Raw genomic sequence first — 72,089 nt, forward strand, 5'->3', positions numbered from 1 at the left:
GTTTCAAGAGTTTGAAAGTGCGTTCCGAGGTGGGGTCGGCCCCCAAAAACTTCCTTATGGGTTCCAAAATGAAATCATGGACCATCCTTGTTCAAATGGGGTTCCCATAAGCAATAGGATAGGATGTACCAAAGTTTGTTAAGGATGTACCAAGGGTTCCAAAGTGCGTTCCAAGGTGGGGATCGACCCCCAATCACTTTCTTATGGGTTTCTAAATGAAATTATGGACCATCCATGTTCAGATTGGGGTCCTGGAAGCGATAGGATCGAATGTACCAAATTTAACAAAGGATGTACCAAATTTAATGAAGGATGTACCAAATGTTTTGAAGGATGTACCAAGGGTTCCAAAGTGCATTTCGAGGTGGGGATCGACCCCCAATCACTTTCTTATGGGTTTCTAAATGAAATTATGGACCATCCATGTTCAGATTGGGGTCCCAAAAGCGATAGGATCGAATGTACCAAATTTAACAAAGGATGTACCAAATTTAATGAAGGATGTACCAAATTTTGTGAAGGATGTATCAACAGTTCCAAAGTCTATTTTGAAGTAGGGATTGGTCTCTAATCACTTCTCAAAAATCCCTAAAGGAATAATCAAACCATGGGTAATAAGATAGAGGTTTTGATAGCTCAAGGATTGGATGTATCAAATTTTTTTAAGGATGTACCAAATTTTGTAAATGATGTGCCAAAGGGGCCAATGTCTGTTCCGAAGTGGGGAACGACCTCCAATCACTTTCTAAGGTTGTCTAAAGAAATAAATGAACCACATGAAGGATGTTAGGTGTGTCGTTAGCTCAAGGATTGGATGTATCAAATTTTCTTAAGAATGTACCTAGGGTTTCAAAGTCTGTTTCAGAGTAGGAAACAACCTCCAATTACTTTCCAAAAGTCCTTAAAGGAATTAACGGACCATGGGTAATAAGATAGGGGTCTTAGTAGCTCAAGGATTAGATGTACCAAAATTTTGGTTTAGAGATTCAACTGATACCATTTTATAATACATATTGAAATTTATGTGAATGAAACAAAATATACTAGCTAGTTTCTTGTAATAAGTTAAATTAAAAAAAATAGTTAAAAATAAAAAGATAATATAAAATAAAATATAATATAGATTTAAAATAAATAAAATAAAAATGAACAATTAAAAAATTATAAAAATGATAAATATTTATAAATAAAAAAATTCTTTTAAAAAAAGCTATGATTTTAAATCAACAAGCAATCATTTCCATCGCTTATTTCATATGAATGTCAAGGGCCAACCTTTCAAGCTATCAACATGCCTCCATTTGCCTTACTACCCAACCCACACCTCAAATCTAGTCATCCTAAAGGCATGCCTCTGACAGAGAGTCATGCCTATCTTTTTCCTAATGCACATAGCTTAAAAAAAATAAGTTTTTCACCCACATTCATGCATCTTCCATGAAGGTTGTGCTCTTGACTAGTGCACATAGCCTACCAATATAATGGTTTCAGTAATAGGCATGCCTCTTAAATCAAGGGTGTGCCCTTAGTTTGCATATTGCATATAATGTACCAAAATAATGTTATCATACCCATGGGCATGCCTATGCAACGAAGGGTGCACCCCTACTTTGCCTTCTACATGTAGCATAGTAATATAATGTCATTCACACATAGGCATGCCTTTCAAATGGAAGGTGCGCGGGGATTACCTTTTGCACAAAACATACCAAACTAATGTTATTGTATAAAAAAAATTCCATTGATTCTAAGGGTACAATGTAAATGTTTGAATGCCTTCCCAAGGTGTTAATGGGTCAACCTCCCTTTTACCGACTCCTCACATAACATAAAGTCAATCCTCACCTCAATAATTTGGCACATCCTTCAAAAAATTTGGTACATCCTTCATTAAATTTGGTACATCCGATCCTATAGCTTATGGAACCCCCATCTGAACATGGATGACCCATAATTTCATTTAGAAACCCATAAGAAAGTAATTTGGGGTCGATCCCCACCTCGGAACGCACTTTGGAACCCTTGGTACATCCTTCACAAAATTTGGTATATCCTCCATTAAATTTGGTATATCCGAATCTATCGCTTTCGGGACCCCCATTCGAACATGGGTGATCCATAATTTCATTTTGGAACCCATAAGGAAGTACTTGGGGGTCGATCCCCACCTCGGAACACACTTTGGAACCCTTGGTATATCCTTCACAAAATTTGGTACATCCGATACTATCGCTTCCGGGACCCCCATATGAACATAGACAATCCATAATTTCATTTAGAAACCCATAATAAAGTGATTGGGGGTTGATCCCCACCTCGGAACGCACTTTGGAACCCTTGGTACATCCTTCACAAAATTTGGTAAATCCTTCATTAAATTTGGTACATCCGATCCTATCACTTCCGAGACCCCCATCTAAACATGGATGGTTCATAATTTCATTTAGAAACCCATAAAAAAGTAATTGGGGGTTGATTCCCACCTCGGAACGCACTTTGGAACCCTTGATACATTCTTCACAAAATTTGGTACATCCTTCATTAAATTTGGTACATCTGATCCTATCGCTTTCGAGACCCCCATCTAAACATGGATGGTTCATAATTTCATTTAGAAACCCATAATAAAGTGATTGGGGGCCGATCCCCACCTCGGAACGCACTTTGGAACCCTTGGTACATCATTCACAAAATTTGGTACATCTTTCATTAAACTTGGTATATCCTATCCTATCGCTTCTGGGACCCCCATCTGAACATGGATGGTCCATAATTTCATTTTGGAACCCATAAGAAAGTGTTTGGGGGATGATCCCCACCTCGGAACGCACTTTGGAACCCTTGGTACATCCTTCACAAAATTTGGTACATTTGATCCTATTGCTTCCGGGACCCCCATTTGAACATGGATGGTCCACAATTTCATTTAGAAACCCATAAGAAAGTTATTGGGGGTCGATCCCCACCTCAGAACGCACTTTGGAACCCTTGGTACATCCTTCACAAAATTTGGTACATCCTTCATTAAATTTGGTATATCCAATCCTATCCCTTTCGGGACCCCCATTTGAACATGTATGATCCACAATTTCATTTAGAAACCCATAAAAAAATGATTGGGGGTCCATCCCCACCTCGGAACGCTCTTTGGAACCCTTGGTACATCCTTCCCAAATTTTGGTACATCCAATCCTATTGCTTATGGGACCCTCATCTGAACATGGATGGTCCATGATTTCATTTTGGAACCCATAAGGAATTTTTTTAGGGTTGATCCCTACCTCGGAATGCACTTTTGAACCCTTGGTACATCCTTCATTAAATTTCATACATCCGATCCTACCGCTTCCAAGACTCCTATCTGAACATGGATGGTCCATAATTTCTTTTAGAAACCCATAAGAAAGTGTTTGGGGGTCGATCCCCACCTCGGAACTCACTTTGGAACCCTTGATACATCCTTCACAAAATTTGGTACAACCTTCATTAAATTTGGTACATCTGATCTTATTATTTCCGGAAACCCCATCTGAACATGGATGGTCCATGATTTCATTTTGGAACCCATAAGAAAGTGATTGGGGGCTGATCCCTATCTCGAAACGCACTTTAGAACGTTTGGTACATCCTTCAAAACATTTGGCACATCTTTCACAAAATTTGGTACATCCTTCATTAAATTTGGTATATCCGATCCTATTGCTTTTGGTACCCCCATCTAAACATGGATGGTCCATGATCTCATTTTGGAACCCATAAGGAAGTGATTGGGGGCTGATCCCCACCTCAGAATACACTTTGGAACGTTTGGTACATCCTTCAAAAAAATTGGCACATCCTTCATTAAATTTGGTACATCCGATCCTATTGCTTTCGGTACCCCCATCTAAACATGGATGGTCCATGATTTCATTTTAGAACCCATAAGAAAGTGATTGGGGGCCTATCCCCACCTCGGAACGCACTTTGGAACCCTTGGTACACCCTTCACAAAATTTGGTACATCCTTCATTAAATTTGGTACATCCAATCCTATTGTTTTCAGGTTCCCCATCTGAGCATGGATGGTCCATGATTTCATTTTGGAACCCATGAGGAAGTGATTGGGGGCTGATCCCCACCTCGAAACGCACTTTGGAACCCTTGGTACATCTTTCATAAAATTTGGTACATCGTTCATTAAATTTGGTACATCCGATCCTATTGCTTTCGGGACCCCTATCTTAACATGGATGGTCCATGATTTCATTTTGGAACTCATAAGGAAGTGATTGGGGGCTGATCCCCACCTCGGAACGCACTTTGGAACCCTTGGTACATCCTTCACAAAATTTGGTACATCCAATCCTATGTCTTCCGGGTCCCCCATCTGAACATGGATGGTCTATGATTTCATTTTGGAACCCATAAGGAAGTGATTGGGGTCCTATCCCTATCTCAGAAAGCACTTTGGAACCCTTGGTACATTCTTCACAAAATTTGGTACATCCTTCATTAAATTTGGTACATCTAATCCTATTGTTTCCGGGACCCCTATTTAAACATTAATGGTCCATGATTTCATTTCTGAAACCCGTAAGGAAGTGATTGGGGGCCGATCCTCACCTCGGAACGCACTTTGAAATGCTTGGTACATCCTTCACAAAATTTGGTACATGATTCATTAAATTTGGTACATTCGATCCTATCGTTTCTGAGTCCCGCATTTGAACATGGATGGTACATGATTTCATTTTGAAACCCATAAGGAAGTGATTGGGGGCTGATCCCCACCTCAGAATGCACTTTGGAACCCTTGGTACATCCTTCATAATGTACAAAATTTTGTGAAAGATGTACCAAATTTTTTAAAGGATGTACTAAAGTTGCCAAAGTCCGTTATGAGGTGGGAAACGACCTTCAATAACTTCTTGAGGGTCTCCAAATGAAAAAATGGACTATGGAAATGGAGATAAATGTTCCGTTAGCTCAAGGATTGGATGTATTAAATTTTCTCAATGATGTACCTAGGGTTCCAAAGTTCATTTCGGAGTAGGGAACGATCTCCAATCACTTCCCAAAGATCCTTAAAGGAATAAATGGACCATGGGTAATAAGATAGAGGTTTCAATAGCTCAAGTATGTACCAAATATTTTTAAGGATGTACCAAATTTTGTAAAGGATGTACCAAGAGTGCCAAAGTTCGTTCTGATGTGGGGAATGACCTTCAATTAGTACCTAAGGGTCCTCAAAGGATAATATGGACCATAGGAAGATAGATAGGGGTCTCAATAGCCCGAGGATTGGATGTACCAAAATTTCTTAACAATTCACCAAATTTCCTTAAAGATGTACCTAAGGTTCCAAAGTTTTTTTTGGAGTAGGGAACGACCTCTTATTACTTCTTAAAGATCCCTAAAAAAATAAATGAACCACGAGTAATAATATAGAAGTCCTGGTAGCTCATGGATTGGATGTACAAAATTGTTTTAAGGATGTGCCAAATTTTATGAAATATGTACCAAATTGTCTTTAGGATGTACCTTGGGTTCCAATGTCCGTTTTAGGGTGGAGAATAACCTCTAATTCTTTCTAAAGGGTCCCCAAAGGAATATATGAACCATGAAAATGAAAATAAGGACCTTGGTTCCTCTAAGAATGGATATACCTAGGATCCCAGAGTTTTTTTTGGGATGGGCAAAGACCTCTAATTACTTATCAAGGGTCCCAAAGGAATATATACACCATGATAAGTATGATAGTATTTCGGTTCTCTTAAACATTAATTTACCTTTTTTTTTTAAGGATGTACCTTTTTTTTATGAAATTAATATAAAAGGTTAAATACAATTTTTTATGAAAAATATATTTTCTTTTAATTAAAAATTAAAGATTTTAACCAAAAAAAAAAAAGTTAGATCCACAATCAATTTAAAATCATAAGAAAAATGATAAAAGCACCATCACTTATTGAAATTTTGATATGATAAATTTAAAATAAAGATTAAAAGAAAAATAATGTAAATAATAAAATACTATTACAATGATATTTTTACTTTTACATGTGATAGAATTCACAAAATAAATAAATCTTTTGTTTCGTATTAATATAAAAAATCTTATATCATAAACTTCTAAATAATAAAATGGAAAATTTTAAATTTAAACCTTAATTTATAAAATGTATTATTATAATTAATATTTAAAATCATTATTATTTGTGGGATAATATTTTCATTTTTGTCCATTATATATTTTGTTTTTATTTAATTTGTTATATTAATTATTTATTATATATTATCATTTTAAGTTTAATATGTCAAAAAAATAATTAAAATCAATAAATATAGACAAATTGGAGAGTAAAAATAAATTAAAATTAAAGAAGTTTTATGATAAAATGCATGAGCATGTTAAAAAGAATATAAAGGAAAAAAAGAAAAATAATAATAAAAACTATAATAGATGATAGTGGATTATGGTAGCAAGAGAGGGAAAAAAAAAAAAAAAAAAAAGAAGAAAAAAGTGAAAACGTGACAAGTGGTAAGGAAGATATATTGATGTGAGAAAAATAATAAAAATAAGTGCCACATGTACTTGTTAACATGTGGAATTAAATTGGTGTGTACTTTGTCCTTTACTTTTGAGGGTAATTGTGGAATAAATTTGAAAGCACTATTGGAGTGCATGAATAGACAATATTTTTTCCCATTTTACACCAAACTTAAAAAGAAAAAAATAAAGTTCTAAAATCTCATATTTTTGTAGTTGGTGTATGGTTAAATGATTTTCCCTTCTATTTATAGGAAATATATATTTTCTTTCACAAAACCAGATTATGAAAATATTTTATATAATTTTTTTCTTTCAAACTATAAGAATATGTAAGATTTTTTGTATATAACTTTGAACTATAAGAATATGCAAAAATAAAATAAAATTCTTTATGGCTTCATGCCATAAGAAGATGTAAATTAATTATTTATATAGCTTTAGACTATGATAGTATACAAATTACTTTTTTATGTAGCTTCAGGCCACCAAATAATTATTATTTAACTTCTAATTATAAGAATATATAAAAATATATACTTTACTTCTCTACATAGGTTGACCAGGATCAACAATATTTTTATATAATCATAAAGTAAAATAATTATTATAAGCTCAGGAAACTAACAAAATAATTAGGCAATATTAAATAAATAATAAAAATGAAAGAAAAAAATTTGCTATAGCTTTTGGCTATGGATATTTTTTATTACGATGAAATGAAAATTTTGCATGGTATCAAGCTATGAAATATTTTCTATATAGTTTTTTGCCATAACATTCCACAAAATTGCTATGTGGATGGTTGATTTCATTAAAGTTAAAATGGAGTAGAGAGAAACGTTATACATACAGGCTCAGCAGTTGCAGCAACACAGCACGTATCTATATTACAAATGACGATGGACTACAAAGGCCAAGCTACAGCTACAGCTACAGCTACAGAGAATTCGATTTACAGCAGACGAAACACTAAATATCTAGTGTTTCACATAACAAATATAGCTTCTGACCATCGCTTATCATGTCTACATCCAAAATTTTACCTCCATCCTCTGATAATATACAGGATTCACTTGAAAATTGTAGCCCCTCTGTTGCAGTCTTGATCAGCTCTTCAATGGTTTGAGGGACCCATAACATGATGCCAGGCCTTTTATGTTCTTTCGGATCCCATGGGTGGAAAGGGAACACAGTACATTTCCTCGGGTGCATTTTATCTGCAATTGCAAACACTTCCTGGTATTACTTGCTGATAATGGTGGGATAAAAAAGGGGAAACCATCAGCAGGACACTAGCAAAGAAGCTTTTATCATGGCGGGGAAAGACCAGATAGCAAAATCTTGATAATCCACCCAAAAAGGTAAAAATAAATAAATAAATAAATAAAAATCTTAAGCTATTAACCAGTTAATCTTTCGACCTATCAATTAACTTAAAAAGCTTATGTTACTGACTAATAGATCAACAATGTATATTATTAGGCTACATGCACTCTCTCATGTGCTGTCCTGATCCACACATGGAAAATCAAACAATAGAGCATGGATCACAGAGCTTGCACTTGAGAACTCTAGAAACTAGGACTTCAACACCATGTAAAGCCACATATTTGATCCAAAAGTTTGGAACTATTCAGTATTAGACTACTAATGTGTATCAGGTTAGCAGGGGCTTAGCATTCAAAAAGAGAAATTTGACAATATATATAGTGCATATGGTGACCTGAATATAAGCAACATCCATGTGGGGCCACTATGACAATGGCAGGACACCATTACTCATCTTCCTCCTACTTATTTTACTCGCACTTTCTTGTCAACTATGCTTCTATAGAAACAACAATTACAGACAATTTAAGAAACCAATATATAAGAATTCTTCATAATTCATTGTAGCCGACAAAGTGAGACCACCTTCCCTACCAAAATCCTAAAACAAGACAAAGCTCTGGCAGAATTTTATTTCTTTGTCCCCAGTACTACATAGTTTGCTTGCATTAATGTCTGACCCAAGCCTAAATACTTCAACTACTTTCTTGTCCGACTTACCTGTGAAACTCAGCCAAGCCAAGTAGTTGAGTCACCAGACTAGTTCTGTTTTTAGTTAGTGATATTTCAGGTAATATTCAATTTTCATTAGCATAATTGAAGTTGGAAATCAAAATTTTCTAATACCTGTGATCTCTCTAGAGCAGTCAGGAAATTCAGAAAGCTGAGCCACTTTTGCATCTTCCAATAGCTTCATTAGATTCTTGTTTCCACACTTCCAACCTTCATCAAGTGGGGTGTTTCCCCATCTGCACAGTTCAAATGGATAAACAAAGATTTAGTTGTATGAACACACATATACGAGAAGTTATGTGCTCTCTTATCATGTTGTTCCTTATCTGAGACTCTTATCACGTGAACAATTGCTTCAGCAATCCTATTTATTCAACTTCTCTTAGCATGAGGAAAAAAATAATATTGCACATATTCACAAGGGTAAAAGCCAAAAACACAAGCTCAATATTAGGAGATAATTCAAATCAAAGCTTAATATTTTATGGTGCTACTAATAGTTTAGGTCTTATGTCTCATATCAGGGTGGAGTTTTAGGATGTCAAATTGACAACATCAAGAATCCAACACAAACCAGTAAAAGGGGTAAGCCAGTGATTTTAGTTGAAAGAGGGTCCAGCAAGGTTCATAGCAGTCAGGGATATAAGTGCCTTGTGCTGATATGGAAAAAGAAGGAAAATGAAAGGTTAGAGGTCTATGATCAAGCATTAACCCACTCTTAGTTGATTTTATTCATTTATGAATTTTCAAAGAGATCCATGTTACTCATTCTTAATGCCCGTGGTTATTACTTCAAGGTTGTATGCCCTTAATTAAGATGGCTTTCAATGACATATTGGGAAAAGGTGTGATTGTAACAGCTCAAGATTCTAGAAGTGAAACAAAGTTTAGAGTGGCATAAATTTCTTATTTTAAAAATGCATTTTAGATGCTTAAACTTTTTATTTTTCAGATAATACACAAAATACTTGGACAAGAAAAAGGATATAATATTATCATGCAAATGGTAATGTAGCAGTAATCAACAAGAATCTGTATTATATAACGAGAAATATGCATATATCAATGTAATTTTATACCCACAAAATTTTTTGACAAAAAGGAGTAGAATTCGGTACTAGTATTCAAATGTGGAAACCATTATATGGATGTGCAAAATGAAATGGACTGAGAATCTTCTGGACCATATAAATTTTACACCAATATTAGGATGAAATGACATGGATGACAAAGACTGGAGTGTGTTTATACAACAAAAGAACAAATGATATTTTACTTTCGCGCGCGCGCACACACACACACACAATGCTTATTAAATTAAAATCTGAATGCCTTGTCATAAGATGGCATGAAAAAACTGTAAGGCTCAAAGAGTGAACTCATCAACATGGGTCCATCCATATCCAACTAGAAAGCCTACAATCATATATTTGATTTGTATTGTACCTGTCCTTTGAGAATACACTAGCCCTGGCTTCTAAAAGCAACTTTGCCATAAAATATAACCCTTCTGAGGCAGCCACATGAAGTGGGGTTCTGTGATCATAGTCTTTGGAGTTTGGATCAATGCCATTGGACAGAATCCTTTTAAGAAAATCTGAATCCCCCCTTGCAATGGTCGCACACAGAAAACCACCAGCATCATCAATCTTCAGCAAGGCCCCTTTATTAACAAGCAAAGAAGCAACGCGATCATGTGCATTCTTGATGGCTTCTAATAAGGGCGTGTTTCCAAAATTATCTATGAAGAAAATAATTAGCATATCAATTACTATAATATGGTTAAAACAACTAAACAAGACAAGTGAGCAAAAAGATAATCACCTGAAATATTGACATCCACACCTTCTTGTATAAGGAAAGTTACAATATCTTCAAATCCTCTTGCTGATGCAAGATGCTGTTCAAAAAAGAAGCTCTCTTCAGGCAGATGCAACTATTTTTTTCCCCTTATCCAATGATATACTCTTGCATATCAGGGAAGTAAAAAACAAGAAACAACACCATTATATAATCATACAATAAAAGCAGCTTCTGAAACCATCAAAATACAATGTATCTGTCCTAGAACCTCAACCTACTAATCTATAGTCACAATAAAATAGTTGCAATGAAGTTCACTAGTTATTTCAGATGTCCACAAAGCACCCAAAAAAGATAAATTCAGAAAATTGTGAATCAAGAATGAGAGATCATTAACAAGTGTACTCACTTCAGCAATTTTCTTTCAATCTGCTTTAATTAAAACGAGAGTAAATCAATATGTTTATCCTCTAATGTCACCTCTAGATTTGCACTTTCGTTTCATAAAAATACTGGTACCATCCAAGGATCCAATCCAACACCATTACCAAAACCTCCACCACCATAAAAAAATAAAAATAATAAAAAAAATAAAAAAATAAAAGTCAATTAAACTACCAGTGACTTTAAAAGATTAAACTATTAGGGGTAACATTGCTTATCAAGCCGGCGTTGTCCCTTGTGCGAAGCTAATAAATGGGGAAACAAGGATATTTGAACCCAAGACCTTTAGGAAACATAACATTAATACCATGTTAAGCTATGAGTCACCCTTTAAAATAGGTTTTCCAGTGTAAATATATATGTGCCTATATATGTGTCTAACTAGATGCCTATCTAATAAATATTGACATGGTTTCTTTAAGGTGAAGTGAAGAGCCTCCTTTCCCAGTGATATCCAACATAACAATTTTACACCATACACATACACAAACACAAATCAATCAGCCTAAGAGCAGCTTAACACGCTAAACTAATCAAGATAAAATAACAAATTGTACACCATACACAAACACAAATTAACCAGCCTAAGAGCAGCTTAGCATGCTAAACTAATCAAGATAAAAAATAAATTGTTCTGTTTTTGAATGCAGAATTAGGGAGAATACTTTTGAATTCTCATTCATGATAATGAATTCAAAAATTTACAAGCCTGACTTTTCACAATATAGTCTACAGAAAAAAATACATATGTGAATAGGAAAATCAACCTACAAAATAAGAACTAACTACATTCAAAAATAGGCATCAGATTACTAGGAGATAATTTTGAATTTCCCTCCTAATCTGATACACCAAATCCAACTACATCTTTCCATACTCCCCTTCAAATCAGCTCAAAAATATCTTGTATCCCCAACGTGCTTGTAAGATTATCAAACTGTCCTATTTGTAGTTCCTTAGTAAGAACATCCGCCAATTATTCTTCAGTTGGGATGTAGGGCATGAGGATCAATCCTCCCTACATTTTTGTTAATAAAATGATGATCAACCTCCATGTGCTTGGTCTTAGCATGTTTGATTGGTATATGAGATACATTAATAGCTACTTTATTATCACAATAAACCTTCATAGGCATTGAACTGGGAATCTTCAGGTCTTTAAGTAGTTTTTTTTAGCTACAACAATTCCCAAATCCCATGACCAACAGCTGTAAATTCCAATTCTGTACTACTCCTAGCACCCACCATTTTCTTCTTACTTCTCCTAGTTACCAATTTGCCTCCAATGAAAGTGAAGTACTAAAGTGGATCTCCTATCGATTATGATACCAGTCAATTTGGCGTCTGTAAATTCCAGGGTTTTGCATTAAGGTATTTAAGAATCTGTTGGACTGCCACAAAGTATTCTTCTCCTTGTGAGTGCAAAAATTAGCCCACTACATACTGCAGAGGTTATATGTGGCTGAGTATGTGAGAGGTAAATAAGCTTTCTGCTAGTCTCTAGTACCATTCTCGGTTCACCACCTTTTATGCACTTACTGCCTGTAGTTTCAAATTCAGTTCCATTAGGGTCTCTATTGGCTTGCAGCCAAGTAATCCAGTCTTTGAGAGCATGTCTAAAACATACTTCCTGTGAATAACAAATATCCCTTTCTTGGATCTTGTAAACTCCATGTCAAGAAAGTATTTCAATACCCCAAGGTCTTTGGTTTCAAACTCTTTTGCAAGAAAGGCCTTCAGTTTCTCCAATTCATTCACATGATCTCTGGTAAGGATAATATCATCCACATACACAATGAGAATGGCTATTCTTCCATCATTTAAGTGTTTACAGAACATTGTGTGACCGGTCTGACTTTGGAGATACCCATGACCCTTAATTTTATTTTTTATTTTTTTTATAACCGAGGAACCTTCCATGGCCAAGCCCTTAGGACTCTTCATAGGGACCCAAACCTGGGGTGCTAACAGCCCTCAACAACCAACATCGGGTAAATTCAAGATATCATCAGTGATAGGATTTAAACCCAGGACCATGTGCCACTTACTGGAACCACACTTCCTAGTGTTTGCCCTGGCCAACTGGGCTACCTGGACAAGTACCCATGACCTTTAATGTTTTAGGTGACTTTTTAAACCATAGATTGATCATCTTAGTCTACATACTTTCTTAGCTCAATAAAATCTTTCAAATCTGGGTGGCAAGTCCATAAATACTTCTTCTTCCAGTTCGCCATTCAAGGATGTATTCTTTACATCTAACCATGGCCAATTCAAATTTGCAATAAGTGATAGGAGAACCCATATGGTATTCATCTTTGCCACCAAGGCAAAGGTTTGTTTGTAATCTATCCCATACGTTCATGTCAAGTCTTTAACAACAAGCCTTGTCTTGTACCTCTCTATATTCTCATCTACCTTGTACTTAACCATAAACACCCATTTACACCCTACTATCTTCTCCTTCTGGCAATTCATCAATCCCCAATGTTTCTTTCTTTCAAGTGCTCCCATCTCTTCTAAAATTAATGCCTTCCACTTAGCATGGTTCAAGGCTTCCTTTATAGTCCTAGGAACAGCAACACTAGATAGGTCAGTGGTGAAAGCTCTAAAAATGGGGGAAAGCCTATGGTATGATACAAACTTTGCAATAAGATGCATCATACCACAAGAACGAGTACCCTTCCTAAGTACAATAGAAATATCAAGATCAAGAGAAGCCTTTTCGCTATTAAACCCAAGAATCAAAAGAGGATTAGGAACTAAATTACTTGTTTCATTCATGTTCCCTTTATCTTGAGAGGCTTCCTAGCAAAGCGTAGCAAGTTGATTACCTATTTCATTCATGTTCCCTTTATCCTAAGAGGCTTCCTGGCAAAGTGTAGCAGGTTGATGCTTTGTATTATGATGATTCTTCCTTTGATACTAGACACGAAGTTTAGTTTAAGGTTGATTCAGTAGTGGTTCTTCCCTATCAATGTTTCTCACAGTCTATAATGCTTAACTTAATAGAGGTAGGTGAAACAGTAGGGGGAATGGATATGGAACTTAGTGAGATAGTAGACAAAGGCAAAGAAGCTAACACTTCCCAATGAATGGCCTTCACTCTCATTATTCTCCCTTTGAAGAGCATTTTTTGGTAAAGTATGGTTGACTTTCAAAGAATGTAATATCCATACTACAAGAAATTTTTTTGAGATTGGATTATAACACTTATACCCTTTTTACCCAGAGAATATCCTAGGAACACACAATACTTTAAGTGACAAAGAAGTGAAATTTCGGCTATGAGGAAAGAACTTTCTCACACTATTCAGTTGAGTTTCAAACTTCATGATTTGAGTTGGCATTCTATTAGTCAAACATGAAGTCATAACAACAGCTTCACTCCAAAGATATTCAGGAAACTCCATAGTAAACATTATTGTCCTAGACCTCTAGTAAGTATCACTTTTTCTTTAAGAAATATTGTTTTGTTAACGGGTGTAAAACATGTGGATTGATGAAAAATGCATTTAACTTTGAAGAAATATCTAACTATTGAGTTAAATAATTCTTTCCCATTGTCAGTCTTAAGGACTTGAATTTAGGTTTGAAATTAAGTTTTGATCATGACATGGAACTCTTTAAAAACTTTCAAAACTTCAGATTTTTCTTTCAATAAGTATACCTATGGCGATTAATGAAAGTAATGAGCCATCTAGTTCAAGTTACATTGGTTACACATGAAGGAGTCAATACATTGCTATTTATCAAATAAAATGACTTAGACTCTGGACAAGACTGGAGGAAAATAAGCACAATGATGTTTTGACAATTGGCAACTTTCACAATGAAATAACAAAAGAATTCAAGTTCTTAAACAAAGAAAGGAACAATTGCTTTAAATAGAGAAAACTAGGATGACCTAACCTACGATGCCATAACATTATTTGACTTTAGACAGGAAGAGAAATAGCACTACTACTTGCAACTTGAGCTAGTCTACTCTCCAAGAAATCACCATCAAAGTCATAAAGTCCATTGACCTCCCTAGCACTATTAATCATCCTCCCCAAATGTAGGTCATGAAATTCATAGTAAGAATAAAAGAATATAGCAATGCAATTAGACTCCTTAGTGATTTTGCTAAAAAAATAGAAGGTTAGATGAGAGATTAGGCACATGAAGAACCAATTTAAAGTTAGATTCTCTAAGATGACTATCGAACCTTTTCCTGAAATAGGTGGCAAACTTTCACCAGCAATGCTAATTTTTTAAATTGCCTGAACAAAAAGTATATAACAAGAATAATTGTGATAGACTGGTCTTGAGGTTGGATGCACCCAATCAATGATGCTGGGTGTTGAATTCAACGAGACAGTGATAACACTTAAAGATTTACCTTTTTGTCTGAGGGGAAAAGGATGGGATTGGGTTTGGAGATGGCTTAGCTTGATTCAACAATTTATAGAAATGCTCCAACTGTTCTTTGCTAAAAGAAATTGCCTTGAGTCGCAAAATCTGTGTTTTTGTCACGCCTGCATTCCTCACCCAGTTTTGTCTCCAAATTTGCCTTCTTTCAAATTTGGTGGTTTTCCGTGCAATTTCCAAAAAGTCTCTCCTATGCGCCAAAGGCTTGTTTCAGAAATCACACCAGACTTTCCCTTTCTCCTCAAGCTTCCACTGGGTTTTTTGATTAGTTACATCTGCTGCTATTTCTGTTGCTTCAGCATTGAGAGCTGAATTTTCAGTTGAGGCATTACCATGGCTCTTTCCCATCATCACTATCCTTTGGCTTTCTTCTCTTCTTACCCTTGAGAAGACTTCTCTAGTAGAGGGCAGTGGCTCTTTACCTAAGATTCAACCTCTCACCTCATCTGAATCTGTATTGAGTTCAGCTAAAAACTCAAATACATGGTCCTTCTCTATTGCCTTCTTAAATCTGGGACTATTAGTAGCACAAGCCCATTCAAACTCATAGAAAAGATCAAGTTCTTGTCACAACCTTTTGAGAATGTTATAACACTTTGTAACATTCTGATTTCCTTGCCTATTCTCATGGATCTTTGTCTTGATTTCATAGACAAGAAAAAAATTACATAATTCTAAGTATGTCTCACTTACTATATCCCATAATTCCTTTGCAATGGAGAGAAACATATGTGTTTGTTCCCAGTTCCATGGCACAAGCCAAGAAATAATCATCAAGTTCTCTACATCCCAGGTATAGTACATTGGATCATCCCCTTTTGGAGCCTTCATTGTGCCAGTCAAATAGCCAATTTTCCCCCTTCCCTTTGATGAACAATTTTACCAACTGAGGCCACCTTAAGACATTCTGTCCATTCAATCTGTGAGTTGTAATCTGCAAAGAAAGATTGTCCACTGAACCTGATGGTGGAACCTGAGAATTCTAGGTATTTGTTTGCTTTGAAGAGTCACCTGACACCTCATCTTCAGAAACTCTGGACATTATGGATACAGCCAACTAATTCGTCAAAAAAAAAAAAAAAAAACGATGGAGACTAGAAGAATAATCTTCTACAATTCTGGTAGAAACATTAGAACAAACAAATGCTGATAATTTCAATGGAGAATCAGTAAGAAAGTAATTTACTGTCCTAGTAAGGGTGGCTCTGATACCATGAATGCAGAAATGGAGAGAAATATTTTCTGAATTCTCATTCATGATGATAATTTAAAAAATTTACAACCCTATTTATACATAGTATAATCTACAGAAAAGATACACATGTACATAGGAAAATCAACCTACAAAATAGGGACTAACTATATTTAAAAATAGGAATCAAATTAGTAGCAGTTAATTTCAAAATTTCCTCCTAATTTGTTTAATATCATGACCCTCCTCTGTTTTAGATGCATGCAGATTGAGATGAATTTTGACACCTTGTACAGTGCCAAATGACTTTTTACCTAATTAACACTGGCAATACTTGCTTCAGGAAGTGTAATAGAACAAAATATTCCTGCACAACATTTCACCGGCATTGCTCAAGTTTGAAACAAAAAAAATTCAACACTGGCAAAATCCATTTTAGAATCCAGAAAATGTTACGAGCAAAAAAATAAAAGCCAGGTGCAACAATAATTGAACTACCATGCTAAAAAAATACTTCATAAGCTAATTCCATACCAAAGGTGATCTTCCATCATAATCTGTCTTGTTGGGATCAGCTCCAGCTCGAATCAAACTCTTTAGCTGATATAGATCCCCATGATAAGAAGCACTGTTTACCCTTAAAGCAAGTTCAGCTTCTTGCCTACCAATATGAAATGTGATATCTGACTCCAGTTGCTTGACACGAAGATTTGATTCCTTTCCCTGTCAATTCATATAAATTTAGTGGTGTATTGCTCATACATCAACATAGGAAGTTTATGTACGTGCACGTGTGTGATGTATTGTATAAATTGATTGTATTTATATATATATGTGTGTGTGTGTGTGTGTGTGTGTGTGTGTTCAAGCACATAGTGATTGTCTACAAACAAGTTTTATATTCCATTCAACAAGAATGCAGTGAATATCATACTCAGAAACAATAGATATGATAACAAGAAATAAGTACCTCTAGAAGGTTGTTCAAGATTCTCCGCCCATCATAAAAATATATTTCAAGAATATCTGTAAAAGATTGTTTATCAAGGCGCAGAAGCCTACACAATTCAAGAACTCGAACTGTATATGGTTGAGGAATGTTGCAAAGAATTGAAATTTCTCCAAAGGAGCTGTTAGGTTGCAGAGGCAAAACTGTTTCTTCTGATCCATCTGCCCCAATGCCTATCTCTTCCTGTACAGGAATAGTTTAGTTAATCTCACAGAGATATCTATGTTTTGGAAATATGTAATTTCAAATTCAAAGATAGCTACCAAAGAAACAATATCATTTAGCATAAAGAGACGTAGAAGGGTTTAGAGCAATGGGGGTTGATCTAAATGAGCAGATTAAAGGGAAGAATGACATTATATTATGATGAGTCTAGAAAAAAGAATTTTATTTAAAAGCCAAGCCCATCAAAATGATACAACATTGACAATTCAAAGAAAATTTTCTGAAATAAATAAATATTATGGTGATTTAAGTACAGAAGAGTTCATCAACAATCAAACAGATAAATCATCAATACATGATTGATAGAATATGCAAGAAGATGGATGCTATCTAAAAGAAACTACAAAGAGACATAACCAGGAAAGAAAACATGATGGTCTGTAAAGCTTGTAGCTAGCAGTAACAATAGGACATGCAATCATACCAGCATTCCATGACAGACAAAATAAAGTTGATCTACCACATTTCCCTGCTCCATTATCACTTCACCTGGAAGAAAAAACTCCTCATGAACTCTGATTACCTACAAGATCAGAAGAATAATTAAAAATGACTTCATCAACTCACTTGAAGCCCAATTAATAACAGCAATTCTATTTTAACATTCTTTGTGGAGTTGCATACAGAAATAGATATAATTTCCCAAAACCAATTCAAGAAATGAGAATTATATAGAAGATCATGTTCTTTAAGGCAGCTAATTCAAACACTGCATATCCATGTTGGATCCCAACACTCATGTCAATGTCATTGTAATAGCAATTTCAATGCTCCAGTACATACTGTGAGATCTGTGTCAGGTAGCATGCATAACATCTTTATCTACAAGTAATTAAAACATGCATACACACAGACACCAGGCATCAAATCCTTAAGATATTTTTAAGACACTAAAAGGTGAATGCTAAATTTTCATTAATTTGGAATTTTTTGGAAGCTAGAGCCCAGTCCACAAATTGGTCATATTGATTAGGTTGATTTCAAGAAATCAGCGAAACAAGGGTGAGCCACACTTTTTTTTAAACAAATGTAGTATGTCAATGTGAATAAACTCACCTAATTTTCATCAAATGAAATTAGAAAAACCACTTGTATCAATTTATTCTATTCTATGTAAAACATAGTCATTTTCAAAACGTAGAATTCTTCAAAATTTTGCATGTTTTAGGAGAAAAATATATGTGAACAAAATGTTGACTGAAGTTGATTTCATTTTTTATTTTTCTAGATTAAAACATAGATGGTGCACCCATTTAAGCAAGGGTGTGGTACATCTGTGTAAATCACCAATTCTCTCTTGTTTGGTCTTAGAAACAATTAAGAAACTATTTTTTCAAATTTAAAAGATTCTGCAAGATACTAGTTATTTAGAAGATACAAAGTTCTTTCCAATTATGAGTGTTTTATGTTAAATAAGCATGTTTGAAAAGCAATGGCCTAGATAAGTTATCTCGATTTAGTAAAATGATGAAAATAGAAGGCCCGCCTTAGAGAAGCCATATGGTACACATATCTATATATAATTCTTATAAGATCTCAGTTCAATTTAAATTTTGAATTTAATACACTAGTAGAATATATCAATTATATGTTTACCACATGCTCAAAATTTATTTTTTTCTTCTTTCAAATTTTAGAGAATCATTTATATTATTTGTTCATATGTATGTATCAATATTTCGCAGACTAACATTCTAATCTATATAAGTTTGAATCGTGTACCCCAAGATTTCAATTAGGAGGCATAGACATTCTTCTAATCCATAATCTTATTATCTTTCTAATAATGCAAATTTACAATATACAAAATTAAGATGCTCTAAAATGTTGGGACCTGGGGGATGCTTCACTGCCGTAAGAGATAGCTGATTGAAGTGTGGGATATGGAACTGTTGTGGGGATAAAGAACTGCATGGGCAGAATATTTTCACCTGTACCATCCCATTTGCTCCACCACAACAACAACAATATAACCAAATAAATAATAAACCAAAGAAATATCAACAAGGTGACACTATATGTGATGTGGAAAAACGCTCCTAAAGGAGGTAAAAAAAAATGGAGAAACCTTCTTCCATTTCAACCAAAAATGGGAATTTGGAAGTCGTGTTGCAATTGATTCTTGAAAATTAAGAAGTCCTACAAGTTGGTGGATGCATTTTAAGGGTTCAACACCGGAGTTGTAAAAGTTTGCTATTCGAGTCCTTAGCCTTACTTGTAGTGCTTCGGGATGTGAGAGAAATTGGAGCACCTTTGAATCGGTAAAACTTCTATTTTTAAAATTTTTATACATATGTTTCTATTCTAATGTGAGAGAACTTTAATTTCATCTTAACAAATAAATTTGTTTCTTTTATTATTTGTAGATCCATTCAAAAAAGAGAAACAGGCTTGAACATAAGAGGTTAAATGCTCTAGTGTATGTGAAGTACAACACTAGATTAAGGGAGTGAAGTCTACAAAGGAAACAAAATGTTGATCCAATTTTGGTAGATGAGATTGATTCAGATGATGAATGGATTGTGGAGAAAAAAACTCTCCTCCTCCTGCTTGATCTTTGTTGGCTTGAAGATAATGAGTTATTCAATGTTGATGCCATTAGAGCTGTGTCATCCAAAGACTAAGAGCCTCAAGAGTCATCGGACAACATGATTTCTTCGCATTCCAAGAAAAGGAAACATGATGAATTTGCAAGTAAGTACTAAACATTTTTAAGTTATAAATGTGACTAAATGTATTAATGAACTTATAATATTTACACCTAAGTAATACTTTATGCTAGGTAAAAGTGGAGGCAAAGGCAAAGAGAAGGAGATGAATTTGATACCAATTCATGAAGATGAAGAGTTACATGAAATGGGAGGATTTGATAGTGGAAACTTTCCTACTATTGATACATTGGATGAGGACATTGGAGAGGAGGATTTAAGTTGAAACATTTTAGTCATAGACTTATGTGTTCAATTCTATTTGTTATTTTGTGACTTAGTTGTGGTTTTTTTGTGAAAGTTTAGAACTATTAGTATGATTGACTCTATTTTCTATCTTGTGACCTTGTTATTTTTTGTGAAAGCTTAGAACTACTAGTATGGTTGACTCTATTTTCTATCTTCTGACCTTGTTATTGTTTTTTTTGTGAAAGTTTGTGAAAGTTTAGAACTATTAGTATGGTTGACTCTATTTTCTATTTTGTGGCTTAGTTATGGTTTTTTGTGAAAGTATACAACTAGTATAGTTTTTTTATGATTCTAATGAATTGTTTCATGTTTCCATTTATGCTATTCTATTTTTATTTTTTTATATATTTTAAAATATTTATTAATTATAAAATGAGTGTCTCAAAAGGCTTACGCCTCAACGCTTCAAGGCTTACACCTCCTCGCCTCATGAACACAAGAACGCCTCACCTTACGCTTTCACCTTTCAAAACATTGATTCTAATGCAGATTGGGCAGGATTTGTGAACAGCCAAAGATCTACAGTTGGGTATTGTACCTACATTTGAGGATATTTAGTAACTTGGAGAAGTAAAAAACGGTCAATAATAGCAAGAAGCAATGTTGAGGGAGAGTTCAAAGCCTTAGCTTAAGGCATTTGTGAAGGAATATGGTTAAAAAGGTTGCTTGGAGAATTAAGAATTGAAACTAAAGGGTTAATGCATATTTTTTGTGATAATCAAGCAGCAATTAGTATTGCAAAGAATCCGATTCATCATGATAGAACCAAACACACGGAACTTGATCGTCACTTCATCAAAGAAAAGGTCAAAGAAGGGATACTCGAGTTGACTCACACTCCAACAAGCCTCCAAGTTGTTGATATCTTCACAGAGGCTCTTCCACGTGTCAAATTCGAAGACTTGATATCCAAGCTAGGAATGATTGATATTTATTCCCCAGCTTGAGGTGGAGTGTAGGATTTTAGAATAAAAATCCTCTAGGATTTCAAAATAAAAATCCTCTAGGATTTCAGAATAAAAATCCCTATTTTGTAGGGATTAGTTGACTAGTTAATAAAGAGATAAGGAATAGATATTCCAAATCTCATTTTTTCCATGTATATCCCTAATTCATAGGGATGGTGTTTTATTCCCTATACCAAGGATATTTGATGACAGTCTTGTAGCCATTCTCTCCTATTTATTTTGTTTCATGTCCCTGAAGAAGATAAGAAAAATAAAGAAGTTTTCTTCTCAACAAATATTGAGCCACAACGGAAACATCTAATTTTATCTCTAGACTGAGACCTTTTCCTGGACTTGTCATGACTTCTTTGTCCCTTATTCTTACTTCTTCCTCTACTTTCTCTGATGAGGGCCTATAGATTTTTTGTATTCAAAGTTTTCCTTCTCGTCTCCTCATTTTACACATTGCTTTTCACAAGCTCCATGGACAATGTATCGTTTGGAACAAAATTATTGACAATCACAACATATGTTTCTTAATTATCTGATAATGAACACAAGAAGTTTGCATCTCTGGGCACTTGTTTCATTTGCCATGTGATGGTGAGAGGTTGAATAAATCCATTGCCTAATATCGACAATTGCCTTATTGTTCATCTTCTTCCATTCTAAGTCAAAGATATCCTTAGGCCCAGCTTCTTCACCCTTAAGAGTATCTAATAAATCTTTGATGGTGAGAAAATTTTCCATCATGGAAGGTTGAACTCCCTTCTATTTCCATCCCTTGTCAAAAAAAGTATCCCCACAAGAACCAAGCTATGATACCACTTGTTGGGACCTAGGGGATACTTCACAATAGTAAGAGAAGCTAACTAAAGTGGGGGATATGGAGCAGATCTAGGGGACAAAGAACTGCACAAAGTACTCACTAGCTTCTATAAGAATGAAAATTAGTGTAAATACACCAATACTTTGAGATGGAAAATCTTCATCCCAAAAATACAAAGAAGAGAAAGAGAGTGTACCATAAAGACTATCACAATGGTTGAAGGGGGAACCTCAACAAGAAAAGTTGAGAGAAATCACCCATAATGAACTTCACCTAGAACACCCTTGAGCACTAGAATGGGGCTCCAAGTATCAGCCCCTATTTTCCCTCTTTTTGTTCTTCATGAGCTGCCCTTAAATCTAGCCTTCTTTGCCTCTAAACATAGCTTAAATGCTGCCAAATTGGGCCTTAAAACCAGTTACAAGAGCAGCCCAAAATGTAGGCCTTTTTAAAAAACCATTATGGGATGGAACCTATATGTGGGCTAGCCTAACATAAAAGACAAGAAAATTGGAAGAATATGGTGTCTCTATGTAAGTTTTGGAACTGTTTGGAACATAATGGGGGTACTATGCTCAACAAACTTCTTTTTGATGATCCTAAAGACTAGGTGAACACCATAAAATCCAATGATTCAAACCTACACAGATTATAAAGTCAAGTTATCAAAATTCCCATTATATTGTCTGAAAATTCATTAACTTTGAAAGTTCCTTTTTATTACAATAATTATGCATTGTTATTTGTTTGTTGGCAATTTTGTTCCTTTTCATTTTGGTATAAGATCTTTTTAGACAATGACTCACTATCCATTGTAGATTCAAGGTTACTGATTGATCAACCGGAATGTCACAAGTCTAAAAAGGTTTGGGTAATGGCAAGTTAATTTTTGAAAAGGTACGGGTTGGATTGAATGCTTAAAATTGAGCTAAAATGTTTTAAACAATTTTTTGAAAAACTTGCAGGAGCGCTTAGCACTTATTTAAGCACTCAAGTAGTGGGTTAACCTACTCAAGTGCTCATTCCAAAGCTTGTCAGATTCTGGTAGTCTAATTTTTAGAAAGTTGAGATATTATTCTTTAAGAAAATTCTATTTCCAATCCTATAGGCTCTTGGGCCTATATATATCCTACCTAAATGTGTTTTAAGGTATGATGCTCTCATTTAGAAAAACCATAACTTGCCTTACCATCCCTAAAAGTTCTCAAAGAATCATTGAATGAATTATGGGTTATTGAAGAGACTTGCATCCCCCTCAGGGGTTAAAGGCGAATCCATTGGAGTACTCGAGGTGCTATATCGTAGATGTGGATCGTGGTATAGGTGTTGGCGAGTAAATCTTAGGTAACGTCTACTAGGTAAAATTTCATATAGTAGATTATCGATCTGAGGTCTCAGACCCTGTGGTTTTTTATCTCCACACATTGCATGGGGGTTTTCCACATAAAATCCTTTGTCTCACTTGTGGTTGATTGCTTTTGCTTATTCCTTATTCTTAAAGGATTATTTGAATAAAAAATTCAACTCTTATATTAAAATCTTTGAAACACACTCATTCAACCCCCTTTGAGTGTTACTCTACTAGATCTTAGGTTTTTCACTTTTCTATAGTATTGTCAATTAGTATATGAACCTACCATAGATGGTTGACTATCCTACATCTTAACTCTTTATTGTAGGTTGTCTTTTTCAAGTAAAAGACTTTGATCAAGAACTTGATTTAGAAAAGAATTTCATTATTAGCCAATGTTATGTTATTTGAAAATTTTGTGGATGACATTATTAGCTTCTAGCATAAGTCAAATTTTTGGTCTGAAAGAGAAGCACAAAGGAAAAGAGATGAGAAAGGAGAAAATAAATAAAATGATGATTTATTCCACCATAAATATAAAAAACAAAAAATTAAAAGAGGAAGAGATTCTCAAGAGGAATCTACTCATGCTTGTTAGTGCTACATCCATGAAAAAGGTTTGATGTTTTCTTAAGGAAATACAACAAACTAGGCTTCCATATAAATTTCAATTTTCAATAGCATCAAAACATGTTAAACCTGATTTTACAATATTCAAGGTTGCTGTCATTTGAATTTAACAATAGACAGTTATACAGCAGACAACAATATGACTTACAATTTGATTGATGAGTTCCAAAGAGCATCCCCTAAAAAGAGAAACCTTTTCAACCAATGGCTTATATAAAGTTTGGGCAATCTGCAATAGAGAATCAGCTCAATGTTATGCAGTTATGTAACAGCAGGGGAAAAAACCCTAGAAGGAAAGGTATATTTAAAATTGTGAGATACAAAAACTTAAATAGTTAATTTAATCATGGATAAAAGAAGTCCATAAACAAGGATCTTATGGAAGTCAAAAGAATTGTAGAAATAGACAACAAAACACTAAGAGGTTGTTAAATATAACACAATCACAAACAATTAAAAGCATTAATCACAAGGATAGACTAATGAACACAAACATATCAATTTTAATAATGTTGTTCTTTTATTGGATCTTTCACATTATTAAAAAAAAAAAAAAAAACATAAAAAGATATGAAACATTTTATCCTCAAAATATAAGATTAGTTCATGGTCTTGAAATCTGCTCCACAGCCTGATTACATAAATAAATCAAATGAAAATTGCTAGTATTATAATAAAAGCAGGTATTTTTGGATTTTAAACTTTTCAAAATATTGTGTACTAAAATGAAATATCCTGTAACTTTAATATCAAAGATCAGTGCCTTATTGATAAAACATACATAAAACATACTTGATCCATACTTATTCTACAGGTTACATTCTCTTAAACAAATTTGAGGGAAAAAAAGATCAAAAAACAGAAAACAAATATGGTTCACATCAACGAAAAATTTAAACACAGATAAATAAAAGGAAGATATCACTCTGAATATCACAGGTTGGAGAAAGAGGGCACAGCCAAATTTGATAAGGGTTAGGTGATGACAACCATAAAACCTTCAATGCATCAATTTTTTTCTGGCTGACTTCTTTCTATTCCGATTTCATTATATTTATCAATAACAATCTACTTCGCCACCAAACTTGAACAGAAAAGGGTAGTTCTATTCTAAATTTACAAATACAAGAGCATGAAGGAAGTGCACTAAGCTTTTGATACTTTCAACTGGGATAACAAAAATAGTGGAAAAGATAACAGGCTTTTATGTAGAAAAACAATCGCCAAGAAGCATATAAGGGAAATCAAATAGGAATATGCAAATTTCCAGACAGGCCCAGAATGAGGGAATTAACCAAACTGAAGTGTTTTTTGTGATGCTTATTGTCATCATATCAATAACTAGATGCATTTCAGTTAGCATTTTCCATATTTTACCTTAGCTCGAATAGAGATAGGAAGATCCTGAATAACAGAAGCTTCAGTGTAGCCACTCTCATACTGTAAGCGTAGGTGGCCTTTGATCTGATTGCGAACGTCCCTATCAAGTCTGTTTCTGTTCATATATTTGATGACATCAGTCATCTTATCCCTAAATCTTTCAGTTTTTGATCCTTTAACTATTAAGGCTGTCATGTTACCGATCAAGTAAGCACCAAGAATCATGTCAAAAGACACATAAATCATGACAAAAATCATTTCTCTCAGATTTACAGCATGTATATCCCCGTAACCTGCACCAGGAAAGCCACTCATGAGAAAAACAGAAGTTGACATGGCACTCATGAATTATTCTCAAATGCAATTGACAACTGATAGATTATATCAGCAGTTTAAATGCAGATAAATTAACATAAGTAACAGTTGATTATCTCTTCTATACAGGAAACCCTTTCCAAAAAGGAGACACCAGACTCCAAGAGAAAGCAGGTTGATAACTAAGATAACATGTTAGTCCTTTAGCTTTCTGAAACTTTATAATACTCCATTTTGTCAAGACTGTATCCCTAAAACATAGAATTTGGCTTAGAATTATTTCTCACTAAACATTAATTTCTTATTTGACCTTTCTCTCCTGCTCCAGAAGCTGTCAAAGAAAGCAGTTTTCTTGTCATATCATTTTCAATATCTTGAAACCTTCCACCATCACACTGTTCCTCAAATAACATCAAGGCGTCAACCAACCAAATCATTATATCCATATCCTTGTTACTTTTGTTCAAACAAGGTATGAATTATAACTTTTAGGAATATTTTGTATTAGCCAGTTGCAGGAAGTTTTGAATTGATCTTGGATCTTATGCCTTCTGTTGTTTGTTTCCAGAAATGAAAGGCCAACAGGTCCAAGTCAATTAGTTCTATTATATGTTGCTCAATTAAGGATTCTGATCTCTTCTGTCAGAAACAATGCAAAATCAAGGATTCAAAACTTTGGTACCTTCTCTTTTCTTTCTTTTCTTCTTCTTCTTTGTTTATCTATTTCTTTATTTTTTTTCTTTATTTTTTATGGGTGGGTGGGGGTTGGTGGAACTTTTGTTACTGGGAGAGGCATGGTTGCAACAGTTTGAACAAGCTGTTCCAGGACCAATAGCCCCAGCAAAATCTGATTTGCTGCACAATCCATTGGAATCTAAAGCTCTGTTGCACACTTGATCATATCACTAACACAATCATATTGATTGTTTCTATTTATTTATTTATTTTTGGGTGGTGATGGAGGTGAGTTATTGGAAAGAGCGGCTGAGTTCTAGCAAGCATAGAATTTTCAAATGCATGCATCTTAGGTCCTCCAATGCCTATGGCATTCATCACAGCTTAAATTATGAGCTTGGTTAGATAAGACAATCTTTCTAGGACATTAAAAAAAATTTAAATAGTTAAAAGTAGTCTATATCTTGATTCAATACATTATATTTGGTCTATAGGCAAAAGAAGGTAAAATTGGGGTGGGATTTGGATACAAAGCTGAAATATTATGAAATTCTTCTCTTATTTTGGACTTGGGTTGCTCTGCTTTAACGATGATTGTGAATCGGAATGTCGAGAGGATTGAGTTCTAGGAGTAAAAGGGTGATCCAGGAGATTATTAGAAAGGAATCCCATGAAGTGCTAATGATTTTTTTTTTTTTCTTTGATAGATAAATAACCATTAAGTGCTGATGATTCAGGACACACAAAGGAATAAATTTATAGGAAAATCATTAAGGATATTTGGGATACTAAAAATAGGGCACATGTAGTCATGCCTTCAGGTGAGATTTTAGAGGCATCCTCACAGTGCAGGACTTGAGATCTTGAAAGGCATGTAAAACCATGTTGGGGACTTTTAATAGATTTGCTTTGTTTGCCTATCAGGGGAAAAAAAAAAAAAAAAAAACCAACCATGTTGGGGTCTTTCTTGGTGTTGATCCAAATTGAGGGTTGGCATAGCCTTTGGATATGTTTGGTTTTTTGGCCCAACAGTTTGCACCTCAGGGAGGAATTTTAGGAGCTGTTGGATAACCTATATGGCTTAGAGTATCCAGCTTAGGTTGTGTTGAGGAGGGTTTGCATGACTTTTGGATATTGCTAGTTGTAGCCCAATTAGTTCACACTTTAGGGAGGAACTTTATAAGGACTTTAATAACCTATATGGCTTAGGATGTTCAAAATTGGCTCAATGTGTCTTCTTTTTTCTTTTTCTTGTGGTTAGTAGGATTATGAGGACCTTTGATGAGATTGCTTGTTGGTTAATCCTCACCTCAAGAGTGAGGCATTTACTTGTTCCATTTTGTAGGAGGATCGGGTTTGAAAATTGTGGGATGGATTTTTTTATGTCAAAGAACTCCTAGTGTAGATTTCCCACCCTCATTTTAGGGTTTTTACAAGACCAATTTCCAATCATTGCCAAATAATTATTAAATTCAACCCTATCAGATGGTGTTCTACCCCTTTTTGTTTTGAGGAAATGTAGCTTCAACATTCAAATTTAAGAAAGATATTTAGGAATCAGTGGAATATGATCCAAATCTCAGGATGACAAGACCACAAATTTATTCTAAAGTTAAAATCAATACAAGTGTGTTTAAAAAACCCCTTTGATGGATTTGGAGAAAGGAGGTATTAGTTCTTAAGGATGTTGAGAACATTAATTCTATGTAAGGAATGAACCAATTGATGGATGATCTCACTTCTCTTATAATAAGTAGGAAAATGGAACAGGGGACAGATTATGAACAGGAAGAAGTCTGATAGAGTCAAAAGTTTAAAGTCAATTAGGTTAATAAAGGTTATTGTACCCTTTTTCATTGATGTTCCTCTCCCTTTTTAAGATACCTTCTTTAGTGGCGTTAAAGATTGAGAAATTGCAAAAGGATTTTCTTTGGTTAGGGGATGGGGACCATATGAGAGACCATTCATTAGTTGGGATAAGGAATCATGCTTTATTAGGGAAATGGCTATTAAGGTTTCCTAGGGGAAGTTTTGCACTTTATCATTAGGTCATTTTGAGCATCTATGGGACACATTCCAATGAGTGAGATCCAAACATTATAGTCAGACGATCACATCATTATCCCTAGAAGGCTATTGCATAGGTTTTTTAAGATTTTACCAAACACACTCATTTTTATAGTGGGTGATGGGGTAAGAATCCGTTTTTTGGGAAGATTTGTGGTAGGAGGATCAACCTTTGTGTTCTCAATTCCCAAGTCTATTAAGAACTATCATAGTTAAAAACCTTCCTATCTCATCAATTCTTGGCTTCATTTACCCTTTTTCTTGGAATTTTAATTTCCGTCGCAACCTTTCTAATTTGGAAATAGAAGATCTTGAAAGACTCATGTCCTCTCTTACTTGTTTGTATTTATCTTTATCCGTCCCAAATGTGAGAGTCTAGTCATTATCTTCATCAGGAGTATTTATAGTAAAGTTGTTCTTTTTAGTCTTGTTCAATCAATCTAATCCGATTTCGATCTTTCCAACTAATTTGGCTTAAAAACCTAAAGTCTTATCTATGGTAAAAACTTTTGCTTGGCTAGTGGCACACAAGAAGGCAAACACCAATGACAAGCTATAATTGAGAAGATCCTACAAAACCGTTAGTTTTGATGTTTGCTTGTTGTGTATAGAGAGTGGAGAAACAATGTATCATCTTTTCTTACATTGTTCATTACTTTGAAGCTATGGCACATGCTTTTCAGATTAGCTAAGTTGGACTGGGTTCCTCTTAGGAGCATTTGTCATATGATGACCATCTCACATAAAGGATTGGAAAGTTCCATTAGAGGCAAGGTTCTTTGGCAAACCACTTGTCTCACTTTGACTTGGGCTGTTTGGCAGGAAAGAAATGCTAGAATTTTTTAAGAAAAGGCTAGGACTTTAAAGGATCTTTGGGATATCATTCATTTCTTTGCCTCCTTTTGGGCCGCTTGCACTATAGTATTTAACAATATTCCCGTTAATGTGGTCCAACTTGATTGGTTTTCAATGTGTAGTTCCAAAGGTGTAGGTTAGCAAGGAGAGGTGCTTGGAAAGAAATTATTCAAATACTAGAGCTATGGGTTGTTTTTTGTATATTCCTATGTGGTACTTTACTATTGTATAGATTTACTTAGTACTTTGGATGCTTCAAGATACTATCTGATTAGTTCATTGTACTTTATGAGGATTCCTCATCCTTCTTTAGTATTTCTTTATCCTTAATTTAATACATTTGTTGTTTCTGATCAGAAAAAAAAAAAAGGAAAGAAAGGTTATTGTAATTCTAAACTGTTTCAAAAGTAGGCAAATGGTAAAAAGAAGGAACTTTTGACTAAATTGATTAAAGGGGAGCATGTGTCAATCTTTGAAGACCAGAATTGGTTTTCAGGGTAGATTTAGGTCCTCCACAACCTTGTACAAAGGTAGGAACTCAGAAAGATTCAGGACTTAGGGTTTGGATTGATTGCAGCAAACCCGAGGATAGTGTAAGATGGCCAAGCAGACCATCTTTCAGATGGATGGGGATAAGCCCCGGTGTGGGGTGTGCCCTGACCGAAGATGTTTAACAATTGCATTCTGTCAGGATTGTCAACCTCAAAGGAAGATATTCTGAGTTTCTGGAGATTTTTTCCGTAGTGGAATCATTGATCAAAATACCAACCAATTTTTATCACACTTGTCACTAAAAGGAGCTGCTCCATCAAGATCAAAGATTTAAGAGTATCAGCCTGGTCATAATCCTCTATAAGATCATAGTGAAGCTCCTTTTAAAGGGTCTTCAAATAGTGCTACAAGAAACCATATCATCATTTTAAGGAATTTTTGTTAAGAATAGACAGATTCCTGATGCAATTCTCAAAAAAAATAAAATTGTGAATGAGAGCCAACAAGCAAAAAAAGCAGGGACAGTCTTTAAGATGAACTTTGAAAAGGCTTATGATTATGTGGATTAAGGATTTTTAGATCACACACTTTTAAAGAAAGTATTCACAACTAGATTGAAGGAGATGAGTACAAGTCTTTCTATATGAATGCTAGGAGATGAATGGTGCCTTTAAAGGTATTTATCAAGGTGACCCAATCTCATCTTTTTTGTTAACTCTTGTGGGAGATGTCCTAAGTAGGTAGATTTGAAAGCTAAAACAAAAATTTACAGAATTTTGAAGTTGAGAGGGAGATCAAGAGTACCTCACATGCAGGAGCCTGTCTGACAAGGGCACAACTACTCTTTAAGAGTGTCTATGCTATATAAGTGCTAAGAAGGAGACAATCAGTCAAACTGATTAGATTGGTAATATACAAGAAGGAAGATAAGGATTTTATGATACTTTTTCATCACGTAATATCCAAAAATAAAAAAAAACGGGTCATTACATGGTGCTACTCACATCACTAATGACAAAGAGGTGGTGAATTGGATAAAATTCTAAGCTTAAAACTTTACGCGTGGAGCAATTGCTTTCAAGACTAAGATTTGTGCATTCAAACTTCACAGCCCTCAAACCTGTTCAAGAAAGGAGGCTAAGGCTTTGCTAAAATGCCTTTTAAGTCATGCCTCCAACTTGATCCATTCTCTTGAAACGAAGAACTATAAGCAAATTGATTCATTCTCATTCAATGTGATGCACCTAAAGTTCTTGAAAGGGTACCAAACAGGGTTAGAAAATCCTACAAACTCACTCACCAAAAAAACCCAGATCTGTTTAGTTGTTTGTGTGAAACTGTACTTATGATAGATTTCAATGCAGATATTTAATCACAACTCATGTACCAATGACCAATTTTCCTTTTGCTTACCACTACAAGAGTCTTCCTTCCCATTGGGTTTGCCTACACACTTCATTGCATTTTTTTATTTTTATTTTTTATCAGTAAATGAGAATTGTATTAAAAAGTGCCAAAAAGGGCGCACCAGAGTACACACGATGTATACAACAGCAGTCAAAAAGTGCCAAAAAAAGGAAGAGAAAACAAAAAGCTACTCCCTCTCTCATTGCATAAAGCCTAAGTATCATGGATGATGCTTGTTTAAATTACTACTAAATTCCACCCAGCCACTCATTCCTAATTTAGTCTTAGAAGTGCCAAATGTTTAAAACAAAAATGCTATATTGCAATAATATTATAACACAATCATCCAACCTTTGGTGGACACTCAATAAAATTAAGACATACGAAGTCAACAAAGCTTACATCCAACTGCTTGGGTTTTACTAATTTGGGAGAAATAAGTGACAAATTTAATCTTCAAAATGACTTCAGATATTAAAAACAGTTTGAATTATATTTTTCCTGTAATGACTTTGACTGGGCAAATTAAGTTTCCCTATAGGAAATCCAGAACATGTATTTTCAGGAAATCATAACCATTTTATTGTTCTTGTATGGTTCAATTGTGCACTTCTATGAGATAAATTGGAATGAATATCTACCATAAACCCATAACGCTTTTTGTTGCAGTTCAGATAATAAAAGTAAAGAACTCACCAACAGTGGCCATTGTGATGATTGCAAAATATAAAGATGTTGTGTACCGCTTCCAGATATCAATCTCTCTAAAGTGAGAGTAACTGTAGTCCCCCAGCTTTAAACTTCCAATCCATGTGTACCCCTCTTCAGATTGGGGAAGTGTTGTAGCCAAATAGTAAAAGACACAAGCTGCTGTATGCGTGCAATAGAGTTCAACAGCAATAAGTTTCAGAATCCTGGTAAACATATAATTGATCCGTGTGTCCTTTTCCAAGTTTTGGAAAAAATCTGTGACTTTGCACACCCTAATCAACCTAATCCATAAGAGGTACCTCACTTCTTCTTTTCTCCCACAAGCCTAATTAAAACAGAGAAACTAAAGTGACTACAGAAAGAGAAAAAATTTGACATATATCCTTTGTAAAGAACATTTCAACAAATCATGATTTACAATGCAATGGTCAAGTAAAGATATTCTGCTTTCAATTTGAAAGGAAGGTATGCCTCTAAATGAAGTAACTATGGATTACAAGACCATATATCTAGGAAAAGTATTGATGGAGGAAAATCTCAAAAAAATAAATAAATAATCAATACTAAGCAAAATATGCATACAGATATTATAGTCTATTCCAAAGGCCTTTGTGTGAGAAAAGCATCACATTATTAAATAAAATACATATGAATAACTTAGATCTCTGTTTGAAGGAGTTTCACAAGTCAACAAGAGTTTCATCTATGAAAATGGATAAATTCATTGTAAATTACAAATCTTTTGAAGACACAATATGGTAGTTTAATATTGAGAAATCATCATTCTCACCAAAATAAGGCAGAAAGGAGGTCATATGTTGAAAACCAATGTTTTCCAGAAAAAAAGTTATCTAACTAAAATGCTACACCAATATGATTAACTTGTGCTAAATCATACATAAACATAAGGAACTAATTCAACTTTCATACAGTGTGCAGAAATACCATGACTATCTTAGATTCTTAATCTTTTTATACTTAATAATTTTATAACAATGCCTCGTCATTTTTCCCTGTTCCAACTCATACAAAATGATGAAGAAAAGCCAAGAAGGCAGGACTTGAATTATTCAATAAAGAATATATCAAAAAACAAACACCTAAAAGAAATGCCTTGTTGATTGCAGAAGCTTCCATACATTTTGGCAATTAATAAAACTAACCCCCTTAAAAAATCTAGACAGAAGATGGTGAGAGGTATTGATACAATATGGAAAGCAAAAGAGAAATACCTTGTAAATAATATCCCAAGGCAAACAGCAAATTAAATCAATGACAAAACTAGATTTCATATACCTGAAATTTACATTAGAAAAGAAAATGTCAGCAGAAGTGGAAGTAAAGCATGATGAACAATAATTTAGTATTATGAACTTCCTAATTAGGTTGTCACTTGGACCCAGCACTTGATGTCTCGCACCAAATAAACCAAACATACCAACAAACCAGGATTGCATTCGACCATTCAAGCAATTTTAAAACAGGACTCATCAAGTGGATGTTCACATACTTCAGAGGCAACATAGCATAGATTCAAGCATTTTCCCAAATATTGCAACTCCACACCCCAAACCCAAAAAAATTTAAATGAAAAAATAATAATAATGAAATTTGAACATATTAGATGATCTAAATAGAAATCCATTAAGCAGGTGTCTTAATACCTTAAGCAAACATGGATGAGAGACTGACAAATATAGAGAAGTGTAATAGCAGTAATAAATTGTAAAAGCAAAGGGAAAAAAGGGGAGGAAATAGGAAGAGAGAAAAGAGAGAGACCTAAGTGCAATAGATGTGCGCTTGTAGACCATGCGGTAAGTGTGGGCATCCCTGTAGGCAAGGAAGAATCGGAGCACAATGTCGATAAGAAAAGCAATCTGGCCAGCAATGTCCAGGAAGACCAAGTCCTCTGGCAATCCTCTGAAGAATCCAAATTCCATGGGTGTGAAAAATGAAGAGTACACTGCCCATAACAATATGAACTTCGTCCATGTTCTGTACCACCTGCATTTTTACAATTTAATTTTCAAATCTATCACTGCTTCTATTTTTTTTTTTCTTCTTCTTCTTCTCAAAAATCAAAACAACAAGGAAAAGCCAAATTAATTTTCAAATTCTGGAAATGGTGAGAAAGAGTCTGAAGATAACACTCTTCCAGAAAGAAGAAGTTTAGAAATATTTAGTACGTAATTCTCAAAAAATGAACATGTTATAAATGGTATTATTAGTCCAATCCCTTTGCTCTAGTGTTCTGTATATGGTATATAAATTGTCTATAAAATTAGCTGCAATACATTGCAGGTCCCTTCCCTAAGAAAATTGATAGCTTGATATGGGTCGAATCTCTCCTAATCTCTAATTGCTACCTTGTCTCTCCACCTGTGGAAATAAACTGATACATACTTGCATTACATCAAACACGCCCAAATACTAACTGGCACATGGAATGTTTGTTCCTAATATTTTAACCATCCACATGTTATGTTACTCTTTATCTTTTGAAGAAATATGAAACTTCGACACCTAAAATGCCCACAATTCTATTTCAACTGGGTTAAATCAAGTGACCTGCAACATCAATTCCATCCAAAACAAGAATTACCCAAGTTTACACCTAGCTTTGAATTTTAGGACAAAATATTGCAGGAGAACAACATCAAAGTTTTTCTGCTCCTCCAACTCCAAGCAATCCAAGGAAATTAAACAGTTGTAAATGTAATAAACGAAATCTTGATTTCGGTGCGTCGGTTTCTCCAGCATTATGACCTATAACAAACCAATAAAAGAGGTATTAACTATTTACCTTCCATCAGGTTCAATTCTTCCCTTTTGTCTTTCATGTCTTGTGCCCAGGAAGATTTCATTTGTCGATGCATTGCGGCTGTTCTGTCTAGTAGGGATGGGAGACACAGAGAACCAATCATTCATCATTCATGGCCTCTCTTCTATTCTGGTTTTCTTGGCAACCACCCTACGGTTTTGTTTTTTGGCTTTGTGCTTTAAAAATAAATTAATAAATGGCCAGAAATCAAGGATGTGTCCATTCATTCCTCCGTAAACCGACGTTCCTTCATATTCCGCTCAATTAAATCATCCCACTTTCGGTATTTAGTATTTACCCAATCCTCCCTATCTTTCAATTTTCATTTATGCCTTTTTTTTTTTTTTTTTTTAACATTTAAATATTAGTTTTCCACCGTGTTTGATACGCGGGAATGAGAAATGGAAATGAACATCTTATTTCTTTCTTCCCTCCTCATTGTCATGTTTGGATAAATTTTATAAGGGTAAGAACGGAATAAAAAAGGATACTGATAAAAATCAAATCTCACTTATAAATGAGATTTCAGTTCATCACACATAACTAGTATTATTATTCATTCATCTCATAAAAAAATATAAAATAATATAAAATTACTATTTTACCTTTAAATTTCATTCTATCAAACTCATGTCTGTTCATCCTATAGTACGACTATTTTTTTAGTCTTATTATTTATTTAGTAACAAAAATAAAACTTTCAAAATTTATTTTTTAAAATAAAAAAAATATAATATTAAACTATATATAAAAGTATTATTATCAATTTATTTATTTTTCATTCTTACTTTTATAATTACTAAATATTCGAATAAAAACAAATAATCATTTCAATTTTGAATTCTTAACTTCATTCCAACACTAAAAAAAAAATCATTAAATTCATTTTTATTTACTAAAAAATAGAAATAAAAACAAACTTCAAGGATTGCCATTATTTCATTATTTCTTTCTTCTTTCTCCTGCATCATTGGCACATTTTTTTGATGACGACTTCTGATGGGTACAAATAGCGATGCCGAGATCTTTCAATACAAAAATTATCTTAGTCTAGAGACAGTTCAAATTTTTTATTATTAATTTGTTTTCATTTATTTGATAGATATGTGATGTGGATCCTGTCTGCTTAGATTGACCTATATCCACTTGACAAAATTTGAAAAAATTAAATACAAAATAAATAAATTAATTAATTAATTAAAAGAATGCCATATTTTGAATAGAAACAGGAGGGGTCATGTATCTGGGCAATTTCAATATTAGACTGTGTTGCCAAGTTTACTCAATTTGATTATTAGAAACCCTTCCCCTCATTTGAAAAATAATCTTCAAAAGTCAATTCTAGTGACCTACCCCTTCGTCCTTCAATCACCACAGCCCGCCCATTGCCACGTTTCTTCATTCAAACGGTCATTAACGGCTTCTTCCTTACAAGTTACAGCTCATTATTTTTATTATTATCATTTTTTTATTAGTGAAAACAAATTAAATAATATTATATATGATAAAATAATAAAACCAATAATAATAATTTAATTTAATTTAATTTAAACTTGTAAACCAGAAAATTGGGAATTGTGATAGAGAGAAGAAGAGAATGGAATGTATACCAGTTATCAGGAAGGATGATGAAGCCTTTGATGCCATTGAAGCAGCTACCACCACTGAATCTTCTCAATCCCAAGTCTCCGTTAAACATGTTGAGTACACTTGCAGACGATCCTTTGATCCGTTCACGCAGATCAGGCATCTGGAAATCTCCATCGTCTTCGTCATCAACAACCTGCCCCCTCCCAACCAAATACATGAAGCGATTCATTTTGCCTTCTTTCAAATCAACCTTCTCTCAACCTCTGCAATCCCAACTTTTTGATGTATCAATCGCAAACAGCATCCTCAAATCCATCCAACAAAAAGAAAAAAAAAAAATTCAAGAAGATGAAAAAGCAGAGAAGAAATGACCGTACGAATCGTTTTCCGAGAAAAAGACCACGAGCAATCGAAGACGTAGTCACGGGAAAAACGAGCGCGGTAACTTTGGAGATGTTGTGGCTTCTGGCTGATTGTAAAAATGTGTTCACGGGAATAGAGAACAGAGCCAGAGAGCACGAGGGTGACAGCAATGCCTATTGTACGCCGAGGGGGAAGAGGCGCGTAAATTTAGAAACTGCAACTGCTGTTGAGTAAGCATGTCATATAAACAACTAACAAATATTATTGTAATGCCGCAGGGCCCACGGTGCGCAGTTTAAGGACCAAGCCATCTTCTGTTTTTGTATTTGTAAATTACTAAATTCGTATATTTTTTGTTATCCTTGTCTTGATAGGAAAATCTAAAATTGGAGAAGGGTGACGTGGCTTTGGATTGAATTCATTAATTTTTAATGTAATGAACACGTGGAAGCAACCACAAGAGAGATGAGAAGTAAGGAGCAATGGATGGGATTGGATTAGGTTAGGGCTGTGCTTTTCATAAACCCGATGTGCCAGAATTCAGTTAAATCTGGTTAAATGTATATGATACATGTGACACTTATACAAATTAAGATCATAAAGTAATATAAGAGAAATTCAAATCTTAATAGAATAAAAAATATTCGAATTTTCAAATGAAGATTATGCAACACAACTCAAAATTACATTAAGTGTACAATAATTAATTGAAACCATTGGGCTAATTAATAGTAATATTGTTCCATCCAACTAATTAATAGTAATACTGTTTAACTAATTTTGAAGCTTATAGATTACGGATAACGTATTAACATGGTTTTTTTATTTGGTTTTGATTGTTTCATTCAAAAATTAATTTGTATCAAGTAAGAATAGATTAAATCTTTTATAACATTTAATATCACACCACACTGACTTGTTTTAAGAGTTATCATTTGGGTGAATTATTATCGAACTTAAGAATGATGTTGATGCACCCTAATAATCCCTTCCCTTAACTTTGATTGCAATTAAACGTTGGTGATCTTATGCCATGAAACTACTTGGGAAAGTGGGTAAATAGGTAACCTTTTAGTATCAACCCAAAAATTCCTTTTAATTTTATTTTATAAGTTATGTGGTTAAAATATGTTTTATTATCAAATGAAAAAAAAAAAAATTAATCGTATAAAGGGAGATACGATTTAATTGGATGTAAAAATTAATCCATAAGATCCATAGTCAAAACCTACACTTGTCTTCATATTCATAACACAACACTTCATACTCCTTAATCGACTCTTCAATGATTTTAGAGGGATGTGATTCATCATTACAAACTCAATAAATAATGATATTTCTTTTTTATAGTATTGGTTAAGTGTAAAGAATTTATGTTATAAAGAAGAGACAATAATTTGTGGGATTGGACTTGAGTAGATTTTGGAAATCATAAAATGCCATATTGAATTTAGGAAACTTAGTGAAATTAAAAAAAAGAAAAAAAAAAGAAAAAAAAAAGATTTAGGCAAAGTTTCAATAATAATTCTAAGTCTTCTAAGTTGATAGTATAAATCATAGGAAAATATGTACTCGCAACTAAGTTAAAAAGAACAAAATAATCACAAATGATCTAATAAGTTAAAAACATTTTTCAGAATTTCCTTTTCTTTGAATAAAATCTCTTAGTCAATGAAAAAAGGGTTTTCAATTTTTATTGATACTTCAAATTTATTAATAAATAAAAATTTGAATTCATTGTACATAAAAGATGGTCTTCAAATTCATGTGAAATGGAATTCAATCTTAATTTGTATTAACCAACTAGTTAGCTTATCAATTATGACCAAATATAAAAAATAGTAATAGTAAAAAACTTAAAGTCCGTTTGGTAGTGATTTTACGAAGTGTTTTTAATTTTTTTTTATACTTGAAATATAAAAATTTTTAAGTATTAAAAAAACTAGAAACACTTTTTAAAATCATTGCGAATGTACTCTTACTTCGACAATGTAATTTCATTTAAAATTAAAGATACTTTTCAATTTAATTGCTTATAATTTTATTTTTTTTTAAAAAGTAATACTATGATGAGGGATAGCTTCCAAAATAGGTATGTAGGTAAAATATCCTACGCAGAATTATAGGTCATGCCATTAAGTGCAAGAAGAAAAAGGTATGCTATAAGCATTTCATTACAGAAAAGAAGAAGAATAGGCATTTCTATTTGAAGAAATCATTTACATTTTAAAGGAAGCCTTCAGTTGAACAAGAATGGCATTAGTCTGAAATAACAAAAGATGTGAAAAGGCCAGATATACCTAATCGTGAGGTGTGAAGGGGTGTAAAAATGAACTCAAAAGCATGAAGAGCAGTGGGATTACTTGTTTCTCATACCATTTGAATTGTGTGGTGCCTCTTCCACCCACATTATTTCATTACTATGGGAATCTCCCATTGTCACTCCCAACTTTGTCTTGGGCGGCTGCTTATTGCCCACTGCATTTCCTGCCCATTGCCTTACAGCTTGCTTTTATTGTTTTTCCATACCATTCTAATGGAGTTTAGGTATATGATAGTAGGTTGGTGATACCACAAACGGAAAACAACACTACTTTAAGTTTGAAATGTCAAAAGGAAGAAAGTGTAGAAATAAAATTGTCCTTTTTTTCCTAGTTGGTTTTGGTAAAAATAATGGTTTAAGTCTTTGAAATCCCCCTCAGCTAGAGTTGTGGGCTTAGCATGTGGTGAATGCATGCCTTTTTTATTAAAGTTGGCAAGCCAGACTTGAAACCTCAGTGTTTTGGTTTGATTTGTTTTTAGTCTCAGAAGGCATTGTGGACCATAAGTTTTTAATATTTAAAGGAAACATATTTATCTTAAAAACCCAAGTTGTGTTGTCTAAGTTTAGCCACGTGTACCACTAGGATGAGTTAATGGGGCATTAGCAGTATATTAAGAAGATAAAACAAAAAACCAAACCCAAAAGGAATTTCAAACAAGTAACCCATAATGGGAATCTACAGAGGCACAGACCACAAGCTGTTTTATCGCAGAGCTTTCAGCCACAAGTTGCTATTGATGTTGAAGCCCACTTCAGCTTATACCATTAAAGCTGCAGGAGGGGGTGGTATATTAAGTTAATGTGATGCCACTTGAGCTTAAAAGTTAGTTAAAATATATATTAGATTTAATAAAAGATAAGAAAAACTGGGGAAACAGTAGTGGTCGTGAAGTGGAGGAACCTAACAACTCTCCTTGTACCTCCTTTTGCTTTTTATTTATTTTTTATTTTTTATTTTATTTTATTTTATCCATTGTGGAATGTTCCCTAAAAGAAAAGTAAAATATAGAATGAGAAAGGTTTCAATAAAGACTTTTTTTTATGGATATTATCTTTGAAAAATAAATAAAGAAAAAGATATAGATTGAACATTTATAAAATGCAAAAGTATTGTTGATAAAATGACTTTTATATATATTAGTATGTAAGCTGATTTTTATACATGAATATATAGTTTAAATGATAAATAAAGATCATTTGCTACAAATATCTTAATAATGAAAGGTTTTTTCTAGGAATTGAATTACATTTATTTACTTGAAAAATTGAATCTTATCGATATATTCCCGTCTAACCACGAGTTCAAGAGATTAAATTTTTTATTAGACTAAATAATTTCTTCTAATGTTGAGTCAAGGATTGAATACTAATAAATAACAATAAAAATTTTAAAAGACTATAGTTTATAAGTTTTGTGTATTGGCTTAGAGCTCTTAAAAAATAAAATATGATGTGACAAAGTTAGATTTGAGTTTCCACTTATCTATTTATCGTTTGCATTGATATTGATTTGAATATTTATGTCTATATCACTTGCATTGTATATGACTTAGGTGTATTAGAAGTTGCCCAAAAGATTTGAGTCATGAATTCCTTACAAGATTGATGAGTTGTTCACAACTGATTTATGAACTTAGGTAGTCCATATGAAACTATAGTACATTATCTCTTAATTGGATGAATGACTTTCTTGATCATAAGGATGAGTTTTCCATAATGAGTGCACTAGTATGTATGGTTATACATTGGATAGGGCCTATGTTGAATCATGATATTTGTTATTGAGTAGTCATGATTCATCAAGTTACTCTATTGTTTGAACTCTTAACCTTGAGAGGATATTAAACTTGTATTAAAGTCATTAGAGACTTTAACTTATGGGTGAGACCTTAAGGTGATCATATATTCCCCGTAGATTGGGTCATTATTGAAAGAGGTAGGTGACATTTGCTGGGAACTTCAGAATTACTCCGTTCTTAGGCCTTAGATCTCAAATGATGCATTCATTATATCTTAGGCTTCTCTAGACCTAAGCAACGAAAACCTATGACTATAAAAACCATAAAAATACTAGATTTAAAGCAAAAAGGCTCATACCTACCATCTGGATGTCCTCTAATTGTTTTCCATTTAATAAATACTTTGAAGTCATGTTGGTTGTCGTAAAACTCATCTACCTAAGGATATTTTGTCTAATTTCTCCCTTCATGGATCTTGGCAAAGAGAAGAGTGAGTTTTTTTCTCTCTCTAGAGGATGGCTAGGTCTCTCTCCAAAATTTTAGAAAATCGAACTACAAGATTAAAGCCTTAACCCTTAAGGGGGTTTATATATAGGCTTCCTTATGAGCTTAAGTGACTTAAGTCCAAATAGGGTTTGGGTCACCTAATCTAGCCTACTTAGGTTCTTATTAATTAACTAGTCCTAATGGGCCCTAATTAATTAATTAGTCCAGTCTAGAAAGTAAATTCGTAGGATTTAGTGCAACCTTGTGTGTTTACCAAAACACCCTTATGCACACTTACGAATTACATATCCAAAATACCATCAAAGCATGTGCCACCATGAACTAGGAGTTTGAGTGGGAAACATTGAGACCTATAGGAAAATACTAGCTCCCTCATAATCCAATTTTGAAGTTGATTCAACACTCCACTAAAGAGACTTAACCATACTCCAATATTTTATGAAAATACAATGAGACAAAACTCGGGTCTGTGACTTACTAACTATTGCATATAGACTACTTATGAATTGGTGTCAATAATCGAATAGGATAATGCTATAAACCTGATAAGATTACCTCTTCAATCCTTGAGTTATTGATCCTCTTATTATGTGATCGACATACTCTAGCTCTAAGGAGTATATGTAAAATTTCACTAAAGGAATTACTATAGTCACAAATTTCATGGTCACATGTCCTTTGGATCACTTAAGGGGACATGTCATCTCAATCATATGAGATATCATGGCATCTTTATTGAGAATACCTATTTCCACCAACCTCATTAACAGTGACCTAATCCATAAAGATATATGACCACATTAGGATCTCACCCATAAGTCAAAGTCTTATGTTGATTTCAACATAGACTCAATATCCTCTCAAGATTGAGAGTCCATACAATATAGTACTTTGGTGAATCATGATAATCTGATAGTTTTATATCATGATTCGCTATAGGTTCTATCTAGTGTGTAACCATACACGCTAATGCACTCACTATAGGAAACTCATCCCAACGACTAAATAAGTCATCTCTCATATTAGGAGGTATTGCACTATAGTCTCTATTGGATTATCTAAATCCATGAACCAAATGTGAACAATTTATCATCTTGCAAGGAACCCATGACCTGTATATTTTATGCAACTCCTAATGTAACTAAGTAATGTACAATGCAAGTGATGTAGATTGAATGCTCAATTCAATGTCAATGCATAAAAGGGATAATAAGAAGATAATGAAGTCTAATTTTGTTACATCATGTCTTGCTTTTAGGGGTCTAATGAAGTATTCTTAATAAAGGTACCATGATATTTCATGGAACTAAAACATTGTGTCCCCTTTAATGATCCTAAGGCGCCATAGTAATTCTTTTATTGGAATTTGACATATGCTTTTCGTGAGTTAGAGTGTGTCATTTAATTACATAATAGGAGGATCCGTAACTCAAGGGTTGTAGAGGGAATTTTGAGAGCTTGATAGCATATACCTCTTTAGATTATAGACACCAGTTCATAGGGAGTTTGTATGTAGTGGATAGTAGGTCACAAACTCTGAATATTCCATTTTAATTTGATATCATAGGATATTGGAGTGCAATTGACTCTTTATAGTGGGACATTGAGTCAACTTCAGCATTATGAGAAAGTTAGTACTTTCCAATGAGTTCTAGTGGTTCCTATTTGAGCTCATATTCCTAGGTGACATAATGTTTGAGATTTAGTTAGGTTATTTATTCACATGTGTGCATAAGGACATTTTAGTGAAAATGTAAGGTTGCATAGGAGCTTGTGAATGTTATCTTTGGATTGAGCTAATTAATAGAAGCCCAATAAGTCTAATTAATCAATTAGAATCCAAGGTTGTTAGATTAAGTGACTTAAGCTTAAGATGGGTTTAAGTCATTTAAGTCTATAATGAAGCCTATATAAACCCCCTTAAGGGTTAAGACTTCAAACTTAAGTCTTCTTCTTTAGTTTTTTGAGGATCCAAAGAGAGGAACCCTATCATTTCCTCTTTGAGAGGATTCCACCATCCTTAAGTGCCTAGATTTGGGAAAAAAGAGCCATTAAACATAAAATCTCTTGGTTTTTAAGATCCACACCAGTTTTTTTTTATAGATTAGAATAGATTTAAGGAGTATCTAAATCACAAGTATGATTTTTATCTCTAGATCTATTATTATTGATGATTTTTATTGCCATATTTTCCATTTTGTGTAGATCTACAAATCATTAGGATGGTTTTTCATATACCCTAATGGTCCAAGGCTTGGAATGGAGCAATCCAAAGAATCTAACGTTATGTTTTTGTTGGTACAACCATGAGGAATGGACAACAATGAACAAAGTGCAACAAAGTGATTTGATCTAAAGGTATCAAAAGAACAAGAGAGGTAAAACATGATAAAAGTAAATAGATTTAAGGATTTAATAGAAGAAATGGTTCTAGATAAAGTTGAAATATGCAAAAAGGTAAGTGACTGACCCTAAGTTGTTGGATTAATACTAAGTTTGAATTTTAATAAGATAAAATGAAGTCCCGTTTTGAATACACAAATTGTTTATACCAATTATAATAATAAAAAATTATTCTAATTGCATTGGACAATGAAGTGGATTAATAATAATTTTGCCATTTCTCAAACACCTTAATTAATCAAATTTAGATGGTGTAGTTTACTTCCTTTCATTAATCCACTAACAATTAGTTATAAAAAGTGTAACTATCTAAGATTGGAATGAGCAAATTGGATAAAAATAACTCTAGGATGAGTATATGCATAAGGCTTTTACAATTACTAATGAAGTTAGCTCCATCTTGGAAAACAAATATTCTTACAAAAACTTTGGAAACAAACTTGCCAATAAAATAAAGTCATCAACATCAAATGTTAAATAAATTCTATCCCTAGAGATTAAGAAAAATAAACAAATACATAATTAATTAAATAAATAAACTTTCAAACTAACATTTTATGTTTTGTTGGTTTCCAGATAATGAAATATTCAGAATGACCAAACCATCATATCAAAATTCAAATGGTTTAATTTCTTTCTACCTTTTCTCAATAAATAGAAAAAAAAACTAATTATAAACATGATACTATAACAACTTTTAATACTAGACAACTGTATTCTATGCTAAAAATTATCATATAGCTAGAGGCCATATTATATTGAATTCCATTGAAAAATTACAACCAATAGCACCCTTGATAGGAGAAGAAATGTTGGAAGATGGAGATGAGTCTTTGATTGACCTATTATTCTTATTCCTTAGGATGAGAAATATCCTATGATGAAAAAGCTTGTAGTTTCTCATACCAAAAATAAGTGAACAAACTACTAGATGAACTTGATGACTAGATTGGATGATAATTGATACATTCATGAAGACGGAACTCTTGATTTTTGACCACCTTGCTGCTTGTTTTTTGTGAGTCTCTTATACCAAGTTAAAGACAATGAATTTATGTAAATAAGAAACAGGACAAAAATCAATGGAAAAGTCTCAAAATCAAATTAAAGACCAGGTTAATATTTTGAATTCTAGGATTTCATTTTATATAAAGCTACTTATAGAGAGGGTCTAACCAAGATTGAACCAGTCACCTCTAGATCTACAATCAAATGCTCTACTATTGAGCTATGGACCCTTATTGTTTCATCATCACTCTTTTTAAATATTATTTTTGTAAGTTATATTTCAAGCCCACCAAAATGTCGTCATTTCCATTAAGGGAGACCTTAACTCTTGGAGTAGGGTTGTCAACAATTTCTCCAAGCACAACACCACTACTGGGAACCTTGGACCTCTTCGTTTCCAAGCCTTGGATTGTTTAGGTGCATATAAACTACCTTAGGCCTCTTGATCCTATGCAACATAAGCAAATATATATATATTTTAACATTTTAGGATCCAAAAAAAAAAAACCGTCATTAGAAAACTTTACCTTTGATTTGGATATTCCCAAATCAATTTTGCTCGATCAAGATGAAGCTTGAAGGGATTAAAGATCTCATACACCCAAGATCTTTCGCCTGATGACTCGAACCACAATCTTAGCACTCTAAAGTATGAGCTTTGAAAGGTAGAAGTTCTAGGTTTTCTCTTTTTATAGGTGGAAGATGACTCTCACACCAAAAAAGTGATGGATTCCTTGAGGGGTATTTATAGGGTTTCCTTGTTGGGCTTAAGTGACTTGAGCCTACCAAGGCTTGGGTCACTTAATTTAGTCCAAAACGGGTTCTAATTGATTAATTAACCACATAGGGTCATCTAATGAATCAATTAGCCCACTTTAGAGAACTTGTTCACTATCTCCTATGCACAAGAGCGAACCTAAAGCCAATCAAACCTTCATAAACTATGCCATCATGATATATAAGCTCAAAGAGGGGACCAATAGGACCTATAGGAGTACTGGTTCACTCAAAATCCAATTTTGAAGTTGATTCAATATTTCATTAAAGAGAATCAATTGCATTCTAGTACCTTATGCATATAACAACAAGATGAAGCTTAGGTCCATGACCTACTATCCTTTGCATGCAGACTCCCCATGAATTGGTATTCATAATTTAACAAAGTAGTGTTGTCACCTATCAAGATTACCTCTGCAATCCTTGAGTTATAGATCCTACTTATTATGTGTTCAATTAACATATTCTAGCTCCAAAGAGCATATGTCAAATTTCCAATAATGGAAATGCTATGTCATAGTCTTCTAGATCACATGTCCTTTAGATCACTTAAGAGGATACACTATCACAATCCATGAGATATCATAGTGCTTTTATTGAGAATACTTGTTACCATAGGTCTTTATCAATTAGAACCCAATCCATTGGTATATGTGACCACTTTAAAGTCTCACCTATAGGTTAAAACCTTCTGTTGACTTTGACACATGCTTAATATCCTGTCAAGGTTAAGAGTCCATGTAGTATAGTAGCTTGGTGAATCATGAAAATTGATAGCCTTATATCATGATTCACTATAGGTTTGTCCAGTGTGCATCACATACACTAGTGCACTCACCATGGGAAAACCATCCCAACGGCCAAGATAAGTCATTCCTCCAATTAGGAAGTAGTTCACTATAGTCTCAAATGGATTGTCCAAATCCATGAACTGATTGTGGACTACTTATCACTCTGAAAGGAACCCATAACTTGAATCTTCTATGCAACTCCTACTGCACCAAAGTCATGTACAAAGCAAGTGATGTCGGGTGTGTATGCTCAAATAACTGATAAGTGCCAAAAGGATAATAAATGAGAACCAATAAACATAAATAACTAAAATAAAATAAAATAAATATGAAAAGAAATTCTACAAAATCCTCATAGTTTCGTATATAGTATATATATATATATATACATATATATATAGATTGGTTGGAAAAAAACTCAAGGAAAGAAAAAACTACTTATAGAGAGGGCCCAACCGAGATTGTGTTGACATCTTAGATCTAAGCAATGAAAGCAATACCAATATTTAAAAAAATTAATTTTTTAGGGTTAAAGTATTAACCTTTAGGTTTGGATGTTCCCAAACCTTAAATTCCAATTGTTGAAGATGACCTTGAAGTTGTTGGAAGTCTTGTAAACCCACAATCTTCTACTCGATGATCAACCTTGTTCTTGGCACGCTTCCGTTGGGAAGGAAACGAGGGTGAAGGCTATGACTCTTTTTCTTTTTGGATGGTGGAAGACAAAAGTTATGGAAGCCCTAACCCCTAAAGGGTATTTATAGGGTTCCTAATTGGGCTTAAGTGACATGAACCTACATGGGCTTGGGTCACTTAATCTAGCCCAAAATGGGTTTTAATTGATTAATCTAATAAGGCCTATTAATTAATAAATTAGCCCAATCTAGAGACATAGTTTACTTACCTTGTGCAATCTTGCATAATTACTAAAACGCCCTTATGCACAAAAGTAAACTTAGAGCCAATCCGACCCTTATAATCCATGCCAATAAGGTATATGAGCTTAGAGCGTGGACAATTGGGACCTATGGGAGTACTGGGTTCCTCAGAATCTAATTTTGAACTTGATTCAACATCACACTATAGAGAATCAACTGAACTCCAGTATCCTATGTAAAAAAACAACGAGACACTACGTGTTCTGATCTGTGACATGCTATCCATTGTGTTTAGTCTCCCTATGAACTAGTGTCCATAGTCTAATAAGGTGAAAGATATTAGCCTTTCAAGACTGTCTTTACTATCATTGAGTTACAAATCCTCCTATTATGTATTCAACTAACATGTCTTAGCTCTCAAAGAGTCTATGTCAAGTTCTACTTAAGGAACTACTATAGCCATAGTTTCCATGAACACACGTCTTTAGGATCACCCAAGAGGATACAATGTCTCAATCATATGAGATATCATGGTGCCTCTATTGAGAATACCTATTGTTTTCGGCTTCCATCAATAGTGACCCAATCCATAATGAATATATGGTTAGCTTATGATCTCATCTGTAGGTCAAAGCCACTACTAACTTTAGCACAAGCTCAATATTCTCTCAAGGTTGAGAGATAACATAATGAAACAGCTTGGTAAGGTCATGACTACTTGATAGCCTTAAGTCATGACTCATCGTAGGTCCTGTCCAATGTGTAACCATACACATTGGTGCACTCACCATGGAAAAACAATCCCGATAGCCAAGATCAACCATCTCTCCAATTAGGAGGTGGTGTAATAAAACATATAATGGGTTGCCTAGACCCATGAACTAGTTATGAACAAGTCATCTATTTGCAAGGAACCCATGACTTAGATCTTCTATGCAACTCCTAATGCACCTAAGTCACATATAATGCAAAAGATGCATGCAAGAATGCTTATAATGAATAATACATGGAATAAGGATAGATAAAAGTGAAACTGGAACATCATTAAATAAATAACGAATTCCAAATTTATTACATCATGTTAGGCTTTTAAAAGCTCTATCTTAACATTTTCTCACTAGCTCTTAAAGCATCATGCCTATAAAACATTCTAGATACTCATTTGAAACCTATCTTATCCTTGTCACCAACATAAACTCTCCCTGTCAATGTCTTGGTGAAAGGATCTACCAGGTTCTCCACATAAGGTATCTTGTTAACCATTGTCACCCTTTAAACTATCTCAACAATTTGGAGAAAAAGCTCATAATCCCTCAATCTCAAAAGATACTAGAGTATATGCTTGACATAACATAATTTTCCAATTCTTGTTACCCCTAAAGACTTTAAACCCAAGAATATGTTGCTCCCCTTCTAGATTTCCATCTAGAACCAAGTAGACAACCATATATTGACTGATGACAATATCCTTACATCATTCTCAACAAGTAGATTGTCATCTACCCACAAGATCCTAGAACACCACAATGCTTCTTTACAATTTCTTGTACACACAAGACCCTTTGCTATGAAAATATCTGGTTACATCATATAGATGCTAATATCAGGATAATCGTTTAAGAATACTATCTTGACATCCTATTGCAATATCTCATAAATGAGATGCACTACAATGGGTAGGAGTACTCTGATGGATCTGAACATGGCTAATAGTGAAAAGGTTTCCTATATTCGAAACAATGTTTCGAACTATAACCTTTAGATACAAACTAGCCACATAAATCTCAACTTTTCCATCTACTCCATTGTTCCTCTTGTAGACCAACTTACACCTATGGGTTTTATTCTTTTAGGTGTTTCTACAAGAATCTAGACTATATTAGAATCACAAGGATTCTAACTCTACCTCTCCATAGCCTTTTACCAAAAAATGTGTATACACATCGCTCATTGTATCATTGTAATCTATGGGATTGATATCATGATCCTTTAGAATGGCCTCGAAAGACTTTCCTAATTATATGAATCTGTCTGGTTGATTAACAACCCTCCCACCGCAACAGGGCATTGGTGTACTCGAAATGGAAATTGTTAGTACTAGATCCATAGTATGTTGTGTATAGTGGGACTATCTTCTAGTATTCTCCAATCTATATCATTATTTGCCTTATTACATATCATATAGTCTTCAACATAAATATGGTATTTGTAGTAACAAACACCTTATGATAATCTTGACTATAAAATAATAATCTTGAAATCCTATTGGATATCCTATAAACTGATACACATCTTTAGAAAAAGAGGTATTATACAGTCTTTAAGATATATCCCTAAAAAATATGGGAAGTAATGAGAAACCAATCATCGATCTCACTGTCTATCAAAGTTCAATATCTTATTTCCATTACTCCATTTTGCAGTGGGGTCCTTGGTGCACACAATTAGGGTATGATCTCATGCTCCATATGGAAAGAATCAAACCTACTAGACAAACCACCTCAATCTAATCGAAATACCTTGATATGTTTACCTAATAGGTTATCGGATTGCACCTTAAATTCAATGAGATTATCCAAAGCTTCAGATTTCCTATCCACATATCCAAACCTAGAGTATTCATCAATAAAATGATCAAATACCCATACTTTCCATGCATAAACACAAAAAGGTTCATACACGTCAGTATGTACTAACTCCAGACATTCCTTAGTTTCATATCCTTTTAGAAATAAAGGGGTCTTCTAGTCATCTTACCGTCTATACAAGATTCGAAGACTAAAAGATCCTCTAGAATAAAAGTGTCCAGACTTGATTAGTCTTTGGATCCTATTTAGATTAATATGACCTAGGCATTATAAGCCAAATGTTTGATTAATGCTAAGTTTTTTCTTTTAGAGAGATCTTAGTACTCTCATTACTTGGCAAAGTGATAATGGAGTCTCACATAAAAGAGGTAATACCTCCCACTAACTTACACAACTAACCTTGCAACTAAAGCTAAGGTAAGTACAATCCCATCATGTGACCTTCTCACTTGTTGATAATGGGCCTTGAATCTATCCACCACAATTGGTGAAATCCACCACTATGTATTCAACAACGAGAACATGTTGTGTGCTTGCCTATCCTTAGACACTCTAAAAGTTTCTTTTCTAGTGTCCTAAATGGTCACTAAGAAATTATTGCCAATGGGTTTGTTTTCTCATTCATTTTCTTGAACTTTCCTTATTTGGTGTTCTTTTTCTTCTTCTTCTTGGTAGAAGAGCCTAAAGAACCTTGACTTCCATATGAACACCCATCCACTCTTTGAGAATCTTCTTACCCATCCCAAAGGAATCAGGTAAGATTTATAAGATAACATGATTCCTGGTGTTCAAAATAGTTCTAAGGGTAACTTGTTTAGTTGACTTACACTTATTTCCAAATAGCCCTTGCAACTTTAAAGAGAATATCATAGACCATGGCAATGGACATGTGTTTCTTTTGCAATGCATTATCTAAAGACCCAAGTATGAAACACTTAGTCTTCTAATCCGTCTTATGCCACATTTGATATGTTTTTCTTACTTTATTATAGGTTTGTTCAAAGAAAATAACAAACTCTACCTAAATTAGCTTCTATGTAATTAATACTATATCCAGATTATTTTCAGTTTATAACTAGGTCCAATTTAAACAAGAGATAAGAGGTGATAGGTTAAAGATATGATATCCGTAATAAATATAATAATTCCTTGTATTAAAAAAAAAAAAGAATTGAGCATTCAAGGTAAGTTGGTAATTAATTTAGCAAAAATGTAGTGCTCTCAAACTACATGTCCTTTTGCAAGGTATCCTAGTATTATAAGAATCAAACCTACTTTAAGCAGATCATGACTCTTATTACTTGGGTAGAAACCCTTTCTAATTGATCAACTTGCCTTAAACTTTAAAAGTTATCGTAAGACATTGATCAACATACTTTTATGTTTATCCCTTAGCCCATGCAAGTGAGACCACTTTAGGTGATTCTATCACTTCATGTTTAAGTTAAGTATGTAACCAAGATCCTTGACATCAATGTCACCAAGTGAAGAGTTCCATCTTTAGGATTGACCACTCCCACTGCAAACATATATAGTCTTGTTCATAAAGGATAGTCCACATCCCTTGATTCCTTGGGCAACCCTATCTTTGGGGTGGTGATGCACCCAAAATCAAGATGGGTTCAATCTTGGAGGCTATGGGCTTGCCTATGACCCTCTCCCACTTAATCTTTTGAAAATAGAGCTTTTAAAACATTAGTAATTAGCTTGATGAATAAATTATCCTCTTTGAGAATTTTCAAAAATATTTATTTTTTAATGGGAAACCCAATGTTACAAGAGAATCTCCATATGCAAAATTGAAAATTTCTATGAGACTATTTTATCCAAAAATGAATTTTTATAAAATGTCTACTCTCAAATTTTAAAATCAATTTTCATAAAAAATTCTCCTTCTTAACACAATTCCAATTAATAAATATTTTCAAATAAATTTATTTCTATCAAATTACTAAATAGCCTTTTGCTAATAACCTTTAATGAAAATTTATTTCTAACAAAAATTTCCATAAGATATTTATTATCCAAATTGAAAACTTAGTATAATAAGGAAATTTCTAATTTATAAAATTCTGAAAACTTTAAAGCACCTTATCCAATTATGAAACATTTAATTCTTCAAGGATTCTCAAAAATAAATTTAAGAAAAATATTTCAAATCCTTAAGAATAAATTTAGAAAGGAACTTTAGCTCTCATATTCAAAATTCCTCATAAATTTAATTTTCTTATTTCTACACCTTTCCAATTTAATAAATATTCTTAAACATGGAATCTAATTTCTATAAAAATCTATTCCATTAAAATTACAAAAAATAAACTTTTAGTAATTTTCTTAATGATAAATTATCCATCTTGAAAATTTCCAAAAACAAATATTTACTCTCCAAATTAAGGATTAGTGTAATAAGAAAGTTTTCAAAAACTTGAAAAATAAAAACTAGAGAGCACTTGATCTAAAAAAGAAACTTTTATTCTATAAGGATTCTTATCAAAATAATTTTAAAGAAAATAATTTAGAATCCTTTAGAATAATTTAGAAAAGGAAACTCTGCTCTCTAATTTATTTTTTCAAGTTTTATTTTCTTAATCTACACTATTCCAAAATTAAGCAAATAATATGCTTTGAAATATAATTTTCAAGAAAATTTATACCCATTAAAATTACTAAGAGTTTTATACCATTTACATAAGAAGCATTCAATAATTTCAGTGACCTTCTTAAAAAATAAATAAATTATCTATCATGAGAATTTCCAAAACTTTATTTATTCACTAAATTGGAATAGTTGTTCTGAATATCCAATTTTATAAACATTTTAAAATAAGATAATCCTCTCTTAATATAGAAACTCAAGTCCTTGAAGATCTCAAAATAAGAAATTTTGAAAAAGGGATCTTCTAAGGATTTTTAGAAAAGAAAACTATATTCTCTCACAATCTTAAAAAACATTTACATATACAAAATTCCTTAATAGTAGCATCATTCCAATTTTTAAATAAAACTTAAGTTTGGAACCAACCTTCTCATGAAAATTTACTTTTCATAAGAAAAACCAAAATTAGCAACTTTTTAAAAAATACTTCTCATCTCATGCAATATAACAATATACATAAAAAGGAAATATTTAAAAAGAGATCCCTTGGCCAAGGGATAATTTTCACAACTTTCCAATTATGAACCAAAGCCAATTGTCTTCAACTTAACAACAATATTTGGCATCAAAACTTACCAAAAGAAGCTCCTCTATACCTGCAACAATTCAGCAACTTTCAAGGTCAACAAGTGGCCCAAAAGATGAGCCTAAACAAGCAAAAAGTATTGGACTCATATGCAATCTTGTTACAACATACCCTTTGCACAAATTTGCTTCAAGTGGCCATATCTCCCTTGTTTCAACTCCGAATCGTAAATTGTTTACAACGTTCGATTTCTGACTTCCTAAGCTTCAAATCCATATGCAGCTTGCCCCAAGAAAATCACAGTAGGCAGGATTGATTTTGAGTAAAAGTGAACATTGTTGTACAACCATGGGTCTCAAAAAACATTTTTTAATCAAAGGAAGGATTCAACCTTTCTTCCACAGCCATTAAAGTCCTTGAATCTTCATGGATGATGTTCCAATAAAGATCCAATATTTATTGACATCATTCAGGAATTCATCTCTTGTAGTCCTCCATAGATGATAAAGAACAAAACTTTACATCATAAAAAAAAATAAAAATCTTATGCTCCTATAATGGAACTTACAACCAAATCTAAAAGAAAAGGAGAAAGAAAACAAATTACCCCATTCAATCATCACAAGCAATAATAAAAAGGAACATACATGTGTCTCTTGGCCATGGGATAATATCAAGGCTGCAAAAAAAATGTTAGCACACCCTACATAAAGATCAAAGCATGCTTATAACATTATGCTCTGATGCCAGTTGTTGGCATCTTAGATCTAAGCAATGGAAGCAATACCAATTTTTTTTTTAAAATTGATCTTTTAGGGTTAAAGTACTAACCTTAGGTTTGGATGTTCCCAAACCTTAAATTCCAATTGTTGAAGACGACCTTGAAGTTGTTGGAAGTCTCATAAACCTATAATCTTTCATTCGATGACTCAACCTTGTTCTTGGCACACTTCTAGTGAGGAGGAAAGGAGGGTGGAGGCTATACCTCTCTTTCTCTTTGGATGGTGGAAGACAAAAGTTATGGAAACCCTAACTCCTAGGGGGTGTTTATAGGGTTCGTAATTGGACTTAAGTGACTTGAGCCCACATGGGCTTGGGTCACTTAATCTAGCCCAAAATGGGTTACAATTGATTAATTAACCTAATAGAGCCTACTATTAATCAATTAGCCCAATCCAAAGACCTTGTTCAATTACCCCTATGCAACCTTGCGTAATCACCAAACTCCCTTATGCATAAAAGTGAGCTTAGAGCCAATCTAACTCTCATAATCCATGCCAACAAGGTATATGAGCTTAGAACGGGGACCACTGGGACCCATAGGAGTACTAGCTCACTCAGAATCAAATTTTGAAGTTGATTCAACATCCCACTACAGAGAATGAACTAAACTCCAATATCCTATGTAAATAACAATGAGACACTACATGCTCGAGTTTGTGACCTGCTATCCATTGTGTTCAGTCTCCCCATGAACTGGTGTCCATAGTCTTATAAGATGAAAGCTATCAGCCTTTCAAGACTACTTCTACTATCCTTGAGTTACAGATCCTCCTATTATGTATTCAACTGACATGTATTAGCTCTCAAAGAGTCTATGTCAAGTTCCACTTAAAGAACTACTATGACCATAGTTTCCATGAACACACTATCTCAATCCCATGAGATATCATGATGCCTCAATTGAGAATACCTATTGCTACCAACTTCCATCAATAATGACCCAATCCATAGGGAATATATGATCAACTTACGATCTTACCTATAGGTCAAAGCCACTGCTAACTTTAACACAAGCTCAATATTCTCTCAAGGTTAAGAGACAACACAATGAAGCAACTTGGTAAGGTCATGATTACTTGATAGCCTTAAGTCATGACTCATCGTAAGTCTTGTCCAATGTGTAACCATACATAATAATGCACTCACCATGGGAAAACCATCCTTATAGCCAATACCAACCATCCTTCCAATTAGGAGGTGGTGTACTACAACCTCTAATGGGTTGCCTAGACCCATGAATCAGTGTGAACAAGTCATGTATTTGCAAGGAATCAATGACTTAGATCTTTTGTGGAACTCCTAATACACCTAAGTCACGTACAATGCAAAATATGCAGGCAAGCATGTTCATAATGTATAATACATGGAATAAGGATAGATAAAAGTAAAACTAGAACATCATTAAATAAATAACGAATTCCAAATTTATTACATCATGTTATGCTTTTAAAGGCTCTATCCTAACAAATTGAACTAGTGACCTCTTGATTTACAGTCAAATGCTCTACCACTAAGCTATAAACCCTTACTATTTTATCTTTTTTGTTTTTTAAATATTATTTTTATAAGTTATATTTTAGGCCCACCAAAATGTCATCGTTTCCATTAATGAAGACCTCAATGCTTCAAGTAGGGTTGTCAGAAGTTTTTCTAAGCAGAACACCTATAAAGAAGAAAGACAATGGCTACTCGGTACAAAATACAATTCATTGTTCATTTCATCTCCTTTCACTATGAGAATCTCATTGTGGTATTTTTTTTCCCTTTCCTTCCATTTTGCTTCTTGTGAAACCTTATGCAGAGTAACAATGGCTAATTGATTTAAAAAAAATTATGTTTCTTTTACTATATGTGGACCCGTATTTTTCACATGCGTCCCTTACTTGATGGTGAGATTTGTTTTTTATGTGAAAATCTGATTTTAAAAAAAGGAGGAGTTGTAACTTATTTTTTTTTTAAATGGAAAAAAAAAAAGAAATAAAACCCTAAGAGTGACTCCTTAATTGGAAAAACATATCTTTGAAAACCTGAGTCTAAGTTTGAGGGTAAGGTTACTTATTAGGAAGGTATCATAAGGTGATACTTTTCTAAGCCCTAAAGAAAGGTCTATACTAATAAGTTGAGGTAACTATGACAATTGATTGGTAAATTAATAGATGTCACAGAATGAAGATTACAATGATGATGATAAGCTAAAACATAGTAAAGACTCTTTAAACAAAACATAAATATAAGATGAAATCAAATAAATGAGGAATAAAAAGTATACCTCAAAAGCAAGCTAAGTGTTTTTACAAAACAAATAAGGTTAGCAACAATGTATTTCAAAGATTGAAGAATCTCAAAAATAGGTGAAAAGAAGTCAAATTAATGAAAACATACATATTACATAGTAATAGGATCAAAACTGAGGTATGGATAAAATAAATCCATCAAAAAAAAAAAAAACTTAGAAGTGATATTTTATCAAAATAAAAATTGTATATCATCCTCAAAGTATCTAAAATATAAACGAAGTGTCAAAACAATTTAATCAGTTACCAATTATTCCATATTAAATCAAATTCATCATCACTTTTCAAAACATTTAGCCACATGACATAATAGGCGAACATAAAAAATAAATCCCAAAAAAAACCTAGAGATAGAGTTTCATCATGAAAACATTTGAGTAACATCTCCTATGTGTCTAGAACACAACCCAAAAGGCTAAATAATTAAATTTTGTCTCAATTAATACTAGATTAAATTACAAGCATATCAGAAACAAAGCAAATTTCAATAGCATGTAGAGACAAATTTAATTAACCTATTTAGAAGCATGACAAAATCCTACCAAAATTAATAAAATTCATTCAAGATGTCTACTATATAGGAAAAATAGAAACATACTTAAACCATATGAGGAGGATTTTTAAATCTAGACAAACATCTCCTAACTGCAGAATAGGGCTATTGCAACAAATGTAGAAATAATTTTTTTTCTCCTAATTAAGGAATTAGTTTTCCCAAAAGAAGGAGTCTAAAGTTAATTTCAAGAAGTTTATAATAAAATAAAAATATTGAATAAAATTATAAGAAACTAGAAATAATTTATTTTTTTAAAACTAGCTCAATTGTCTAGAATAGGGCTAAAATAGAACCTATGTAAAAACCAACTTAGTTCTCCCAATTGAAAATTTTTTTTAAGCCCAAACAGAGTTCAATTAAGAAGTTTAAAAAGTTAGGAACATGTTTTAAGCAGATAAGAAAATTTAGAAAAAAAAAACCTAGGCTATGCATTTCTAATGTTTCAATTTAGTGGTTAGAAATACATCAAGATTAGTCTTATTTTATTTTATTTTTATTTTTTGGGAAAATGAAGGTATTCAGGGCTCCCACAAAGTCCTTATTAATATACATGAGTTTAATTTATGCATCCTCAAACTTATATGAACATTTGTAAGTTCATCAAGGCTAAAGATCATTCCATTATGTTTGAAACCATGAATTTGGATTCGTGTGTTAAAAAATAGAAATTCATTTTTTTTTAAAAAAGAAAACAATGGGAAGGTGCATACTAATTGAAATTAGTTGCATTTTTTTTTTTGGTTAATTTTTTTAAAACCTAATGACCTAAGATGATATTTATTTATTTTTTTTCAGAAAAGTTTAAGGGTTAATTTTCTTTAAAAAATATTTTGAAAAAACAACTTTTTAGGCATTGAAGCATATAAAAATATTGAACACAACAACCCTAAGAAAAAGTAAGGTATGAAGATGATTAAGTGGCATGAAATTTAACATCTATAAATGTTATCAACAAACAACCACGAAAGAATCCAAAAACAATGCAAAACAATAGTAGGCCGAGGCCACTCCTATCATGTATGATCAAAGAGCCTAAATAGAATGAGAATAACTCTTAAGACAACAAACCAAACTCTAATCCTAATAGGCATCAATCAATCAATAAAATTAATCAAATTCATATATTATCAATAATTCACAAACAAATATCAAAACATGTTATTATTAAAAAAATACTTAAACTAACAATCACTTGATCTTAAAAAAAAATACAACTTGCAATCAACTCTTTAATAATCAATTTACGATCAAAATTCTCAAATAAATAATGTCAATTATGTGATTTTTTTTTTAAAAATAAAATAAAATTGGGTATCAACTCATAAATAATCAATATATAATCAACATAAGCTATTAAATCTAATAACATCATGTGACTTACAAAAAAAAAAAAAAAATAGAATCATCTCATGGATAATCAATGTTTAATCAATCAAAAGCTTTCAAATCTAACACCATCATGTGACTTTTAAAGAAACATAAACTTGGAATTAACTCATGGATAATCAATGTATAATCAATCAAAAGCTCTCAAATCTAATACCAAAAATGTGACTTAAAAAAAATATATTAACTTGGATTCAACTCATGGATACAAAAAATATAATCAATCAAAAATTCTCAAATTTAATATCAAACATGTGACTTTCAAAAAATAGCAACTTGAATTCAACTCATGGATAATCAATATAATAATCAATCAAAAAATGGAATTTTGGAATCGTACTCATCAATAATCAACATATAATAAATCAAAAAACAAATAGCAACTTAGAATTTAACACCATCAAGAATAATCAATAAAAAAAAATGGCAACTTAGAACCATACTCATGAATAGTCAAAATACCATCATAAAAAGTTCTCAAATAATTAATATCATCACATGATTTTAAAAGAATAATAACTTGACAAACATATGGCCTATACATCCATATCTATTAAGTAGAATTCTTAAATCTAATCATGAGAGAAGAAGAAAAGAGATGAATAACAAGATGTACAAAAAATCAAGAAAAACTTTCCTGAAACCCTTCTCCTTAAGAAAAAAATTGAAACTTTGCCTCATTTTCGCTCTTCACTATCTCTTAGGTGTGAGCCTTATTCTCTAATGCAAACATGTATGATTTTCAATGCCCAATCCTATATTCGATCCTTGTCATGAAATTTTCTCCTTGATAATGATTGATTTTCAAAAAGTTGTCAACAGACCAATTGTAGCCCTTTCTCTTAGTTTTTCATACCTTTAAGAATCACCTTATTTTGATATCTGCAGCTAAAGTTATACCTAAAATACCAAAGCCACTTTAGCATATGATAGGAAAGCTCTCTTACTCGCCTTCAATCTTTCCAATCTGTGTATTCCTAAAAATCCTCAATGGTCATGCGAGTCTTTTCTTATCAAAATATGGTAGCCCGCATGCCTTTCAATCCAAAAGAATCCTCATCTCAAAAAGTCTCCTACTCTTCTTAGGTGTCTTCCAATCTTTCCTATCTCAACATGACATCCTCCTATATGATATGGCAGCCCAATCTCTCCATATGGAAGCCACATAACTTTCCTAAAATCCCTCTAAACAGACTCCTCATGTTGTCTATAATACCAAAGAGAGTCTTACTTTCTTCCAAAAAATCTCCATGCGTGAATCCAAGAATCTTCTTAATCTTTCTTATTTTCAATGCTCTCTTCTTCTATTTCTCAATCTCAAAGAATCCTTCCTATCCAAAAGTACTCTAAGTCGTGGACTCTTTCCTCCAATAAGTGATAACTCACCTTCCTTTCTCCATGTCATGATGTCCTTCCTAAAATTAATATCTCCTCAATCTCAATGAATCCTCCCTATCCAAAAGTCCTCTAAGCTGTCCAAGTCATCTTCAAAAAAATCTTGTTTTATTCTCAGACTTCCATATTGCATGAATAATATATCTCCTTCTACCTAAATGTCGTGCACCTCTGCAAAGAGTCCTCCTAATCTAAAAAAAAAAAAAAAAAACTCCAAAATATCAATGTCTTAATCCATGTCTTCCCATCATAAAAGAATCCTTCCTAACTCAAACTCTCCAAAATATCAATTTCTTAATGTCTTCCTCATCTTCCCAAATAAGCCCCCATGTACATGCCATGTGAGATGATATGAAATGTTGTCCTAAAATGCACCTAAACTTTGTCGTAAAATACATCTAGAGGAACTATCCTAAAATGCACCTAGATGAACTAACTTAAAGTGTACTTAAATAAAATGAAATAAAATGCTATTAAGATGAACTATCCTAAAGTGAAACTAAGTTAAGGTGCAATTAAGAGAATTCCTAAAATGTAATTAAGTGAACTAACTTAAAATGTAACTAGGTGAGCTGAATTAAAGTGCCACTAAGTGAATTGACCTAAAGTGTGATTAAGTGAGATAATATGAGCCGAATCTAAGTTAAAGTGTGACTAAGTGAGTTGAACCTAAGGTGCCACTAGGTGAGCTAAGCTAAAGCGCAATTAAGTGAGCTAAACTTAAGATAGAGTGCAACTAAGTGAGTTGAACCTAAGGTGCCACTAAGTGAACTAAGGTGAAATGCAATAAAGTGAGCTACATGTGAATTGAAGTGTAACTAAGTGAGCTAAACCTAAGGTGTCACTACGTGAACTAAGTTAAAATACAACTAAGTGAGCTGAATGTGAGTTAAAGTAAGGTGCATCTAAGTGATTTAACCCTAGAAATGCATCTAAGCGAACTAAACCTAGAAGTGCAGCTAAGTGCACTAAAATAAGGTGCAATTAAGGTCACAAATGGGATCCATAAAAATCCCTTGACAAAGAAACTCCAAAGGTGGCCAAAAAATAGTACCAAAAGAGTGACAATGGACCATCATGGGACTACTATGGGGTAATGAGAAAAAGAGGAGAACACATAGAGTAACATGTGCTACTATGATAAAATGGAGGGTTTACACTTTGGTTTCTTGGAAACCAAACATTCATAATGTTTTTAATATTTCCTAAATTTAAATTGTTCATTACAACTATTGTGTTCTTTAATTTTTTTTGTAGTAATTTTGTATTACTTGTAAAAGAAAATGATGATTTCATATCTCCATGATTATTTTAACATCTAAACTATAATAAAATCCAACATTTTATGAATTGATAAGTAAAAGACAAGATATGAATACATTTAATTAGAAACATGAAAACAAGTTTAAGTAGTGGATTTGTTCATCACATTCACCGAAATGACCAATTCTATAATCTAGATAAGCTATGGCCCAAAGCTTATCAAGTCATTGGTAAGTCGAATCCAGGGTGTAGCAAATTCTTAGTATGCAAAGGATTGCAATTGTAAGCACTATAGTGGGTCAAATTAAATAAAAGTAACACTAGTGCAACAATGCAAGCTAGAAAAATTCTAGGAGTTTTCTACATGGAATGATATTTCTACATACATATGAACCTACTTCTGGAAGTGCAAATAACCCTATATCTTATCCATGTGTAGGGAAAAAACTATAAGTTGTGTAAAGGATATTGCATTAAATTAATTTCCACTTATGAGTAAGAACTTTCAAGTAGAAATGACCATCTTCTAACTGAGATATAACGCCCATCACCTATCTCTTATTGGTTTGCCTTATCAAATACTAAATCAGTGATATCTGCCACATATAGTACCATAAGAATGAATAAATATTCGAAGAAGTATTTCAACATAGAATTTGAAAGCAACGTGTTGTTTATAATGTATGTGGTTTGAGCTTGAGTTGGCATGTGAAATGGAACACCTCATAGCTTTTAAAACGAGACATTTTAGTATCAAATACAAGTTTAGAAAAGTGTTAATGATCATGAGAAATCCTTTAGAACAACAATAGAAACTTATTTTTTTATAAATTAGTTTTGGAAGAAGCATCATCATGAATCGTAAGCCTCCACGTATTCCTGCATTGAAATATCATTATCAACAAATATAAAAGATAAGATCCCAATTACTACTTATACTTACGAAAACTTCACCATGAGTCCTGAATTTGTTGTTATTTGTGTAAATGTTAGTTTGACTTATGTATATGTACTTATTTTAAAAGGCTAAATTATAGTACGAATTATAATTCAACAAATATGATTCAAGTACTCATACATTATATCATTAATTATTCTATTGTATGAAACAAATGTTAATGGCCTATAGGGACTTCTTACAATATTGATCATAGCAAATAGAAAATGGATCATATTTGGAATGATGTTTAATAATTGGTTAGTTCAAAATTTCATATTAAGAGTGTTGAGAGATACCAGATTATATTGTCTATTACAACTATTTCTTTCTAATTTGTCACAATTTTTTTTCTTGCAAATTAGATGTTACATTGGTGTAACCTATAAATTCATTTCTTAACAACTCTAAGAAGCCCACTTCTCCCGAGTTTGAGGAGCAATGACTTGTTTTCTCCATTTATGAATTAGAACCTAGAGCACAATCTAGGAAATTAACTTGCATGTTCAATGTATGTCCAAACTTTAGGATGATGAACTCACAATACTATTAACTCTGGCTACACATAAATATCTTATATGGAGATATAAGTTTTTATAGTTCTTACAGTAGGGAAGCCAACACAATCCATAGACTCTTTGATGTCCTTGGTCACAATACTATTAGATATGAGCCTAACTTATAAACTCCCATCCAAAATAAGATCTTATGTCATCAAAATAGTAAAGAGGTTCAGTACTAATCCAAGGTCTGTCATCGAAAGTTCACACACAATTATTGAGTCCATGTGTATCCTAAACAAAGATACATCCTTAGCCATACTCTCGATGATCAGACCACAAGTTAGATAGAGAATATAACTTAAGAAGAGAATGCAAACAAAAATAAAAATGACAATTATTAGCTCTATTTCTACCTTTGCTAATGAAATTTCCATACCAACAGACTAATGTTATAAGAATACTTATAAGAAGTGAAACTAAGTTTCGTCTTTGGTAGTCTTGAGTTTTTTTTTTTTTTTTTTTTTTTGTGTGATCATAAGTTGTCATCATTGCTGGAATTGTCAATGTTTGTATCTTTTTCATTATTGACTTCTTCTACAATGAACCTTACTAACATTCAAGCCGTGTTGTTCATTTTTTAATCTTTGTGAGGAAAACGAATGACTTCCCATAATAGATGATCACCTCTTTATACTATTCATTTATTCTTGAAATATAAAGCTGATGAAGTTAGATAAGAAGAGGTTTTTTTCATAATAATCATAATCATAATTTGTTAAAAGTTCAAAATATTACATTTGTTTTTTGGTTTCAATAAACTTAGTTACAAGACATCCAATGGATTTTTCCAAAACATCAAACAAGATTAAGACAACTTGATGAGTTCCATTAGCAATTATAAGTCTAAACATATACCAATATTAATTCCATTAATCAATTAAATAAATAAAGAAGTTTTAGTAAGTATCATCATTGCTTGAATGTTTAATAATCAACATGAATGAGAGATATTACTTTGGACAATAATTTGCATTTGTGTTGCATCATTTTGGGTACTCTAATATTTGGTCTTTCAACACCACCTTTTTATTGCATTTTGTGCATGCATTATGCTAAGCTTCATCCATATTGTCAACATTGAGAATTGTTGCTTTAAATGAATAATGAATTTTCTACAAGTTTAAACAAACACTAGTGTTAATTTAAGTATCGTAATCAAAGAAATATCAATAGATTTTTTCCCCCTTGTAGGATGCCATATACCTGGAATTCAAATAATGGTCTTTCTATTAAATATGCAAGTGTGATGTATTCTAAAGACAATCTTTTTTGGGCCAGCTCTTCTTAGCATACTTGCATTAATAATAGAGTTTGATCTACAAATTAGGTTTGCAATTCATATTAATATGATATTGGTATGTGGAGATAAAAACCATTAATAGTGAGCTAATCCATAGGGATTTTTTACTACTTTAGAGTCTCATCCATAAGTCAAAGCTATCATGTACTTTAGCACAAACTCAATATCCTCATAAGGTTGAGGAAACATATAGTATAGTTGCTTGGGGAAGCCATGACTACCCAATAGCCAATGTCATGCCTCATCATAGGTTATTTCCAATGTGTTATCATACATATTAGTGCACCTACCATGGGAATCCTATCTTGATGATCAACACTAGTTATCCCTCAAATTAGGAGGTAGTGCATTATAACCTCAAATGAATTTGCCTAAGTACATGAACTGGTTGTGAACCCATGACTAGAATTTTCTGTGCAACACCTAATGCATCCAAGTCATGTAGAATGCAAGAGATGCCAAGTCAAAAGGTTGAGAAGGTATATTGTATTGATATGATAAATAAATTAGGAAACAAAAATCTTATTAATAAATTCATGATTGTTACATCATGTCATGTAAGGACTCTATCCTAACAACTCGCATAAATATTTTCATTGTAATATATAGTCCAAACCTTAAATAGTCATATAAGTTATTTTAAATTAAATAACAATATTAGTTATGTTGATCTGTCAAAACTTTTTGTATAGTAATTAACAAATAATTTATATATGAAGGCACAATTTAGTGATACAAAGTCATGGCTTACAATACCTAAAATATAATATGAGATAATAGATTAAATATAGTTGGACAAGTTGGGTATTTATATTGATCTTTTACAAATTTTTACTACTTTACACATTCTCTATTACCATCTTTTACTACTAAAATACCTAAGGAGTACTTTTTCTTTTTGGGAAAAATTACATATTTATCTCACTTAGTAGCCATTGAGAATATCAAGAAGAAATCGACTGAGTGACTACACATCTTTGTTGTTATTAAAAATACTAAAACCTAAATTTATGATAACTCTCACTAAAAAAAACAACTAGAAATAGAGTAGCCACAACTTTGTTTTTGGGTTGTCATCATCTTGATGAGCACTAATGTGTATTGTTTTTAAGTTTGAAGGATCAATTATTTTCTAATGGTAATAACATCTAATTTAAATAAATAATAATAAAATATGGATAAAAATTTCCTAAAATATTTAATGAAATAAGTAAAATAAAAGAAAATGTCTTAGAGAGTTTAATAATCTAGTGTTAAATCCCCACAGAGAACATTCTAAAATCTATGGTTTAAGATCAAACTTAATTTGAGATCAAATTGAATCCTAGGACCGATATTGCATCTAGAACTTAAATTTTTGTTTTTGAAACACAGATCTCTTTAACCAATTAATGAAGCTTAATTTTGATTTTTAGCTATATTCAATCAAAAGATTAAAACTTTTTTTTGTAGATTTGATCCTTAGATTTATTAATAGTAGAATCAGACTAAGTTAACTTGTAATCAAGATCTTTCCAAGAATCACTAATACCTTGGTAAGAATCTTTTGTACCTTATTTAGGGTGAACTAACATAAGAGATTTATTCCTATCAACTCAAATATGAAAACAAAAAGAAACCTAATCAATTCATTACCATTCTTTCAACTCATCCTTTGGTTTCTTCACATTTATGTTAACTACTTCAAAACTCATAAAATTATCTAAAACATGGTGGAGGATTTATCAACCCATGTTTAGTTTCTGAGAAAGTAAAATAGAAAATAATGAAAAAGGATAGAAAGAAAAACTAAAGCTTTACTAAAGAATTGAAAAAGAAGAGTTCAATTTCTCTCCCTCTATTCTTCTTCTCTAAACCTAAATCAAATCAAATATATATAGTCCCCTAAAAGAGACATATAATAATAAAAATCTTTAATTTTTTGCATATGGATCACTAATTTCACATGATCGTGTGAAATTGAAATGGTTTAGTAGTACTTTAGCATAATTTTGGTAGCTTTGGCACAGTTATGCAAAAATTTGCATGTTCATGCAAAAGTAGATCCCATAGGTTTCTTAGCTCTTGTAGATTTTGTTTCTTTAGTGCATTTCACAAGCTTATGTGAAAATTCACATGATAATGCAAAACTAGTACTTCTTCCCATTTTTGGTTTATGTAATTTGCTTTAGTTGCTTATATCTTACCTCTTTTCAACTTTGAATCAAAAACCATTTAAAGTGTTAGATGTTAGGATAGAGCCTTGAAAAGCATAACATGATTTAACAATAAGTATATTTCATTAACATTTATATTATGATTCTAGTTTTCTCCTCATTATTCTTTTTATGAATTATATATATTAGACATTCAAGTATGCATTACTTGCATTATACATAACTTGGGTATATTGGGAGTTGCATGGAAGATCTTAATCATAGTTCTTTACAAGTCGATGTACAAAAACTCGGACTACTCCATTCCCTAGTCCTAGATCTTGTAGGTGAATGCATTTTATTCCCAGGCTTCTCTAGATCTAAACACAATGGAAAACATGACTATAAAAACCATGAATATCCATAGATCTAGAAATTAGATATCATAACTCTGATCTAGATATTCTTAGATTGATTCCAATCTAGTGAAGGAATTGTGTTAGCATCTTAGATCTTATAAACCTAAAGATTTTCCATTAATCACTATTTTCACTAAACTTTGGCACAAGAGAAGAGCATAACGTAAGGATGGTCTTCTTTAAGGGAATGGTAATTTTTTTTTTTCTTTTTTTGGGAGTCTAGAAGACAAGAATGCAAAAGTGAAGCCCTAAACCCTTAAGGGAGGTTTATATAGGTGGAACTATGATCTTAAGAAACTTGAGAGTCCAACTTGGGCTTGGGCCACTTAATCCAACCTATTTAGGTTTTAATGAATTAATTAGCCCTATTAGGCTCCTATTAATTAATTATCCCAATCTAGAAAGACCATTCATAAGATGTAGCATAACTCACATTTTTACCAAAATGCCTTTATTCATACTTAACTAATTACAAACCCATAATTCCCTTAAACAAATGTGTAACCATGAGTCAGGAGCTCAAACGAGAACCACTGGGACTCATAAGAAAATACTGACTCCCTCATAATCAAATTTTGAAGTTGGCCTAGTACTCTACTAAGGAGAGTTAACTATGTTCTAATATCCTATGATATTATTATGAGACAAAGCTTGGGTCTGTGACCTACTATCTACTACATGTGGACTTCTTATGAACTATTGTTCGTAATCTAACAAGGTTTGTTTTATCATCCTCTCAAGATTACCTCTCCAACCTTAGAGTTATAGATCTTCCTAGTATGTGATCAATTGACATACTCTAGTTCATAAAGAGCATATGTCAAATTTTACTTAATGAATTATGATGAGCATAGTTTTCTTGATCACATGTCCTTAAGATCACCTAAAGAAGGATGTTGTCTCTTTTGGGCATATTGTTGGGATTGAGCCCTAGAAAGTATGACATAAAATAACAGATTGAGATACATTTAAAAATTTATTCATCTATGTTTCTTGATTTTCCACTTATTGTCCCATATTCGTTAATAAGTATTTGAGCATACATAGGGGATATAAGTCATGGGTTCCTTATAAGTAAATAAGTTGTCTACAATTAGTTTATGGGTTTGGATAATCTAGGAGAGAGTGTAGTGCACTACTTTCTAATTTGATCACTCTTCTGCCTATTTTTATGAGTCTCTTGGACCAAGTTAAAGACAATGAACTTATGTAAATAAAAAATAGCTTAAAAATCAATGGAAAGCTTTAAAAATCAAAATTTCAATATCAATGAAAGATTTTCTTTCTATAATTTTTTAAAAGGGAAAATCTTCTTTGAAAACCATAATTAAGGAAAAATATGAAAATTATAGATGAAAAAAGAAAAATGAATGAAAGAGTAAATGTTCTTTGGCTTATATATATATATATATATATATATATATATATATATATATATATTAAAGGAGGGACAATTTGACCACAATTATATTTAAGATTTTGGATACCAAAAGGCTACTGATAAATGAAAATAATTACCTTGAAAATTCTACAAATTCCTCATACTTTTATATCTAAAAAGGAAAAATGTTGTTTTAAATTTTTCTTTATTTTCTTGGAAACCAATAAATGGGTTAAGGGTTGTCATTGAATGCTTTCAACTTATCATTGCTATTGTTTAATATTTGGAATTCTAGGATTTCATTTTGGACTATAGCTCAAGATAGAATTTTATAACATTAATAATCAGGGAACAATATTTTGTACGATGATATCAAAGAATAATTTGGCTTGAATTTGTTATAATCTTAAAGGTGAATTCATTATGATTGTTATAGTTAAATAATAAATTAGGAGTTATTTAATCCTTTTAATCAAATAACCCAATAATAAATATGTGAAATATAAAGGGAAAAGTCTACAAACTCGTACTTTTATATATACTATAGATATAGATATAGATTGGATGAAACAAAAATCAAGGAAAGAAAAAGCTACCCATAAAGAGGACGACCCAACTGGGATCAAATCGATGACCTCTTGATCTATAGTCAAATGCTCTACCACTAAGCTATAGACCCTTATTATTCAATCCTCACTATTTTTTTAAATATTATTTTTGTAAGTTATATTTCAGGCCCATTGAAATGTTGTCATTTCAATCAACGGAGACCACAACGTTTTGAATAGGGTTGTTAGTAGTTTCTCCAAGCATACCACCACCCCATTTCTATAGAGGAGAAATGGGCATCAATGGCTATTCAGTACAACATACAAGTTTCTGTTCATATGATCTCCTCTTACTTTGGAAATCTCGTTGTGTTATCATTTTTCTTTTTCCTTATCCTTCCATTTTGCTTCATGTGAAACCTTATGTAGAGCAACAATGGCTACTCAATTAAATTTCCTCTTTTTATTATTATTATTATTATTATTTACAATGGTTTCTCAAAAAGTAAACATTCATAGTGTTTTTTTAATTTTTCCTAAACTTACATTGTTTACTGCAACTGTTATGTTCTTTGAATGAAAAAAATCCTATAGTAATTTTGTATTGCTTATTGAAGAAAATGATGATTTCATATCTCCATAACTATTATAACATCTAACTATAATAAAAATCCAACATTTTATGAATCGATAGTGGATTTGGTTCATCACATTCACTAAAATGACCAATCCTTGTAATTTGGAGACCCTATAGCCTAACTTGCTTATCAAGTCATAGGCAAGTTGGATCCATGGTGTAGTAAATTCTTCATATCCAAACGATTACAATTGCAAGCATTGTATTAAAGTGGGTCAAATTAAATAAAAACAACACTGGTGCAACAGTGTAAACTAGAAAAATTCTAGGAGTTTTATGCATGCAATGTTTTTTTGCATTCCTAAACCTACTTTTGGAAGTACAAATAGCCCAATATCCTATCCGTGTTTGGGAAAAAAATTTAGGTTGTGTAAAGGATGTTACATTAAATAAATTAATTTCCATTGATGTCACTACAAGGAAAAAGATATATGGTGACATTTATAATAAGTCACCATAAACATAGGGTGTCACTACAACATAGCGTCACCTTATCCACTGACACCATAAAGGGTATCAATTGGTGACGTATTTGGAAGCGACACCAAAGCAGATAAATGGTGACACATTCAGAAGAGACACCATATATTTTTAGTGATGCTTAATTTGATATAGAGTTGTATGAGATATATAATGTGTCATATTAAATGCATCATCTTTGAGTTATGGTGTCACGTTAAATGTATCACCTTTAATTTATGGTGTCACATCATTGTAAATGATTATGGAAGATATGGTTGTTTTTTATTGATTAGTTTGTAGATTTTTGTAATGCTTATTAATAAATAAGACTAACCTGTGTAAATTGTCCATAAATATAATAATCGTATTACATTTAACTTATATTTTCATAATGCTTATGAATTAATTTGTAACATATTACGTCATCCAATAATATTTGTATATCAAATGTTCACAAAATGATAGTACATCAAACACATCAAACCCACCAAAACTAAAAAAGAAAAGTGAATACACATTAAAACATGATTTAGAAATGTTAAGCTTCCCAACATTCATGTATGACATAAGAGTCATATCTAAAAACCTAAATCTTGTTGCCTCTTTCTCCTTTCTTTTTATTCTTCATATTGTCCTCCCAAGAGTGTATACCTGCATTTCATAGTTTAATGAGTTTCAGAGTTCTTATTGAAAATAAAAATGTGATGTTATAAACAATAAACAAATCTAAGTACTAATGTTTTCTTTTTCTTTTTCCTTTTTCTCATTTTGGTATAAAAATAGTTCGTAAAGAATAAGTAATGTTATACAATATCAATGGAAAATTCAATCATATAACAACTAAGGGACTTACCATGAATGATCACGATACATCAATATGATTCATGATTAGTTATAACACAAAAGTAATCTATTCTTCTCTAATTTCATCAAATTCTACTTGAGAATATGTTTTATTTGTCATCAAACTGAAATCAAATGAGAATAACATTAATATCACAATAATTGAAAGTATGAAAGTATGAAATTATGTACAATTTATTAAACGAATAAAACCTTTGATGCAATAACTGTAAAATCAACAATTATTTCTTTAATGAATCTCATAACAAAGTAGTCATATTTGAACTCAGTATTATTTTTTTACTCTTAAATTATTTTTAAACAAAATAAAAATTATTAATATATTGGTTCATTTTTAAATACTTTCACAAGAATATATTTTAACTACAAGTTATTTCAATTTATCAATAGATTTTTAGGAAATGAGCTATTATCCATTTATTATTTTCTTATTTTTCAAAAAATATTTTCAGTCATTTCATACACGTTTTCAACTACTAAAATTATTGTTTTTATAGAATAAACAAAGAAGCATACACTTCTTCTCCACTCACTAAGTCAACTATTATAATCACCATAATATTTTATTCACCTACCAATATCTCATTCCATTTAGATAACTCTCTCAACAAAATCATTTCTACAATACTTTTTACTCTCCTATGATATTGAATATTTTATTCCATTTAGGTGACTCTCAACACAAAGAAAAGTAGGAATGTCTTCTTAGGTTAACTAAACAAAGACTTTTTTTTTTTTTACTTTACAATATGTATAAAAAACAATTATTTATTACAAGGAATGTGCTAGAAAGGTCATTTTATTTTTAAAGAATTTTTTAGAATTTCTTAAACATTTACAAAAAATAGAATCTAACAATTTTATTTCTAAAAAAATTGATCAATTCAAAAAAGAAAGAAGAATGTTATTTTTTAAGAAAAGTTAATAAACCACTTTATTCTTGAATTATCTAAACAAAACTTACTAAAAAATATTTTATCCCAAATTTATTTTCAAAACTTTCTTATTGAAAACTCTCATATATAAATTATTTTATTATATAGAGAAATTCTTATTTTATTCCTTTTTTTAGAGAAAAATTCACTTGTTTATTAAATATCAAAGAAGTCTATTTTTATGTCTATTATAAATATATATATATATATATATATATATAAATTCTCTTATTTTCATACAAGAAATTTCCATTTATGCCTAAAATACTTTTAGAAAAATAATTGCCAACAAAATCTTATTTTTAAAATTATTTTCAACATTCTTATTTAAAAAAATTATCATTGGATTATTCTCAAAAAAGACAATCCTAAAAAAATTAACCATTTATAACCCAATTTAAACTCAAAAATTATCCTCAATATTATTTTATATTCCTAAATTATTTTCAAACAAAATAACAATTATTAATATTTTGATTCATTTTTAAATACTTTCACAAAAATATATTTTAACCACATATTATTTTAATTTATCAAAATATTTTTAGGAAATGAGCTATTTTTCATTTATTACTATCCTATTTTTCAAAACATATTTTCAGGCATTTCATTCACATTTTAAAATTTCAAATACTAAAATTATTGTTTTTATAAAAACAACAAAGCATGTAAATTTCAACTACTAAAATTATTGTTTTTATAGAATAAACAAAGCAACATACACTTATCTTCCATTTACTAATTCAACTATTACAATCACTCCAATATTTTGTTCACCTACCAATAATTCATTCCATGTAGGTGACTCTAAAAAAAAAGATCATATTTATAATACCCTTTACCACTCTGATACCCAATATTCTATTCTATTTAGGTGACTCAATACAAAGAAAGTGGGAATGTTTTCTTAGGTTAACCGAAGAAAACCCTAAATAACTTAAGTGCTTTTGGGTTAATTGAGCA

General features: G+C 32.4%; 1 protein-coding gene across 2 annotated transcripts; it reads right to left on the reverse strand.

Annotated features, from left to right (window-relative positions):
* Positions 1-7,358: 7,358 nt before the first annotated feature.
* SOR (shaker-like potassium channel) lies at positions 7,359-37,307 on the reverse strand. Of its 2 annotated transcripts, NM_001281158.1 has the most exon segments (17): positions 7,485-7,752; positions 8,711-8,832; positions 10,043-10,073; positions 10,075-10,106; positions 10,109-10,337; positions 10,421-10,496; positions 16,983-17,171; positions 17,419-17,471; positions 17,474-17,478; positions 17,480-17,640; positions 18,107-18,205; positions 24,545-24,625; positions 25,774-26,069; positions 32,284-32,623; positions 33,531-33,594; positions 34,078-34,302; positions 35,102-35,265. In NM_001281158.1, coding segments are annotated over 17 exon segments (2,379 nt in total). In that variant the 5' UTR covers positions 35,230-35,265; the 3' UTR covers positions 7,485-7,504.
* Positions 37,308-72,089: the final 34,782 nt, after the last annotated feature.

Source organism: Vitis vinifera, chromosome 14, assembly GCF_030704535.1.
Source record: "Vitis vinifera cultivar Pinot Noir 40024 chromosome 14, ASM3070453v1".
Classification (NCBI taxonomy): Eukaryota; Viridiplantae; Streptophyta; class Magnoliopsida; order Vitales; family Vitaceae; genus Vitis; species Vitis vinifera.

What these genes read in the sequence shown, in the direction of transcription:
- SOR (XM_010661980.3), bottom strand. Translation starts at nt 36,938, where the DNA reads ATGAATCGCTTCATGTATTTGGTTGGGAGGGGGCAGGTTGTTGATGAC. An exon ending in CTATCTCTATTCGAGCTAAG is followed by an intron (nt 24,626 to 25,773) that starts GTAAAATATGGA and finishes TCTCTATTGCAG; the next exon opens with ATTGCCCAAACTTTATATAA. An exon ending in ATGATGGAAGATCACCTTTG is followed by an intron (nt 10,497 to 16,982) that starts GTATGGAATTAG and finishes TTTTTTGAACAG; the next exon opens with CATCTTGCATCAGCAAGAGG.